At 38.5% G+C, this 72089-nt stretch overlaps 1 protein-coding gene across 2 annotated transcripts; it reads left to right on the top strand.

Annotated features, from left to right (window-relative positions):
* The first annotated feature begins 27294 nt into the window (after positions 1–27294).
* Positions 27295–54536, top strand: CUNH21orf91 (chromosome unknown C21orf91 homolog). Of its 2 annotated transcripts, XM_032406284.1 has the most exons (5): positions 27295–27392; positions 28312–28445; positions 51169–51705; positions 52958–53020; positions 54195–54536. In XM_032406284.1, exons 2-5 carry the CDS (start codon positions 28319–28321, stop codon positions 54359–54361), a joined length of 894 nt encoding a protein of 297 aa, XP_032262175.1. In that variant the 5' UTR covers positions 27295–27392; positions 28312–28318; the 3' UTR covers positions 54362–54536. The 2 variants fall into 2 exon arrangements, with proteins under 2 accessions (XP_032262175.1, XP_032262176.1); XM_032406285.1 differs by lacking the exon at positions 52958–53020 and having other exon boundaries at positions 54195–54273.
* Positions 54537–72089: the final 17553 nt, after the last annotated feature.

Here is a 72089-nt window from a genome sequence, read left to right on the forward strand (position 1 = left end):
GTGAAAATGTGAACAGTAAACACTGTATTCTATAAGGCTTAAATAGCTCTTCCTGCTGGCCTCTAACAGAATCTAATTAGTCACCCAAAGCCTTCCTTCAATTAGCACTATATTCTAGGATGAGTCGTTTAATTTACTGTGTTCACCATACTGCGCATATCATAGTATGCCAGAGACCCCCCTGCTTCCTAGCAAGAGTTTTCACTCCCCTTCACTACCTTTAGCTATTGCCACAATAATGCTGCATAACAAAATTAGATGGCTTAATATAATCACTTATTCTTGTTTTTGTAACCTCAGGTTGATAAAAACTGGCTGATCCAGCTTGGGTTCAATTGGGTAGTCAAGTTGTTCTACATACTTCTCATCCTCCTTGGACCACCAGACTAGCTGGGGCATATTTTTTCTCATACTAATGGCAAAAATTCAAGACAGCAGGCAACCATCATACAAACACATCTCAGATCTTTGCTCACAACATAGCCACTAATATCCCACCAGCCAAAGCAAGTCATATGGCTGAGCCCAACATCAGTAAGGCAGGGTAGAATATTCTATCAACAGTGGGAGAATATTTGTGGGGTTTTTTTGGGGGGGGATATTTGTTGAACAATAATCCAATCTATAATAACCCCTAACAAAGACAGATAAGCAATCCCAAGTCCCCTCCTTTCTTTAAATACCTATGCCCACAAAAACTTCTGATTTAAATTTGTATATCAAGAGGATACTTAGTTGCAAATAACAGAAAACAACTATGGCATAAAATGAGAGTACTGAAAGAATACTGAATTGTTGAGAGATGCAACAGAAGGAGGCTCAGTGGTTCTGAGATCAGTACCAGTGCATTAATCACATAACAGCAAGGATGTGGTCCTGTATGAAGACACAGTTGCCCACTGCCTCTGAGCTCTAGGCCAATTTCTTAAATTGATTACATCTTGAAATTATAATATTTGGGTTAAATAAAATATATTCCGAAAATTGACTTTACCTGGGTGTATTTTTTAACCTTTTTTTAAAAGTTAAACTAGTAGAAAGTTCTTATTTATTTATTCATTCATTCATTTAAGTAATCTCTGCAACCAATGTGTGGCTTGAACTTCTGATCCCAAGATCAAGAGTCGCATGCTCTACACACTGAGCCAGCCAGGCGCCCCAGACTACTAAGTTTTAAATGACATATATGGCTCACATTTCTACAGAACACCACTGCTCTTGTACTCTCTACTCTTCCAGCACTGCATGCTAGTAATTGCTGCTGGCACCACTACCAATGCAGTCTCCAGAAACTGGAAGCTGCTAAAACAGTCAACACCACCTGAGAAGAGTCTTCCCTATCCTGTCTTCTTTGCATGCCAAACATTATCTAGGGGAAGATCCAACTGTTTAGCCAAACTGGGGTCACATGCTTATGCCCTAGTTTCAAAAGAGGCAAAACAAAGTGAATATATGGTGTTTCTAGCCTCTACAGAAAGAGATAAACTCTCACCTACAACCAAGACTCATAAAGTAAAATTCCCCCAAATATAAAGATTTTAACATTGAGTACTCAAAAGCCAGTGAAAAATCCACTTTTTGACTCAGTATATCTGTTCAGAGAACTATATAACCTTAAGAAATAGAAATATAGGGGCAGAGATTTCTTTACAAAGATTTTTATCTTAGCTGGGTTCCCCCAGAAGCAGACACACACAAAAAAATAGTTCATTTGTGAAATGAGGCAGAAGCATCAGTAGGGAGTTAGAGAAGTAAGGTAAGGCAAGAAAGGAAATCAATTCAAGGATGCATCAATGAGGACATCAACTGGGGCTCAGTCCCCTGGGTCCTCTAAGACACTGTTTAGAACACACTTCAGGGTCGTGCCATCTGAAGGAGGAGGATGGCAGGTTGAGGGTTGATCCTGGGAATGTTAACTTCTTGGCACTTCCAGCCTGCTCTGGCAAGTATATGCCTGCATCCAGAGAAAGCCAGACCCTGGGCTGAAAATGACAAATACCACTAGCATGTATCAGAAAAATGGGATATAAAAGATGTATAAAGGGAATATGAATGAGACAATGATGGCAGAAACAACTTACAAGTTGTTATTAAAAATGATTGTCTTAGTCTGGTTGGACTACCGTAACAAAATACCAAAGACTGGGTGGCTTAAAAAACAGACATTTAGTTCTCACCATTCTGGTGGCTGGAAAGTCCAATATCTAGGTGTTGACAGATTCAGTGACGGCCCACTTCCTAGCTTATAGATGGTTGTCTTCTGTGTCTCCACATAGTGGGGAGAGAGAACAAGCAAGATCTGGCCTCCCTTCCTCTTCTCATGAGGATACTAATTCCATCATGGGGCTCTACCCTCATGACCTCAACCTAATTACCTCCCAAAGTCCCCACCTCCAAAGGGTTAGGACTTCAACATATGAATTTGGAAGGGACACAGACATTCATTCAGTCTATATCAATGATGTTTTTGAAAATTTTAATAATTCTTTCCACAAATATTTATTGAACAGAACACCCAGTATGTGTAAAGCACTACTCAACAAACTATAAATTGCTGAATAAAACAGACAAAAATCCCTTCCCTTGTGGAATTTACATTCTAGAAGGGAGAAAGAGATATAACCAAAATCAACAAATTGTTTTGTATGTTCGAAGATGATGAATCCTACGGTGAAAAATAAAACCTTGGGTGGTTAGTTAGATAGGTGTGCCAAGATTGGGCAACGAGGGCTGATTATAACATGGTGGTCAGGGGCACCTGGGTGGCTCAGTCAGTTGAGCCTCTGACTCTTGGTTTTGCCTCAGGTCATGATCTCATGGGTCATGGGGAACAAGTCTTGTGTCGGACTCCATGCTCAATGGGGAGCCCGCTTGAAGATTCTCTCCCTCTGCCCCTCCCCACACTTGCTCACGCTTTCTCTATATATATTAAGTAAATAAATAAATCTTAAAAAGAGAGAGAGAGAACATGGTGGTCAGGGAAGGTCTCATGGAGAAGATAACATTTGGGCAAAGATGAGGTGAGAGAGTAAACCATGCTAATACCAGTAGAAAGAGCCTTCTGGGTATAAAGAACAGAAACTGCAAAGACCCCAGGTGAGGACCTGCTGGTCATGTGGCAGTAACAACAGGGAGGCCAGCGTGGCTTGACCAAAATAAGTGAGTGTAGCAGAAGTAGGGGGTCAGAAATGGAATGGGAGCTGGATCACGTAAAGCCTCACAGGCCATTTGAAGGACTTGGAATTTTGCTCTGAATGAAATGGAAAGCCACTGGAGCATCTTGAAAAGTTTCCCTATAATGCTCTATTGAGAATAGACTGAACGGTAACCAAAGCTGGAGCAGGGAGACCAGTTAGGAGGCTGCTATTGTAATGCAGGAGAGAAGTGACAGATTTGGATTGGGATAGTGGCAGAAGAGCTAGTGCAGAGAAGAAGTGGGAGAGTATTTTGAATGTAAAGCTGAAGGACTTGCTGACAGAGTAGATGTGGGCTGAGACAGAAAGAGAGAAATCAAGAGTGACTTTGAGTTAGGTTTTTTGTCCCAGGAAATGGGAAGAATGGAATCATCACTAATTGGGAAAAAGACAAGAGCAAAAGTAGGCTTGAGGTTAGGGGTATGAGGTGAAAAGGAAAATCAGGACTTCAATGATGGACATGCTAATGGGTAATAAATGGCCCATATGGATCTGGAGTCCAGGGGCAAGCTCTATCTAGACTGCAGACATAAGTTTGTAAGTCTTCAGCATACACACAATATTTAAAACCATTGACTGGATGAGATCAATGGAATGAGTGCCAAGAGAAAGGAATTCCAAGTCACTCTGGAAAATAGTCCAGCAATTCCTCAAGAGGTTAAACACAGAGCACCCTACGATCCAGCAAACCCACTCCTACTAGATATATACCCAAGAGAAATGAAAACATGCCCATGTAAAGGGAGGGAGAGAAGGGAAGGAAGGAAGGAAGGAAGGAAGGAAGGAAGGAAGGAAGGAAGGGAGGAAGGAAGGAAGGAAGAAAGAATTGTAAGGTTTGAGGTTGTAAGGTTTGAGCTCTGGAGTCACTGGACATTTAGGGATTTGTGATGCTTATTAGACTTCAAAGAGGAAATTTTGAGTAGGTGTTTGGGTATGGGAATTTGGAGATGAGAAAAAAGGTTTGGACTTAGAAATGATTTGAGACTGAGTCTGGGGTATGCCAGTGTTGAGGCTGGGGATATATAACAAGGCCCAGAGAATGGGGCACAGAGCAAAGGAGACTTGAAAAGGAGGGGCCAAGTAAAGAGTCCAGTATCCCAAAAGCCAAGGGAAGAAAATATTTAAGGGAAAAGTGATCAACTCTGTCAAATGCTGCCAAGAGCTCAAGTAAGATGAAAACTAAGATCAAGCATTGGTTTTAACTATGTGGAAGTCAATAGCAATTTTACAAAAGCTGTTTTGTAAGAGCCATGAGAATAAATGCCTGATTAGAAAATGGGAGACAAGTAAATTGCAGATATCAAGTAGTTATAACTACTGAGAAGATTTGCTTTTCACAATAGTAGAGAAGTGATCCAGTAACTAAAGGCAGATAAAGAATCTGGAAAATTTTGTCTCCCTAAGATAGGAGAAATGATAGAATTGCATAAGCTCATGAAAATGAGCAAGCAACAAAGGAAACATGATTATACAAACAAGAGAAGCCAATTGCTTATGTGATATCCTTGAACACATGAGAGGGGATGGAAACTCATGAGCAAGCGGAGGGGACTGTGGAAAGTTCACTCATAATAATGAAAAACAGGGGGCGCCTGGGTGGCTCAGTCGGTTAAGCGTCTGACTCTGTTTTGGCTCAGGTTCTGATCTCAGGTTCTGAGACTGAGCCCCACATCAGGCTCCATGCTCAGTGGAGAGTCTGCTTAAGATTCGCTCTCTCCCTCTCCCTTTGCCCCTTTCCTTGTTCTGTCTCGCTCTCACTCTAAAATAAATAAATCTTAAAAAAAAAAATGAAAAACAGAGTATGTGGGCACAGAGCAAGCAGGGGAGGGAGGGATGTGGTGGCAGAAGCATGCTGAAGTATCTTCTGGTGGCTTTTAATATCCCAGTAAAATAGGAAACAAGGTCTTAGCAGAGTGAGAATGCGGGCGGGGACGGCGGGGAAGAAACTGAGGAGAAAGAAGGAAGAAGAAAATAGTGTCTGGGAAATGGGTAAAGGGAGGAATAGAGGAATAGAGGAATAGAGAAATGAAGTGTGGTTGCCAGAGAGTATCAGTGCCCACTTGTGGTTAGTAGCAGTGAATTAAAAGCGAGCCCACTCAGCAAGAGGGTGTTTTTCTTTCTCCAGACCTGTTCAGCCATACAAGGACAGAGAGAGTCGGCTTTAACCAGAGTTGGGATTAACAGAATGTGAAAACTCTCCCAATTTTGTGAAAAAGACAAAAAATTTTAATAGAGCATAACACTTACATAGGAAAAAAACAGATGAAAAGGAAATGTATAAATGGGTATAGTTTTCCCAGCAATTTTTATTTTCTTAGATATTCTCTAAGGTTTTTTGCAAAAATCAAAGCTCACCCAGTCTACCTTAAGTAAGCTAGTATTCAAGACTACCTCATAGGGGCGCCTGGGTGGCTCAGTCGTTAAGCATCTGCCTTCAGCTCAGGTCGTGATCCCAGGGTCCTTGATCGAGCCCTGCATCAGGCTCCCTGCTCAGCGGGAGGCCTGCTTCTCCCTCTCCCACTCCCCCTGCTTGTGTTCCCTCTCTCGCTGTGTCTCTGTCAAATAAATAAAATCTTTAAAAAAAAAAAAAAAAAACAATACTATCTCATATAACCAGAGCAGGAATGAGCGTTAGGTCCAACAAGAAATTTAAATCTGAAAGCAGTTAAGACAAGATAACAATTCTCTGTCCCTTCTCTCTCTGAGAACATCATCCCCTGTGTCTGCTTTCTTCTGGGTATCTGCACCATTCCCTTGATTCTGTCTGTAGATCAGTGCACAGGACCCCAACATGGCTGCTCTTGTTTTGGCTCACAGTTCCAGAAACCACATCACCTGACTGCGTCTTTGTCTTTCTCAGACAAAATTTACAAGAGGCCAGCTGATTGGCTCAGCTTGAATCAGGGCTCTTTGTTTGGTTCAATCCACTGGAATCAGGAATGGGAAGGCAGCTGGTCAAAATATGGCAACCACCTAACCCCTTTCCTTCAGCCAAATGTTAGGGAGAGAGGCAACTCCAATGAAACCAGCCAAGCAGGACCCCAAATAGAACTTTCTAAAGCAGCAGGTATCACTTTTATAATAAGAACAAGTACTTTTATTTTTTTAAGAACAAATTATTTTAAATATTGATAAAGAAGAGATGAAAGGGGAAAATAGCAAAATGTTAAAAATTTAGTTTCCCTTTTCTTGTCAAATATTCCTTCTCTGTTTCAGGTAGCTTTTTCATCATTGCAATTTTTAAAAAGCTTCTGTTGAGTGCCTATTAAATGCACAAGGCACCATGGTCTTCACTGCACAGAATGAGTCTGACAGGCATAAAATCATATTTAACAGGAAAATTTACATTTTTGAAGAAAACGTTGAGAAGGTAAAATGTATCCCTAACTGCAAAATGGAACTGTTGACGATATCAAACGTTCTGAAGATTCCTTCCCTTCTTCAGTAAATGCCTAGTGAATATTTCTTGCATGTTATTAGACTTGAAAGTTAGATTGGAGGTAAAAAACAGCAAGCTAAAACTAAGAAGTAAGTCTATTAGTGACATTCCCTTCTAAGATTATTTTTAGTTGCACCAATTGTATACATGTTTGTGTACTTTAAAATTCAAGTACATACAGAAGCATATAGAGGAAAAGAAAAAGCTTCTCTGGTCTTACCTCTGTCACCCCTGAATACCCCCTATCCCATGGGACTTTATAGAGGAAAACACAGTTAACAGTTTGGACTATACCTTTTCAATTCTTTTTCTAAGTTAGTTTTATTTATTATTTTGTTCTTAAGGTCTTTCTTTCTCGTTGTTAAACGTGCCTTTCTTTCTTTATGCTGATGACTTCCTGTCAGTATTCTTGGTAAGTTATATACCCCAGTGGCCTTGCATCCAGGCCCTATAAAGACATTTCTAATAATATCCCAATGATCTAATCTCTTAAGGCTCTCATATTTCACCTGTTTTTTAAAAGCAGACATTTTATGGACTGGTGAAGCAATCATTTAGAAACATACATCTCTGAAGCCATAATCATTTTATAATTTGTTCTGCCTCATAAACAACCACAGCCAGCCTTCCAAAGGACAATCCTTTAAGGCAAATCTCTAACATTAAAGCAGCTTACAGCTATTTCAGATAATGGGAGCTGTCCAGTCTGTGATGTGTTCAGTCTCTACCATTTACAAAGGATCTGCTCTACTAATAAATGACTTCAAAATGAACTCTGCACTAGAAATTCAGCAGTGAATGATGGAAATAAGTGAACTTACAAAGTTTATTGGAAACTTCTTTCTGAAGGTCAGAGGATATATTAAACACAATACCAAATATGCATTTTTTTAAACAGTGTACCATATTCTTATGAGATTCTAATGTAAAGTTTATGATGCTACCCTTTCAAAAGAACTGATTAAAGATAGTTCAATCAAAACCTACCTTGTAGATTTGTCTAAATTTCCGAAATAATAAATAATATGCAATAAAAGGGAAAAAAATCTCTAGAGAGCTCCCTCAGAAAAAGAAAAATTCCCCAAAACATGTCTTTCATAGGCCTTGTTGTGAGTCACGTTTGTATAGAAAAACTTTATCACTTAGGGCCAATGTTACTTAATGTCTACTTTGTAAATATTATATAATATATTCATAGTAAGGGTTTTGCCATGTGCCAGTCCATCATTGATTCCAATTCAATTCGAACTGGTGATAGACTATTCCCATGTTACGGCAAAACTCCATTGCAAGTGTCTGTCTTATCTCTCACCTTTTCTACCTCAGGACTGGTTCTGAAGATATCCATTGCTCAGCCTTATGAAGAACATTCCAGAAACATGAGGGACTAACACCCACAGAAGCAACCCTCAACCAATGGGGAATGGGGGTCAGTGGACAAATGCCCCAGTCTTCCATACTTTGGAGGGAAAAATCTAAAGCCCAGTCTACACAGTTCCTTGAGGGGGTCCCCAAAGGCTTTGAGCACCAGTTGCCCATAGCAATAACTGGTTCAATAATGCACACTTAGTTGGTTCCCTTGAATCATTTCTCAAATAGATTACCTTCTCCCAAATGCTTGTCTCAGGTTCTGCTTTAGGAGAAAATCATAAATGCCATTCACTCTACTAATGAATCCATTTTCCAATCCCAGCAAAACAACTGTCCAATATGGTAACCAGTAGCCACACATGGCTATTAAGGACTTGAAATGTGGCTAGTCCAAACAGAAGTGTTGACAGTGTTAGCTACACAACAGATCTTTAGCATTAAAAAAATGTAAAGTATCTCATTAATAACTCTATACTGATTAGTTTGAAACGATAATGTTTTGGATATATTAGGTTAAATAAAATATATTACTAACACTAATTTCATTGGTTTCTTCTTACTTTCTATAATATGGCTACCAAAAACTTGAAAATTACATTACTGACTTGTATTAAACTTTTATTGGACAGCACTGTTCTAGAAATTGTGGAAAAGAGCCACAGCGTGAAGAGAGACTTGGGGGGAGCGGGGAGGAATGTGGGTGTGACTCAGTATATTCAACAATACGTTTAATTATATGCCACAGAAACAATTTAGGCTGATATAAGCAAAAAAGTTTTCACTGAAAAATAGAGGAGGCTCCAAAACCTGGTTCAAAGAACCAAGCTTGGAGCCTGCACAGCTACTTAGCATGTCTGCAGGTTGTCTGCAAAAATGGCTCCAACATTCCCCTCCCTATATCCTTGTCCCTTGACAATGTAACTTTGGAGCTCCTCCCATTAAGAGATAGAGTGTATGTCTTTACCTCTTGATTCTGGGCTGGCCAACAGAAGCAGCAGAAGTGATTTACATCAGTTCTAAATGTAGGCTTCCTGAGGCCACTCCTTCTTAGAACCCTGCTGAGCAGTCATGGGAATAAGCCTAGGCTGGCCTCCTGGGTGACAGGGACATAGAGTCCAGTTGTCTCCATAGCCTCAGCTGACTGTCACCCACATCACAGAAACAGAGCTGTCTCACTGACCAGAAGCTGATTGCAGACATGAGTGGGCTCAGAGCTGTCCAGTTAAATCCGGTCCAAATTGATGATTCCATAGAATCTGGAACTACATAGCCTACCAAGTTTTGAGATGGCTTGTTCAAAGATAAATCTGGAGACTAGCTGAAAAGGGAAGGGAGGACTTTATTCAGTAGTAACTGCAGCAATGAGGAAGAGGGTCCAGTGTGATCTGCACAGAGCTGACTAGGAATTTTCAAGGGAAATGAGGGAGTAAACAGGAGGAACAAGCAAAGATCAGGTTTGTTAACTGGAGCTTATTTGGAGGAGAAGGAAATTTCTGGTAGCTTTATGCCAGAAGGGGTAGTGTAAGTTAGAGCAGAGCACCTTCCATCCTGGCAGGGAGAACAGAAGTTATTTTCCTGAACGTTTGCATTTCAAAGAGATGACTCTCTGGTCAGAGAAGAACTGTCTTCTTGGTGGCAGAAGAGCTACATCTCAAAAGGGGAGAAGAAAGGATTTACAACTGCAAGCTTTCTAAAGTAACTGCTCTATGAGAGGTGGTTCAGAGACCTATCTACTTATTACAAGGTTTGGGCTGGAACAAACAGTAATTCTTCTGGCAATCTTGACTTTCTCAGGCAGGGACACCAAGGGGGCGAGGGTCACCCCAGGGATGTGGCCTTGAGTTAGAAATGTCAGTGTTTGTTCAAGTCTTTTAGTGTGCATGGTAGCAGGGGGAGAGGAAGTAGACAACATCATCTGCCCTGACTGTCTGCTGGGGTTTTTTTTAGGCCAAAATTGAGGCCTAGTTGAAAAGAGAACTCAGAGGAGCCTGCCTCAAGTTTAGTCAAGAAGAGAATCTCTGTTACTTGTCACTTAGTTTTGGGGTGGTCTGTTACATAACAAAATCTAAATAATATAAAATGGAAGCCACAGGACTGGTCCAGTAGAAATTCTACCACCTCGTCCTCCAGACCTAGAAACCACAGCTGTACTGCGGGACACGGGCATTGCCACTGGTGCCCCTGGAAAGTGCACGCAGTCCAGCAGCCAACTCTTGATTTCAGCTCAGGTCACGATCTCAGGGTCATGAGATTGAGCCCCGCGTCAGGCTCCGTGCTCAGCATGGAGTCTGCTTGAGATTCTCTCTCTCCCTCTCCCTCTGCCCTTTCCCCCCTGCTCGCATTCACTCTTTCTCTCTAAAATAAATAACTATATCCTAAAAAAAGAAGGAAGGAAGGAAGGAAGGAAGGGAGGGAGGGAGGGAGAGAGGAAACGGCATGCAGCTGCTACCACCACTGCCGAGGCCCACCGGAATAGATTCTGTGTCATCAGTGTTTTTTGGTATCACAACCTTCAATTCAAAGCCTAGAGAAAGCACATCTAATTGATGGAGCCTAAGTCATGTGCCCATTGCTTCACATTGATACCTCCAGTCTCTACAACTGGATATGGGTTCTGTTTAATTAAATAAAAAATTCCCCAAAGTAGGAAGTGTGTTCAGACGCTAGATCATCAAAACAGAAAACAAATGCTATTACATGCACCAGGGAAGAAATGGTAGTGTGGGTCTCTCTGCCTCAAAATGACGTCAGGCCAACAATTAGACATGGCAGGGTGTGACATCTGGGAACCAAGACAGCTCTGATTCTACCTTAAGCTCATCAGTGAGAAGTCAACAAATACACTTTCCCCGCTTCCCCAAGCAGGGCTCAGATGTTAGTTAAAGCAGAAGGCCAAGGGCCAAAGGGGCTTGAATTTGTAACCCAAAGGCCAGTGTGAATCATGCAACTGAGGCCTTACAATTGCAGAGATTTCACGAGGTGGCCTTTGGAAGAGTGCCAAATACCATGACCACTAGAAAGCAGACGCCCTCCCTCCCTGACCTCCTCTCTCAACTTCCACTGTTATTAACATAAATAAACCTTGGGACAGAAGTGTCACCCTGAAGAGGAGGAGGAAAAGGTAAAATCCAGGAACGACATGATTTTAAACTTGAAGTGACTAAAGAGTGTGACAAAGACTAAGTTCACCTAGAAATGCCAACATACAGTTTTACAGCATCAGGGAAAATGGAGCATACAGGAGAAACTGAGTTCAATTATAATAAAATAAATTGTTACCTGTTTTGCTTATACGATTTTAGGGCTTATGAAAATCATATTTACAATAGTTATAAAGTTATTCACTGCATTCTTTAAAGGATTAAGAGCTCTCTCTAGGGAACTACAATATATTTTATTTAAAAAAAAATAAATCATTGAAGGGCTTCAACACTAAATTGAAAGTAACAAAGTGAATTGTTATTTTCCTCATGCCTGGCCTTCTCTCTGAGGCATGCTCTTTTTCTAATTTAATGCTGGGTATAGGTCACTAAGGTGATAAGGGTTGCTAACCGATATTCTTCAGTACGGGGCATTCCAAAGATTTCCAGTCCATTCTTGGGTCAGTTAAAGTCCAGAGGACTCCAAGAAGGTGCATTAGGTATTGAAATTGGCCAGATAGTTAAGATAAACTCTAGAGCAGTGGTTCTCAGTGGGGAAAGCAGAGAGAAGCAGCCAGCTGGGGTTGGCGGGTTGCTCCCCATGGGAAAGTTGGCAATGTCCGGAGACAGTTTTGGTTGTCACAACTGAAGGTGACATCTTTAGAGACGCTGCTGAACATCTTACAATGTACAGACAGTCCCCAGTAACAGCAATCAACAGTTAAACATGCCAATGATCCTAAGGTTGAAAAACCTGCTCTAGCGGTGAGTTAGAAGCCTAACCACTTGCAGGTTAGACGCCTAACCACTGACACCCTCATAAAGTGCCTTTCAAAGAGCAGAAACTTCTAATTTTGATGAATCCAATTATTCAATTGTTTCTTTTATGGTTAGTGATTTCTACAAGAACTCTTTACCTACCTCAAGGTCACAAAGATATCCCTGGGTTTCTTTCTTCCAGAAGCTTTACACACACTAGCATGGCTAAAAATAAAGTTTGACAACCCCTAATGCAAGAAAGGATGTGGAGCAACCAGATCTCTCATAAATTACTGCTGAGCATGCAAAATAGTACAAGCACTTTGGACGCTTGCTTGGTAGGTTCTTTTGACATCAAACATACCTCTACTCTATGACCCAGCAATTCTACTCCAAGTATTTACTTGAACTAGTGCTGCATATAATAATATAGATGAAGCACAAAAACATGGTGAACAAAAGAAGCCAGACACAAGACAGCATTTGCTTTATGATCCCATTTTCATGAAATTCAAAACAGGTAAAATTGTTTGATGTTGATAGAAATTAGAACAGTGGTTGTCTTAGGGTGGAGGGAAAGAAAAGAGATTGACCAGGAAGGGGTACAAGGGAATTTTCTAAGGTAATAGATATGCTTTATATCTTGACATTGGTGTGGATTACATGGAGATATTGATTCATTATTGAATTGTACACTTAAGATGTATGCATTTCACCACATGTAAATTAGACCTCACAAAATGCGCATCATACTGCATTTTAGGAAGATGAGTATAAATTTGTCCTAAATGTGCAGAGCTGAGAGATACGTACATTTTACGACATTTAGGTATTATAAGTCACAAGCATTCTGCTGGAAAATGTTAAACTGAGAGAAGTTCTCTTGGGGTGTGCCTGTATTTCCTGTATGCCTGGAAAGATCTGTCCTTGCTTGTGCCCTTTTAGATGCGAGTAGAGAGTCAGATTATGTGCTGGAAGAACTTACATTCCAGATTACAACATTTTAACTCAGTGGGAATCCCAGCAGTGGGGCTGTGTTCTCCCCTGTTAGATCTGTACTATTGGCATGTCAAAAGTTAATTCTATCTCTCCCTATGGTTGTAAATACAGAATATGATATAATAAGATTTTATTTATAAGATAACAAAGTTGAAAAATATTTCCTTAGCTATAAAATTGAATGTAACCCACTCCATCTTCTCAAGGACCAGAGAAAGTGTATCACTCGATTAGTGATGGATATCTGCTAAGCATCCAACCTAGTCTTAATAGTACAAAAGAGGCTGCATAACTGTGGGTAAAGCATTAACAAAACCTTTTGTCCTTTATGAACAAACCTGACATTGGGTTAACTTAAAACACTGTTTCTCTGGAAACCTGAAAAAGGTAGAATGGAAGTGGTACTACTAAGCAATATTTCTTATGATAAAAAATGACAAATTGCATCTAGCAGGAGAGAAACTATATATGAACCATAAATACCTTGTGGGAAATCATAGCTTTGAGCTCCCTGAGTGTGATGAATCTCATAATGTGACAGGCCCCTTGCAGGGACTCAGGAATTTATGCCCCTAGATTGGTGTGAGGAGTGCTGTAAGAAGTCCGACTGAAGAGGGTGCTAAATGCCGCCCTTCTAGCAAGTTCCATTTCCTAGCCCCTACCCCTCTAAATGAATCTGATGCCAGTTATACCCTATGGAAGTCTTGTGAGTCAGAATTTTTAGAGACCATCCTGGTGGGCATTGCAATAACTCAGTTCACAATACAGGATACCATATATGGAATAAATATGTCTCTCATGATTATGGGAAATTCACTGTTTGTGGAATCATTCTCATCTCCATCCCATGGATAAGTCACTCTTCAGTGTTACAATATAGAGATGGCATTGCTTCTATACAATAGTAGGAGTGTCACAAACATAAAATAATACATGAAATACTTTGACCTCCTTAGAAGAAAGGCATTATAAAAATCAAAATACACTTTGGTTCAGGCATAGTTGCTAGCTTTACTACCTCTCACATTTTTTATATCCTTCATTTTTTATTTTCTTCACAGGTACATACTAAGTGGTTCCTCTCTTTAAAATAACAAGTTTACATGTATCACAAATGAAAATTATAATCTCTCTTCTACATTTAGCTAACTGCAGCTAGCTATTATACTTCACAAAGCAAAAGCAAACAAAGAAAACCGTCAAATACCATTAGAGAAGTCAGTGACCCCAGAGTAGACAGGAATAAAGAATGGAAATCACGAAAACATTCCAAAACAGAGACAAAAAAGTTAAGGATTCTTAGACTTAAAGGTACTTAGCATAAACTTTAAATAAATAGAGAAAACCAAGAGTAGCTCCTAAACAGTTTCCGCGGGCACAGAAATTAATCTACCTATTAAATCTGTCAGAAGTCATTGTACTACCCTGAGTCACTACCTTTTCTTGAGTTTGCTCTATAGGCTTTTTTTCTACATAAACTTTTAATGAGCCTAAAATAAAATGTAAGCCAGTGAACCTAATATTACATAATGCACTTTAGAGAGATTAAGACTCATCCTAAGCATACATGCATTTGTCATTTGAACTTTAATTATGAAAAAGAACGGGATACAGTCAACTTCCCTTACTGAGCTCTAGGTATAGAGCCCACATCCTCATTTGGCAGTTACCATTATGATCTGCACACTGAATGGCTTTGTTAAAAAAAAAAAAAAAGTTCAATATATCAATGACTAGATAGCTAGCTTTGGATGATAAAGCTGCAAAGTTTTTTTGTTTTGTTTTGTTTTTGCAGACAAAAATACCAAAAACCTGGGTGCCTGGGTGGCTCAGATGGTTAAGCGGGAAAAGATCAAAATTCAGAATTCAAAGTATGGCTTCTACTGAATGCCATATTGCTTTCATACCTTCGTAACTCAGAGGCTGTATATATAACTCTTTCTTTGTACCCCTATTGTCAATTCCTTGAAGATATGCATGAACTGTATCTTATTAATCTTCTTACTCTAAGTTTTGCATATAGCCTGGTCTGTCATACACTTAATGAGTGAATGGACAAATGGTTAAATGAGTAGCAGTATGGCGGCCAATTAGTTTGAGCAGCTACTAAAAATACTGCCACGCTATCAGGATGCTTTCAGCTGCAATAAACAAGTAACAGAAGAGCAGACAAAAAGTGGATTAAATAAAGTAGACACTTATTATCTCACTTTAAAAGGAAGTGATTCAATTATGTCATATGAGTCCAGGTTCTTTCTATCTTTCCATCTTCCAACCTCAGTGTGTCAGTGATACCTGCCTTCATGGTCACAAGATGGCTGCTAAAGCCTCAACATCACACTGTCACAAGAATAAAGAACACCAAAGCAGAAAGGAAGGGAGTGAGCAGGAAAAAAAAAAAAATTTTTATTTCCAGAGGTTCTCCATCTTAACACACTTTAGCTTACCTCTCACTAAGCCAAGACTGGGTCACTTGTCCATTGTTAGGCTGAACAAAGAAGAATGGAATTTCCACAACTGGCATAGAATCTCTATGGCTAGAGAACAGAGAACAAAGATGCATCCTCCCTGTCCTACTCTACCAAATAAACAAAATGAGGATTCTGTTTACATGGAAGAGGAAGAAAGGGCTGTAACCCCCAGTATTTGCAGAGCTCACTAACAGCATGATATACAGAAGATCTTAAAGAGTCTGCATATTCCCTAATCACCCATTCATTCATTCATTCAACAAATACTTGTTGAGTGCCTACTATGTGGCAGACAGACACTATTCTCCAGCCCTGGAGTATATCATAGAAAAAAATATAACTTCCAAACCTAATGGAATTTACATTATAGAGGTGGAAAATATACAATAAATAATAAGTATGAAAATTAATAAGATATGTATCATATACACATATTTCATATATATATACATACATATATATGTGATAAGGTACTTTTGTCTTTTTTAAGATCAGGGTAAAGTGGAACCGGGTGGAAGATTTAAATAGGATGATCAGAGAAGGCCATTTGAGAAAGAGACAATGATTTGAAGGTGAAAAAGAAAAGATTAAGGCCCCTGTCCTGAAGCAGTGACTGATTCTGGATTGTAAATGGCAGAAGGTCAGATTGTTGCCTTTGCAGGCCCACCTAATTTTTCAGATGGCCTCAAGATAAGTGCCATTAAAATGAAAGACCATGTCGGACGTACAGCAAAAACTGAAGTCTTGTGCAGAACATATTCAGAAAAATTTGGGGGGTACCTGGGTGACTCAGTCGGTTAAGCACATGACTCTCTTGATCTCAGGGTCTTGAATTCAAGCCCTGGGTTAGGCTCCACGCTGAGTGTGGGGCCTACTTTAAAAAAACAAAAAAACAACAACTAAAACAACAACAACAAAACAACTTTTTAAAAAAAAAAGAAAAATTGGGGGTTATATTTATAGACATATTGGAAGCAAATAAAGTAGGAGCTTACTAAAATTGAGGAAATTGTGTTGTTAAAGTATCTATGAGCCTAAGAACCAAGGAGCCATGTGACACTTTGAAGCTTAGAACAACCTATGGGCCTACAAACACCTGCAAAATATATGCAGCCCCCCAGGGAGGACATATTCCCAAAACCAATTTCAGATGTGACCAAGAAAAATAATAGACAAGATAAGTCCTTCCAGAGTACAGAGCAGGGGGCCACAGGCAGCAATGGACAAGAATTCCTTTCCAGAGAGCAGAAACAGGGTCCAATCAAGGGCCTCATCCACGAGCAGAGAAGAGGTCTTTGAGACTCCTGCCCTGCTGATCTCCATCAGCGCTAGGAACCAGTGACTACTATTTCTCATTCTTCTCTTTTCTGAATAGAAGTTTTAATTTTCTGATCCACCTGAGCTACATCTGGACCTGAGTGAAAGGACTGAACATCACCCAGGAATCATGGGATTTGAGCTGAATACAGCAGCTGGACGGTCCTCTGAGTTGTTTTCCTTGGGAAGGGGTGAGTGTGCTCGATGAGTCTTGCTTGGAGAAAGGATGAAGGTGAGAAGGATCCACACAGAAACTTGGCAGCCAGAGGTGCAGGCTGTGAGAGAGACAATTCATCCACCCCTTCTTCCTAGGCACATAATTAGGTTACTTCCCCATCTCCCCTGCAGACTGACACAACCGTGAGACTGAATTCTCAGCAAAGATGCATGAGTAAATGTGATATTTCCTGCCTCTTTAGGACTGGGGCCTGTAAGAGAGGTACAATGTTCCCCTTTCCACCGGCTGAAACCTGGATGTGGTGAACAAGCCTTGACCGTGCACCTGATGACAAGGTCCTTAAGGATGAAGGAGTCACAAGATGGAAGAATCCTGGTCCTTGAATCAACATTCAAGAGAGTGGAAGAGAACCGCTACCAACCTGGAGCACCCTCGACTATTACTTGTTCATTGAGTCACTGATTTTCCAAGTCTATTTTTACAACAACTTAGTGTACTCTAACACAGAAATTTAACTCCCTGATTAATGCAGGAATTATCTTCTATGTATTTTAAGATAGCAAAAAAAGAATATAATTCACTTCAGAAACCTTTTGTCTTAGTCAGTTTGGGCTGCTATAACAGAATACTAGACTAGGGGGGGTTATAAACAACACAAACTTATTTCTCATGGTTCTGGAGGCTGGAAGCCAAGGTTAAGGTGCTAGTAGATTTGGTGTCTGGTTAGAGCCCACTTCCTGGTTCACAGACAGACATCTTTTTGCTTTGTCCTCATGTGGCAAAGGGGGAAGGGAGCTCTCTAGGATCTCTTTTATAAGGACACTAACTCTGTTCATGAGGCCTCACCTCACCTCACCTCACCAAAGGCTTCTCCTAATACAATCACATTGGTGGTTAGGATTTCAACGTATGAACTTTGGGGGGACATAAGCATTCAGTCTATTGTAGCTTTCTTTCAAAATAGCTAAAATTTTTTAAAGTTTTGAAACCATTATTTTCCAGTTATTTTGGAAAAAAAAACTATGGTGGAACCCCTCATTTCCTACAAGATTATAGATAAATGAATCCTTACTAAACATGTAAGATTTAGAAGAATAACAGAAGAAAAGACAAATATTATTTGACAATGTGGTACTCAGACATCTTTACTGTGCTACAGCAATTAAAATGCAAGTATATTTCAATACTGTTAAAAACTCTGGTCTAAAAGCAATCACTTAATGCCTATCTCTTCCACTAAGTGATAAATTTCTCAAGAGGAGGGACTGCTTTGCTTTCTACTGTATAATTAATACCTGGCATAATATCTCACATATAATGAGCATTTAATAAAAATGTGTTCAATGAATGACTGATTGAAAAAATATTTAAAATGTTTAATTAGTTGGGGCACCTGGGTGGCTCAGTTGGTTAAACATCTGCCTTCTGCTCAGGTCATGATCTCAGGGTACTGGGATCCAGCCCCTTAACAAGCTCCCTGCTCAGTGGGGAGTCTGTTTCCCCTCTACCCCCCCCCTCCAGCTCTCTCTCAAATAAATAAATAAAATCTTTAAAAAAAAATAAATAAAATAAAATGTTCAATCAGTTTTAATTTTTATGAAAAAGCACCACATTTAACAGAAATCGAAAACACAAAAAGTTGTATTCTTTCTCACTTACCCTTAATGCTATTATCTCCCATCAATAAATCTTTCAGAATTAAAGAAAATTATGAAAATTTAAAATGTAAAATTCTGAAATTTTGAAGTATATCTAACTCAATAGGCACACCAACAGTTAACTCAGAAATATGTCTGGATTTCAATTTCTAGCTGGAGTATTCCACACCCAGACATCTGATATTTATACAACGAAATATAAAAATAAACCTCTAATAAAATTTTATGAGACTGACTCTTCTCTAACTTCAGACATCAATCCCCAACTTTCCTTTTATCACCTTGAATTTAACAGTGGAAACTGTGCACATTACTAAAGACTGGATTTGGCCCACAGTGAAAAAAAGAATCAATAGCTTGGTAGTTAACTCCCGATCTCCTCCCAGCAATGCCAACAGTGAATTTATCCACAGACTGGAAAATAGGTTTGGTTTGTTCTGCCTGCACAACAGGACAATGGATCAGCAGACAGCTAACCCATAATGTCAGCATTACTGAAACTATAGGCGGTAAATCCCTTTAATGCAAATACTTGTATCCCAAACTTTCAAAGGGATGCTTGTCGAAGCTTAAGAGGAGACATAATTTTAAGAGAGACATTTTCTTTAGAGTTAAGGATTCCAATACAGCAGCACTAGACTTTGTCCAGAATACTGTAAGGGTTAGACTTTTAGAAAATGGATCAACAAAACTGAAATAAGCCTGCCACACTATTCAATTTGAGTGCAGAGCAAAAAGCATCCTAAAACAAATCATCTACTTTTGCTTTCTTGCTTCCTAAAAATGAGAAATAGTTTAAATAGGCATTTTAACCTCAAATATCTTCTTTAAGCCTGCCTTGCATCTAAGGACGAAAATTTCCTCTTCGGTGTTTATTAACCAATTTTAATTTTTAATATGTGATTCATCCACTCACACTCTCATACAACAAACATTTATCGAGCACTGTATCAGACATTGCTTGCTGCCTACTCCAAAATCCCCGCTCCCTTTTTTAGAAGCCCTGGCTTTTAGATGGGCACACAGATGCTGGAAGAAAGACCCAATCCCTGAGTTTTCCTTTCAGCTAGGCTCTTCCCACCACAAGAGTGAGGGGGTAAGCAGAAATGTCACGTGGCAGCTTCTGAGAGATGTTCCTAAAAAGCAGCTGGTGCATATTCTTGCTCTGCCCTCTCACCTTCCTCCACCCTGCTGTTTGGAACATGGTTCTGATGAAAGAGCCTAGGTCCTGCACACAAAGAGGAGACTCACCTCCTAGGAATGACCGAGAAGAAAGCTGGAAGCTGCATGAATGCCTAACGACTTAGCAAATCAGAAGCCACCACACCCTCCCTAGACTGCCCACCTCTAGACTTTAATGCAAACGAAAGAAGTCCTCTTTTAAAGTCACTGTTGTTCGGGGTTTTTATGGTACTTGTGGTGAAACCGAATCTTAACTGATACAAGACATTTGTAAGATACTTTAAGTGTTGAAATAAATACAAGATGAGTACGGCAGAATTCCTGCACACGATCAGCTCAAAATTTAGCAGTGAATACCTGAGTATAAAGAGCACCAGGGTGGATTATGATAGTTTTTGCCTGTTTATTATGTTTTCAAACCAATTCTCCTCTTCTGATAACAGCAACCACTTTCCTTTGGAGTAACGCTTCTCCCATATCATAGGATCAAATTTTAATACCTGTGGCCCCATTCCTGAGCCAACCTCAGTTATTTGGGGAGATGGAGAGGAAGGGAGAAGTGGAATGTAATCCAAGCCTGGCCAATTAAAGTACCAGCCATTGTAACTCATTCAGGAATGAGCACATGGATTAAACTTGGCCATTTAGAATCCCACTGTATTAACAGCTATCACTGCAATATGTTGCGTAACAAAACAAACCACAACTCAGTGCTTACAGCAACCGACACCTATCCTCGGTCTCTAGGTCAGTTGGGCCTACCTAGCTTTAGGCTGCCGACTAGGCCCAGGTGGGCTCCACATCTCTCCTGCTCCTTGGACCAGCAATCACCTGAGTGAAATTCTCGTGCCATGCGGCAGAGGCACAGGAAGCCCAGCTACACCGCACAAGCACATTTAAGGTCTCGCTCGTGTCACGTTTGTTAACATTCCACTGGAGCAGGAAAATATATTCTGCCCAGTGGTAGTGAATTGTCAGGTGCCGTGGTAGAGGGAGTGTATGAAGAAGTGGAAAAGACAATGTAATAAATTGTGCCCATATCTTGAGTTACCGGTACCTTCAGAGCCATGGTATTAAAAGGCTCTAAGTCAGTGGCAGCATGCGCCCATCTTCCAGGCTAAATGGATGAAGCACATCTCTAACAGCAGAGAAAGAGGTAACACGCGAAGAGAAGCAAAGACAGAGGGTGAGAGATGAATGGGTAGATATACTAAGTATACTGAATCCTTTACTTTAAAATGGAACAGTGGGGCACCTGGGTGGCTCAGCTGGTTAAGCAACTGCCTTCAGCTCAGGTCATGATCCCAGGGTCCTGGGATCGGCCGGCATTGAGTTCCCTGCTCGGCAGGGAGTCTGCTTCTCCCTCTGACCCTCCCCCCTCTCATGCACGCTCTCTCTCTCTCTCTCTCTCTCTCTCGAATAAATAAAATCTTAAAAAAAAAAAAAAAGGAACAATGCCTGAAAAAAAATACCAAAAAGAGTAGTGGCACTGACAAGAGTTGTGGGGATTCAGAAAAGTGAGAAGATTAATTTTTTATAGCAGACATTCATTTGAATGATAAGTAAGGATTATTTTCATTGTCCCACATATAAAAGTGACTTTTAGAAAAGTATGTAAACTCTCTAAGCAGTCATTGTTGGTTTATTAATCTCTCTTCCTTGCCTCTGTCATAGAGCCTGAAAAAATATCTAAATACTCAATATTCAAATATTCAGTACTCAAATACTAAATCCACTATTGTCATACAAGTTCAGGTGATCAGATATAACCAGAAATCTGCCAGGGTTTCTCAGGAAAGCTTTCCCTTTCTTGCAAAAATGAAAGAGGCAGCTTCCCCTCCAAATTCCCCCACCCCTTCCATCACTGTCTTCTTGCCTGGTAGAAAATATGTTACCTAATTGTAGGGCACACTCTGCACTCTTCAGAGGAAAGCCAGAACAGTCCAGAGAGGACAGTCTTGACAACCATCAGCCAATGAACGACTGCTAGCAGTTGGTTCCTCTGATTTTGTTCTGTGACACACGTAAAACCTACTTGATTCAGATACTGTTAATCAGGTTTTCTGTAACTTGTATTGGGAAGAATTCCTAATTGCCTTAGGCCTGAAGTCGAGGTAGTACCTGTTTCAGGTCAAGAACCAATTATACACCTGGTCTTTGTACATTACCTTACAGTTTACAACACATTTTTGCACACTCTATTGAGTTACCAGAGTTGAAAGCATTGCAGTTAAAGATAAACTCCTCAACTATTCAAGTAAAGAAGTCAGGTTTTATCAAAAGAGATGGTAAACTGGGAAGCCCACTGTAAGCGTCTAAATGCTAAATAGATTTATGTATTACTGTTATGAGAAAGTGAGGAAGTCATGACAAGTTTTTGGGAAGAGGATTTCATCTGTGTTTATTTCAGAATGGACTGTGAAGGGTGAACTGAAAAAACTAGATTGGAAGCAAAGAGATCCTGTGAAGAAGCTCTTGTTGGGTGAATGAAGAATCTACTGACAAAATAAGGGACTCTAGCTAGGATGGAGTAAGGAGTACCAGAATAGCTGCTAAAAGTTAGAAAACTGGGGGAAATAGGTGAAATCTCTATTTTCAAACACTGAAACACAGGAAAGCAAAAATGCGATCACAAATAGAAAAGAAAAAAATGAGATGAGCCCTACAATTGCCCCATTTTTATGCCTGGAGGTAATTTTGGAACATGGTCAACATAGGGAGATGCAAAGCTGGGCTGAGGAGACAAAGACTGAGTTTGGGAGTATGAGATGTCTGGAATTTGCAATAAGCAGTGCTAGAAAGGAAGAACTATACAGAAAGAATTTCAGAATACCCTTTAAGTCTATGCCTGAATACTAAGCTGTGCATATGTAAGGTGAGGCTCCAAGACTGGACAAAAATTAACTACCAGAGGGAAAAAAAATTACTAGGAAACTATAATCTGAACGACTACCAGAACTCACAGAGAAAAGGAGTCATTTGAGTTTTATCCAATGAGGGTATAGAAACTTAGCTGAAGACCTGCAACATACAGTAGAAAACCTAAGCCAAATTCTTTAGGAAAGGACTAGAAAATCCTTAAAACAAAAGGATAATCTAGACCCTCTCAAAGTTTAAAAACAAGCCTCAAAAGATCAAGTTGATCCACTACTAGATAACAGCCTCCCAAAACAAAGCCCAACACTCATTAAAATTCTAGACACTCAATGTATTCGTTTTATAATGCTGCCACAACAAATTAACCTAAATTTAATGGCTTAAAACTATACCCACCTATTATCTCATTGTTCTGTAGGTAAAAATTTCAAGTAGTGTGATTCAGTTGAGTCATCTGTTTAGACTCCTACAAGGCTGAAATCAAGGTGTTGGCAGGGTTTTGGAATAAACTTCTAAACCCTTTCAGTTTGTTGGCTGAATTCAGTTCCTTGCAGTGTTAGGACTGAAGTCCCCATTTTCTTGCTGGCTATCAGCTGGGGTGCAGTCTCTGCTCCTAAAGCAATGGCTAAAGTCCTTCTCAGGCTTCCATTCACTTTCGTTTCTCCATCTGCTGTATTTCTCTGACTTTAGTTGGAGAAAGTTCTTTGCTTTTAAGGGCTCATGAGATTAGACTGGGTTTACCCCAATAATCTGGGATAATCTCCCCATCCTAAAGTCCGTAACTTTAATTATACCTGCAAAATCCCTTTTCCTATGTTACATACTTTTTCACAGGATGCAGGGATTAGGATGTGAACATCTTTGGGTAGCTGTTCTGCCTACCACACTCAACAATGTCCCATTTACAATGTTCAGCATCCAATCAAGGCATACCAGATAAGGCGCAGGAAAATATAATTTACATCCAGGAGGGGGAGAATTTTGTTAATATTTTTTTTTCATTTTATTTTATTTTTTAGTAATCTCTACACTCAACATGGGGCTCAAACTCACTACCCCGAAATCAAGAGTCACATGCTCTTCTGAATCAGCCAGTTTCCCCCAAAATCTATTAATATAAATAGTCAGCAATTACAGAGATAATAAAACTAGCAGATAAGGATTTTAAAATAATTATTAAAAACATATCCAATGTTTAAAAAAAAAAAAAGATTGAGGAAATAAATGTAAACTAAACAGAGAGAACTAAACAGAATTTTTTTGTTGGAAATACATTATCTGAAATTAAATTTTCACTGGATAAGCATAAGAATAAAGTTAAACACTGTAGAAGAAACAGTAAACTTGAAGACTTGTCAAAAGAAACTGTAAAAACTGAAGTACAGAGAGGAAATGTTGAATAATAAAATGATCAGGACCTTAGTCATCTCTGGGATAATATCAATTAATCCAACATATATGTAATTGCAATCCTGGAATATAGGTGAAGATTAATCAAATTTTTTTCTACATTTGATGAAAAATATCAACCCCATATTCAAGAAGCTCAACAAGCCCCATGCAGGATAAACACAAGAAAATCAACCAAGACACATCATAATCAAACTGACTAAGACAATTAAGAGAAAATTTTAAAGCAGATGGGGCATTATGGTGGGAGACACATCACACACACAAGGAAAAATGAAGAAGTACTGCTGATTTCTCATAAGAAACAATACAATCCTAGGGAACATGGAACAACATCTTTAAAAGGCTGAAAGACAAAAATGTGTCTTCCTAGAATTCTATATATTCAGAATGATTCCTTCAAAACTGAAGGTGAAATAAAGATATTGTCAGACAAATGATAGCTGAAAGAAATTGTTACCAACAGAGCAACACTACAAAAAATAATGAAGGAAGTTCTCCAGGTAAAAGAAAATGATACAAGCTGCAATATGGTTATAACCAAAGGAAGGAAGAACACTGAAATTGGTAAATATGTGAGTAAATATAAAAGTTATTTTATTCTCTTATTCAATTTATTTAAAATATAGCTTATTAAAAAAATAAACAATGTATTTGGAGTGTATAACACATGTGAAATAAAATATATGACAATAAATGATCAGAGTAGAGAAATATATTATTGTAAGCTTGTTACATTTTACATTAAATGGTATAATTTTATTTCAGGTAGACTGTGATAAGTTAAAGATGAATCTACTAAACCGTAGATATTTTTCAGCCCCCAAATACATAAATATATCCATTCATACATACATAAAATGTAGCTAGTAGAGGAGATAAAATGAGGAGACAAAATACTAAACAGAAAAACAAAACAAAAAACCTAACTAATCCAAAGAAGCCCTGCAAAAAGGTAAAAGGAACAAAGAACATATAGGACAAGTAGAAAACAACTAGCAAGATGGTAGACTTAACTCAATATATCAATAATTACATTAAACATAAAAGGATTGAACACACCAATTAAAAGACAGAGATTGTCAGACCAAATTAAAAAAGCACGACACAAGTATGTTTGTCTACAAAAAAAAAAAAAAAAATGTAGTAATATAAAGACAAGGGAGGTGAAAATAAAAAGAGAAGAAAAGATACACATGGAAACACTCATCATGAGAAAGCAGGAGTGGCTATACCAGTATCAGAGAAAATAGATTTCAGAAGAACTATTACCACAGATAAAAGGAAAAATTGCAGAGTGACAAAAGGGTTAATTCATCAGGAAGACACAACAGTACTAACTGCGTAAAATGACGTAAGTGCTTGGGAAAGCACCTTGGCAATTTCTTTTAAAAGTAAATATGCACTTACCATATGATTCAGCAATTCCACTCCTAGGTATTTACCTGCAAGAAAGAAAACATGAATACACAAAAAGACTTTTAAATGAATATTCATAACAGCTTTATAATAATAATTCCAAAACTAGAAACAACTCGCAGGGCTAACAAATTGTGCAATACTACTACAAAACATCATCATGAATCTCAAAGTAGCCAATCACAAAAGAATATATATCATTTAATTCCATGTATATGAAGTTCTAGAAGAGGCAAAACTTGCCTTTAGTGTTATAAATTAGATCAGAGGTGGGGGGTGCTTAACTGGGAAGAGACACAAGGGAATTTGGGAGTTGTGGAAATGTTCAATAAATTGATCAGGGTAGTGGTTACACAGTGCATACATTTGTCAAAATTCACTGACTGTACCTTTAAAATGTGAAAATTTTATTTCTGTAAATTAGGCCTGGATTTGTGGACTTCAAAACAACAATGCAACAGGGGTCGGGAACTTTAAGGAGAGTTAACAGGGCAAAATGTCACAGAAAAAGAGGTAACTCTGAGGATTGAAAATAACTTGTTTCACTACAAGGAAAGTGTTAGTGATTTTATAAAGCACTTTCATTGAAAACATGTGTGGAATCCATGATGCAAGATATTTCAGTTATATGTACCTAGACTGAGAAATTCAAATAGAAAAAGGGCAGACTATTCTATTTCAATTAATGTTTCTCAAACTGTAGTGTGCATAGGAATCACCTAAAGGTCTTGCTAAAATGAAGATTCTGATTCAGGAAGTCTTGGGTAAGAGCTGAGATTCTACATTTCTAACAAAACACCAGGTGATGATGATGTTGCTGGTTCATCTACTGCACTTTGAGTAGCAAAAACACATCACTTTTGTGAGGCATTGATGGTTTGCATCAAGTGCCAATTTGGCCTAGAAGTTTCTCAAACCTATGGAATCCATTCCATGCAAATTGACAACCCAGCCCGCTTCCTATTTGTGAACGTAACCAGTACAGGTGCTTATGATGCGGTGGAAAATCACAGTGATTTTACATTAGCAGCCTCGGGTTCAAGTCCCAGTTCTGTTTCTCAGGCAACCATAGTCTGAGTTAGTCATTCCTAGGCTGCAAAATGAGAGAATAGTTCCTGTTTCTCCTCTCTAGGCGGTTGTGAAGATTACAATAGAAAATGTAAGTGGAAAGTATTGCATGAACTATAACCTAAAAAAAAAAAAAAAAAAAGGCTTAAAACGTCAAGCAAAGTAGGCAAAAGAATTTAAGTACCAGAGTTTGAGAACAGGGCGGGACCTAAAAGTAAAGTGGGGAGGGGGCTCCGGGATTATCCCCGTGGGCGTGCATGGAATGGACCATATTATAGGGGAGGGGAGCCCCATCTAAAAAGTAAGGTTCTGGATTTAAAATTATCCCTAAATTACGAAACCTGAAATATGAACTTTTCCCTTATTAAATATTTCAACTGGAACCTAACTCGACGTTCAGTGATACTACTGCTTCAGTCTACTGATTTCAAACAAAATCCCACCCACGCATCTCTGTCCCCTTCTCTCATCCGTTCGTCACTTTTCTGCCCCCGCCCCCCGCGGCCCCAGCCCGGGGACAGTAGTTTCCACTACGCTGAAGGGGGAGGTAGTAACGGACTCCTCTATCTACTTGCCTCGAGGAGGGGGGCATATGAGTCGCCACGTACCAGAGAACCGTAAGAGATCGGCCAAGAGACGCGGATCACGAGGACATCCTAGCCAAGGACGCGGCGTCGGTGCAGGCGGCGAGAGGGGAAGCCCGCAGCCGCCGTGCCGGCGCGCAGCTTTGCCCTCGACCGCGCCTCCCCGCGCATCCCCCCACCAGCCTTCGCGGGATGGCACCGGCGGGAGGGGGCGGGGCCGGGCGCGCGGCTGCCGCCTCTGCCGCCGCCGCCTCCGCTGCGGCCGGAAACAATAGTGGAGGAGCCCGAGCCGCGCGGAACTGCTTCTGCGGCGCGCGGAGCCGACGGTAAAGACCTCGCGCCCGGGTCCCCGACCGGCCCGCGCCTCGGCCCCGCTGTCCCGCGGTCCCGCCGCCTTCGCGCTCCGAGCCCCGCGGCCCTTCGCACTGTCCCGCGCGGGGTGCCCCGACGGACGGAGAGACGGACTCCCGGTCCGCGGCATCCTGCGCGGTGGGCGCGCGCCCCCAACGCCGGATGTGGAGTGGGGGCCTGGCTCCCCAAGGCGCTGAGTCCCGGGCTGACGGGCTGCCTTGGCCCTCGGACGCCTTCTTCCTGGGCTGGAGGAAGTCCGGGGCGAGGGGACCCCAAGGCACCTCCCGGCCCGGCTTGGACACCCCGGCTCCGACCGTGCCGGACCCGCACGGTGGAGCCTCTGCCCGGCCTTCCGTGCGGGTGCTTTAGACGCTGCCGGGACGTCCTCGGGTGTTCGCGCTTCCACGTGTATTTTCCTGCCGCGGATCTCCGATAGGAAGATAACTCGCTACGTCGAGTTAGCGAAACGCATCTCAGGGTTCCCACAATGAAGTTAGCAAAGCAGTGTCCCGAACAGGTCGTTTTTCCTGTATTTACAGCGTTAAGTAGGTTGAAAGACGCCCCCGGCAGCGCTACTCAGCTCTCTGTGCCTGGGCCGGGGATGGGGCAGAGCAGAACCCCCGTAAACTGCTTTCCTTCAGATCCCCTCCTCAACCGAATGAAATACGGGATCAGAAAAAGGCATTTAGGCATAGTGACACCTATGACAAGGCTTTAAGTTTGACTAGCTTTGTGTCATTACACAGTAAGAGGGATACTGAAGCACAAGTATGGCGATGCTTGTTTGATGAGTCTTGCATTAGATAAAGAGCATCCTTCTCGTAGAAGTTCCTAATATTACCATACTGTCAGGTTCTTGAAATTGCATAACTTTCCCTTTCTGTTTCTTAACAGGGGCACTATGAACGAAGAGGAGCAGTTTGTAAACATTGATTTGAACGATGACAACATTTGCAGTGTTTGTAAACTGGGAACAGACAAAGAAACACTCTCCTTCTGCCACATTTGTTTTGAGCTAAATATTGAGGGTAAGGACACAGTATAGATTGATTTTATGGCATGAACTTTACTTTTGCTGAACTGGTTATAAGGTAAAATAAAATTTCTTGAATGACTGGAAATTGTGCCAAGTATGATGTGTGAAGATCTGTTAAAGATAAGGATTTATGGAAACTGAAGCTGAAGTTCTCACAGCTGTGAACTTAAATCTTTACCTTTTTTTTTTTTTTTTTAAACTCCCACAGTACTAACCCCATTTTTGCTAATATAAAAAACAAAGTATGAGTATTGGTTAGTAAACATGTTTTCTGGCTTGAGACTTTATTAAGTTGTCAAGTTTAATAGATCTGTGTGTATGCTTTTGTTCTTTAGTTGATGGGCAAATGTAATTTAATTCTTTTGGCCTTCCATGCTGGTACCTGACTGAGGTGAGCTAGAACTTTTCCCTAGTGCTGTCTTATCTGAAAAAACTTAAATTTTTAGATAACCTCTTTTCAGTAATCATACACACTTTCAATAGTTTTTAAAAATTAAAAAGGTTTTTTACATTTCTTAATAGTCTGAAAGCATATGAAAAAGAGTTCTCCAAATATTAAAAAAAAATGTTATCATGTACTATTTGTTTGGATTGGTATACAGTTAATGTGTGTATAGACATTAATAGTTTGCCCTCAAGAAACATGAAGGATGTGTTTTTTTCTTTAATCTTGATGTTATGGACCCTGAGTTTTAAAAAATATTTTACTCAAACTAAAAAGAATCTTAATATTCTTAAAATAAAAAAGTATAATTATATGATATTCATTTAAGATCATATTGGTTATGATAGTTTTGCCATTTTACTCTGGAAGAATTACAGTTGCTGAACATGATAATTGATGGAAGATCTTGGATTTCTTGGGGGTAAATAGAATACCTATAACTTTGTCTTTAATAAGTGTAGTCATTATAACTAATTTAAAAGGACTCACTTAAAAATATGGTTCTTGTATAGCATCTGAATTACCATGTCCTTAATAATACTACAGTGAAAGATCTAAATATATGTTCTTTGAAAATAAGAGTTGGCCCTATATGTATTCTTTTACATTGTAGATTTTTTTTTTTTTTTTTAAGATTTTATTTATTTACTTGACAGAGACACAATGAGAGAGGGAACACAGGCAGGGGAAGTGGGAGAGGGAGAAGCAGCCTTCCTGTTGAGGAGGTTGCCTGATGCAGGGCTCTGTCCCAGGACCCTGGGATCATGACCTGAGCCGAAGGCAGATGCTTAACAACTGAGGCACTCATGCGCCTACATTGTAGATTTTAATTTTGGCTGGGCAAAGGCATTAGAAATGATCCAGCTCAAACCTGTATTTTACATTGAAGGAAACTGAGGGCCAAATAGGACCGTTCAAGGTTGCTCTAGTGGTGATGGCGTCCTGTTGTTAGGGCCAGACTCTGTACTAAGCACCTTACATGAGTTACCCTAGTTAACTCAGAATAGCTCTGGCATGGCTTCTGTTATCCATTTTAAAGGTAATGGAACCTAACCTTTGAGACCTAAGAAGTGCACTTCGAAGTCACACAGCAGTAATTGACATGCTAGTGTTTGAAGCCTGGTGATTGTTTCCAGTATATATGATCTTAATACCGTTGACCTATTGTCAGTAGTTATTTTAGTTGATAGGGCTAATATTAGAAACCCATTTTCCTGAATCCTAATTAGCTATCCTTGCTACTCGGTCAGCCAACTTTTCCTAACCAGTGCTTCCTACTAAATCATCATTAGTGGGGATCGTGCTGTGATGGACTTTTTCCACAGAAACCTAAACTTCCATAAATTGCTTTTCTTGCCTTTTTAAAATAAGCCTTCTAACTGTTTTTTTGTCATTATATAGAGAATATACAAATACTCCTCAGGTACCACTTTTGTAAATGTTTCATTTCTGATAATATCTTTTTCTTTAAAAGATTTATTTATTTTAGAGAGAGAGCATGTATTCTGAGAGCATGGGGGGGTGGAGGGCGGGAGAAGCAGAGGAAGAGGGAGAGAGAATCTCAAGCTGACTCCTCACTAAGCATGGGCTCTGTTTCAGGACCATGAGATCATGATCCGAGCCAAAATCGAGTCTGACACTTAACCAACTAAGCCACCCAGGTGCCCTGTGATAACATATTTATTTTATTTTATTTTATTTTTAAGATTCTATTTGAGAGAGAGCATGAACAGTGGGGGAGGGGCAGTGGGAGAGGCAGACTCCCTGCTGAGCAGGGAGCCCAGTGTAGGGCGATACAGGGCTCCATCCCAGGACCATGAGATCATGACCTGAGCTAAAGGCATACACTTAACGGACTGAACCACCCAGGCGCCCCCGCCCCCTAATAGTATCTATCTTAATATATAAGTCATATGTTGTTGAAATAATAGTTATGTTTAATTTAAAAGACCATTCTCAATTTGAATTAGAACTGTTTCATTTTGTACTCTACATACACTCAGGATTTTATATTTTAAAATGTGAATTAAACCTTCATGAGGAAAAATTATTTTAGAATTAAACTTTTTTATCTCAATTTATTTGATATGAGTTCTCCCAAATATACAGATTTTTATATTTACTGATACAGTCTTCCTCTTATGCCAAGCAAGGTTTTAGTCTAACTTGATGGTTGAATAGTCTATTATAACCATTTTAACTTAATGTCATAAGATTATTATAGGAGAAAACTCTGAATTCTGCAGAATTTTGGTTTTCATATCAGTATACAGGTTTTTAAAAGTCAATGAAAAAAAAAGGTGATAATAAAGTAATCACATACCTGAAAAATAACAAGGTATATTCTTGTCTATGTCAGTAAATCTGTTAAAGTGTTTTAAGGTTTAAAACACTTTAAGCTACAAAGCTGTTAGCACAATGCAAGTCAATGAATGTTAGAATGTAAGAAAAACTTGTAAAACATAACATTTAACTTTACTAGTTTCGTATAACTTTTTGTAGTATGGTAATGTTGATCTTACCTGGCTAGCTAAATTTGCTCTGAAGCATTCTGTTTTCTCTGCTAAGAGACCAGTTAAAAATTTTCTTAAGGAATAATAACAGTTTACCTAATTTTGACTCCACACATTTGTAGTAAACAAAAATATTTTATATGTCTTTGGGATTGCTCATTAGGTCAAATCAAAACTGGTCTAACCAAATGGCCTCTTGTTTAAAAGCTGTGTGCATGCATATATTTATAAAATGAAAATAAAAGAAGAAAAATAACAAAAGACAGTTAAATCTTGTCAGATTTCATATTCTGAGCATGGCTCTAAATTGCCTTTTTTCTGTGACTTTTTGGTAATTAAAAGGAAATAGTACCTACATTTTGTATACTTCCTTGTATAATTCAAGGACCTAAGAAGTGTACTTTGAGAATTCAACTCTTTTGAAATGCTCATAAGATTGACTTTTCTTCGTACCTATAATTCACCATTAGAATAATTTGCTTATGGATTAGAACACAGATGCATAAACTTACTAATACTCGTGGCCTATATCCATGGCCCTAAAACACTATAAACTTTTTTGTGCATGTATGATCAGATACTCTAATATGCATCGTAGTTCATTATGCTAAAATCTCTACAGTTAGTGATGAAATTACTACCTTTCCCTAAGCTATTGAGGCTGGGAGGAAGTTAGCCCAGGGCAATCAAGAGCCAGTAATGAAACTCAGTTGTAAAAGGTCAGAGTCAGAAATGAAACTAGAGGGGACAAAGATCCAGGACTCTGATCTGTTACTTTATACTATCTGTTTCATTTTGTGCCAAAACACTGTGCAAATAATTCTTAGAGCATCCCTACCTTCCTCTAATAATTGACTTCCTTTCTTTTCTGTGAAAATAATTTTTTTTTCTAAGACTGTATCAGTTCCTCTTATGCCAAGCAAGGTTTTAGTCTAACTTGATGGTTGATTAGTAAGCATCACTAATGCTTACTAGTGCATCTCGGTCTTCTTTCTCCCCCTAATTTGTTGAACTTTCTAGGAACTTTTCTAGAAGCCAATCTAAATTCAGATCCTTGGTAATCTTCCTAGCAAGAAAAATCTATCGGTCTTTTCTCTTGGTTAAAGCACTGGTGAACCCAGTGCTTACTTTTAATCTCGTTCTTCCTTGATTCTGTGTCTTTGACCAAAACACTGTTCACGTGGTTAGTAGTCAGGGAGCAGTTTGAATCTCAATATTAAGTCCTGATTCGGTTTGGATGTCAAGACTGGTTACTTACTATTCAGAGTCTGTCAATAGCTCTTCCACTGTCCTGCTCCTGACATACTAGCATCTTCCCACTTAAGTAAAATGACCCACCCCTTGTGATAGGGAAACTGTATATACAGCTAACTGAATCTGGCATTAGCCTCTTTCTGTTGTTTCACATGATTGCAAACATCATACATTTGTATTAACTAAGAGAGCACTTTAAAATATAAAACTTAATGTAACTTTTGAACTTTAACTTAGTTATCTTTGATATACTTAGAAATACAGACACAAGGTTAATTTTTTTTTTCTTACCTGCCTTTTTGATGCCTTTAAAGTACCTGTGACACTTTAAATAAACTTGAATACTTTTTAAATGGCAGTAACAGTTAAACCTCATTATATGGACAGAAATAGGGAGGGATGGAAGTGGAAAGTGGGTTTGACTGGTGATAAGTTTAAATTCTAGGATATTTTTTAAAAAATAATTGAATCTAGGCTAACAACATCTAGTGAAGACTTGGGACTTAACTGGTAACCCATCTTTGAGGAGCCAGGTTCCACAGTCTTATCCCTGTCATGGTGGCTTCTTTTTAGTTACTCCCAACTTTCCCTCCCTTTTAACTTTGTTAAGTTTTCTAAATCTAAAGTCTAGGATGAATTTAAAACTTAGATTGTACCCAAATTTTGGTTGGGAAGATATATCCATTAAGAATGAGATCTGGCTGTATATAAGAGGATAATAATGGTGAAATAAAATAGAATGGGTATTTTATATCTCCCATATAAAAAGAAGTTGAATCTGGAGTTGGTATGGTAGCTCCATGATCAGAAGGTCTCAAGCTGCTTCTGTTTTTCTGTTCCACCTTCCTTACCACATACGTAACCGTCTTCAAGTTCATCTGTTAGTAATCTCCTGCATCTAAAAAGGAGTTTTTCCTGAATTTCCACCTAATAGTTTCTTACACATTTCATTGCCCTTGAAGAGAAGCTGCTCCAAATAAAATCAGTGTTTTTCAAAGAAAGGGACAAAGGATATTGAGTAGGCAACAAGCAAAATCAGCCACAGAGAGGCCTTTCTAGTAATTAAAGGTTATTCCACGTTGAGGAAAAACTATTTCAGCTCCAGCTAATACCAACAAGTAATGCTCTAATGATTCTTCTAATCCTGGAGTTAGAACTAGAAGGGATTTTAGCAGAATGAAGGTTTATATTCTGAGGATGGACATGCAGCCAGATCACATGTGGACTTGTTGCCAGACAGCTGTAAGAATTTTCAAGTTTCTGACCTGTCTCAGTATATAACATGTAATGATTAATGCTATTGCTCTTAAAGAGAAACCCTCCCCCCCAATATTTTACTCTGTTAGAAACTTGTGTGATGAAGCAAGTTAGAGATTATAATCTTGGAAAAACTCTTCCTACTTTCTCCCTGACTCTGTTCATGACAGACTAACGTGGTAGTTCCGCCTTCCTCATACCTTTACAAGGAAGATTGCTTTTCTACAGCTGGACACATCTGTCACTGCTCCACTTTTGCTCTGCTGATGAAGCATGTGCGCCCTGGACTCAGACCTGGCCTTGCATCTTGACCCTACCACATACTAGTTGGCTTTTCTTAGCAAGATCCCTAAGTTTCTGTGTCATACTGGTTCTCAAATGTAACCAATAAAAGCAGTTTCATATTTGTATTTCTTAATCTTGAAATTACTGTGCCAGAATCTATTTCAGAAGGCCAAACTCCAGTTGTTGCCGTTTGTTCCAAGAAGAGTACTTGGCAGAATAAGCAGTGGAGCTCAGATCTGTTTGTTCTTGATGCTCAGGATGGGGCTGCAGAGTAACCGAAGTGTAGTGATACTGTGCTCCAGAGGTCCAGAAACTCCCGGTTGGGCAGACATACCGGAGCCAGACTGTCGAGATTCAAATTCCCATTTACTAACTGAGAGAACTTGGGCAAGTTACTTATGGGTATTATTATTCTGTCAATTCAGCTAGAGGTATATGCCCATCTAAGTTTTAAATAGGGAAAGATTAATACTTATTTTCTCCCATTTATGACACAGTGTATAGCTAAAATGCCTGTAGAAATGACGAGGCAGGTGGGAAACCCTCATTTGCCACTGATTTTTAAGCAGAATCAAGCATTTATTATAGCTAACAGAGCTCTCCCATCAGGACTAAGAGATAAGTGGTAGTAGTTCATTTATATGTGGTGGAATGAAGGCCCTGAGGTCAAGTAAAGTTGCCTTAAAGTCACCTTGATAGTAAACGGCACAGAAGGGATTCAGATCAGGTCTCTCATGTCAGAGTTGTTGTACCACTGTGGGAAATGAACTTTTCTCTGTTTGACCTTTGTCATATTTTAAGTGCTTAAATTATAGACCAGCACTTGTATAATGATGCCATTCACTCAGTTGTTTTCCTAATGTTTCTGATTAGTCCTGATAATCTTTATAGGTTTTTGTTTTTCTGGTTTTTTACTGTTAGCATACTCTGTCCTAGCCTTTTTATCCTCACTCTTTGGGCTTTCATGACCTTTTATATAATGAAAACTAGCAAATTAACTCCTGCCTCCTTCCCATCTCCCCACCCTCCAAGCTACACATCAATATATGCAACTAATTTTTAGACATCTTTACTTTTATAATGCATAAGTACTTCAAATTACATGTCCAGATCAAAGCTATTATTCCTACCCTCTCCATATCTCTTTTCAGAATGAGAGTGAATAAATAAGCGAATTCCCCCTCCATCCCTTTAACTAAAAATACCAGGGTTGGAGGTCAGGTGTGGAGAAGGTATAGACTTATATGCCTAGCTAAAATACATGCAAGGTAGCTCCACAGAGAGAACCACCTGTATCTTAATTCTTAAAAAGTTACTTCTCAAAGCAGCCTTCCCTGCCTTTCACTGCCCCTTCCCCCCCCCCCCCCCCCCCCCCCCCCCCCCCCCCCCCCCCCCCCCCCGCCCCACTCCTCTCCTAATGTTCCTTTCCCCACAGCACCCTTTTCTTCATGGTACTTGTTAAAATAGTTTACTGCAGTTATTTGCTTGCGTGTTTGTTGGATGTGCTTCCCTCCCCCCATTTTTAATTCCGTAAGGGCATGGATTCCTTTTAGAGTCTCTTTTATTTGCTAGTATATAATCAGTAGTAGCACAAGGACTGGCAAGGAGTAATGAATAAATATTTGACTGATGAGTGAATCAATCTAAAGGAGACAAGAGTACTACTTTTCTTTACATGTCCTTTCCTTTAAACTTCCTCACAATGAAACTTTTCTGCTGTTTTTCTGCCCTTTTACAGAATTTCATGAGATCTTTCTGGAGTCTACTAGAGGTTTTATGAATCTTACTAATAGAACTTTGTATCATATTCAAAAAAATAAAATGTAGCCAATAATACTAACTGATAATTGGTTCCTTTTCAGTCAGGAGGATAAAAAACAGTACTTTTCTCCAAACACAGAGCAAGAACTTTTAACAGGGCTATGTTTAGAAAGGGTGTTTCTAGATTCATTTTATTCATTGCATTTCTCTTATTCTGGACACCCCAACAGAGTGATTTGTGCTCATAATGATGACCCCAAGGCATTTGATGATCCTGAGTCCTTTTTAAATCAGTGATAAAAACATATTCCTTAAATCAGTAATTTAAAGTTGAAAACAAGGAAGCAGAATATACAACCCAGAATATCTTAGTAATAGCATCATGATTTTATAATTATATAATTATTTTTATAAAAAGGATTTGTTAGAATATTTAAAAATGGCATTCTGGTTCAACTTCATAGTTATTTCATCCCATTGTGGACAAAGATGAAAAATGTTTTACGAGATACGGAAATAAGTCTAGATTGAAAATCTTTAATATGTAGGTCAAAATTATTCTCAGTAAAGGGATACAAGTTTTGTGATTAAAATAATTTAAAACTGTTCCTGGGAAGTTGATAAAGAGAAATCAGCTACCCAGAAATAAAAGGGTAATTTTTCTGTTCCATGCAAAGTAATATTGGCCTGTGAAGAAAGAAGACAAAAGTAGGTTTCTCTGTTCTCTGGAAGAAGTGAAATACCACTCTCAAGTTGGGAGAAGCTAGTTCAACTGTCAGTAAATACTTAAGGCATTTACATTTTTAGATAAGAGACTTATCTAAATTATAGGTATTGTTTGTCAAGTATTATGCACCTTACATGCATTGTTTTTTTTTTTTTTTTTTTAAGATTTATTTATTTTGACAGAGAGACAGCGAGAGAGGGAACACAAGCAGGGGGAGTGGGAGAGAGAGAAGCAGGCTTCCCACCCAGCAGGCTTCCCACCGAGCAGTGGGGCTCGATCCCAGGATTCTGGGATCATGACCTGAGCCGAAGGCAGACCCTTAACAACTGAGCCACCCAGGCGCCTCGCATTGTTTTATTTCTTAATATAACTGTAAAGTACTGTGTTATCGCAATTTGATTAATAAGGAAAGTGAGCAGAGAGTCTAGGTAACTAGTCCAAAACTGCACAGCTTACAAGTCCAGACCCAAGGCCTCTGATTCTAAAAAACCAAGTGCCTAAATCATTTCTGCCTCCAAAGAAAACTACATGAACTATTAAAATTTAGGAGATATTAAGTAACTTTTAGGCAAAGTTAGAGATGAATTATACAAATGTGAATATTGAGGCAAGGAACAAAATCTGGGTCTCAAGAGAGATGTAATTTTTAAAAAATTATTTCTACCCATATTTAATTAATGCATGTTCAGCGGAATATCTGAAATTGTACATTTCTGATGACCTAAGAGAGTGGAATGATGCAGTCTCCATATAGATTGTAATCTCAACAATCTGTCAAGAAAATACAGTTTTTAGAACTCTTAAGTTGGACTGGTAATGATGAGGGAGAAGGGACACACACATGGGACTGTCTTGCCATTCCTGCCCAGAAAGGATAAGCTAGGTGAGAGTAGACTGACATTTGCTACAGAATCATGCAGGTGTCAGCTTGTAATGAGGTAATGGTTCTAACGCTGTTCTCTATCCTCCCAACCATCCAGGTAATGGGAGGCTAACATAGCCTGATCAGTCTTTCTCTCAAGAGGAAATAGGGTTTTGAGTAAGTGGAGGCAATCAGTGCAAACACAAGTGAAAATGTTAGCACCATTCCTGGAATTGCACACCGTGTTCCTTTTGCTCATCGGCCCCAATAAATGCCTGGGGTGCTTTGAGAAAGAGAGAAAGAGTAGTTTGAGGTGAGTTTTCTAGAAAGTTTGAGTTTAGAAGATAATGAGCATTGAACTTAACTACATCAGTAGAACATTTTAGAAATATTTAGGACATATGTAGAAATATTGCACCTCTGTTGATGTTCTAATAAAACTTAAAATTTTCCAGTGTTTATTACTGAATCTAATATGAAGACAACATATCTTTATATTTGTATAGCATTTTGGAAATTGGAAGGTGCTTTTACAGCACCTTAAATTTAATATCCACATCATATAGGAAATTAACATTAAGTGTGAATTTCAAATATAGTAATATATGAAAAATGTGTAAGTGATTGAAACCAAAGTGGCTAACACTGAAAAATTGTCAAAATGTGGTATTAACTATAGTTCTAGTTAGAGTGGATTTAAATTATGCTAATACAATTTGGCACACCATCTGTTAGAATTTTGATAAGGGGAATAAACCCATTAAACACAGCCTTGGATTTATAGTTTGTGATAAGGGAACATTGTTTATTTACAAATAATTTTAAACTAGTGTATCTGTTTCTGGTAGCTTTTTTTTTTTTTTTAAGATTTTATTTATTTATTTGACAGAGGGAAACACAGCGAGAGAGGGAATACAAGCAGGGGGAGTGGGAGAGGGAGAAGCAGGCTTCCCGCCAAGCAGGGAAGCCCGATGCGGGGCCTGATCCCAGGACCATGACCCGAGTCGAAGGCAGACGCTTAATGACTGAGCCACCCAGGTGCTCCGATTTCTGGTAGCTTTTTGCCCTTACTGTCTTCAGTTGTATACCAGAAAGGCAGAATAATGATTTCTGTGTACCCATTAAAATCTAAATCTCATAATTAAAGCTATGTCATTGGGTCCCTAGCAATTTTTTTTAAGCCCAGTTATTCAGTAAAAATTAAGCAACTGCCAGAAATTCTAGTAGCTGAGGATAAGACATTGAACAAAACAAACATAAATCCCCACCATTGCAAAATTTACTTGAGAAGAGATAAAAGACAATAGAATAAATGAATTACATAGTATGTTAGAAGAGGATACGGGATTATTTGCCTTTATGAAGTATAAATTCAGTCACCAATATATTTTTCCCTGTATTATCTTAAAATTCACACTTATTGTTCATTTCCTATGTAATAACGTGGAGATTAAATTTAATAGACAGTAAAAGCACCTTCCAATGTCTACAGTGTTCTACAAATATACTTAAATGACATTATTAATATCTAAAACTTAGAATAACTGGTGGAATAATACCTACAATGAATTTAAGGAACAAAAATTGCTAGTCTGATTTGAAAACAGCCCATATGTTGAGGAATTTTAGTGGCATTGGGGAGTATTTCAAAATTAACATAAAGTACGTAACGATCTTTAAGTATTGGGGACAGTGTAAAAAATTTTAAAGTTTTTGTGTTCTTTCTACTTCCTCATTAACTCTGTTAATATTTGCCCTGAGAACATTTCTGTTTGTTATTTTTAAAGTATCCTTTATAATCTTGACTTTGTTACTTTGGCTCCTCAGATTATTTTCAGGATATCATCAATTTTCAATTCAATGTCAAGCAACATTTTGGCTATATTTCTACTACAAAGTAGAATAAATACAATATAAATAAAATATAATTCCTACATACTGTATCAGAAAGTTCTCCAGAAAACTCAGTTTTAGGTTACCAGTGTATTTATTAACTGTGTCTGATAAATACCAGCCATAAGTGTCTTGAGAAAGAAATTAAGATCTTAATTAATCCAGTTAAGACTGGATATAGAAAAATTTCATGCTTTTTACGGACTGTCTTTTCTACCACCCACTCTTCTTAATTCATTTATTTACCCTCTCCTCAATTTGTTTTAACTTATGCTTACTCATCATCTTATCTGCCTACAGTTATCATCTCTGTATCCTGCCACATTGACCAAAAGGTGATTAGAATGGCAGAAATGCTCATGTCTCCCATATTTAAAAGGAAAAATCAAGCAAAAACACTCTTTCCTTTAAACCATAGTTCTTGAAACAGTAGTGTTCATTCATGGTCTCCTCTGTCTGTCCTCCCATCTTACTCTTCAGCGCCCCTATAATTGGTCACCATTTTCAAAATCTGACATTTAATATTTCCCACTTCCTTGAAATGGTTGACTCCCTGGGTTCCATGATAAAATACATGTCTTCTTATTTCTATCCAGGTTTCTGTCTTTCCAGGTTCATTGCCTGTTACAGGTCCCTGAAATACTAGTGTTTTCATTGAATTCTGTCCTTGCCTTCTCATATTGCACTCTTCTGTTTCTTTCACCGCAGTGTCTTCAACCATACCTCTGTACTTTACCATAGACACAGTGCCAGGCCAAACCAAATCTTTCTTCTAAGTGCCAGACCTGTATATTCACCTGCTTGCTAGACCCCTCCAGTTAGATATTCTATACATGTCTTGAATTCAAGTTTCTTGAACTAAATGTTATCTCTACTTCCATATACACATGCAATTTATATTTCATTCATCTTTTGTTCACATGAAACTCTGAGCTTCTTATGCAGAGATTTTGGTTCAATATGTCTAGAGTTGAGTCTAGAAATTTGCATGTGAACAAGAATCCCAGCTAATTCTTCAGCAGATGGTTCTCAGGAGCAAACTTTGAAAAAGCACCATTAGTGAATGAACGGTTCCAGGTTCTTCAGGACTTTACATGTAGAGTTGTGTAGGTGCAGGGATGTGTAGAGCAGAAATCTTACCTAGGCTCTGCTGTTCAAGCTGTACGCCCTGGCAGGGATAATTTTCTGATATACAAAGGCGAATTGGCCTATGAGTTAGCTGGTCCTATCTGCTACCCGACGCCTTCCACCCACCCTCTCTTTGCAGTCTGTCCCTGAGTCCTATTGATTCTCTCCCACTTGTTCCCTACTTTTCATTCCCGCTGCTGTACTTTTGTCCAGGCCCTTTTCCCTCCTTATCAATATTTCCTCAAGACCACTTAATCCATTTCATAGATTCAATCCCTTTATCCCCCTCACTGCCCTACACCCCCAGTTCTCCCTCAGTATCAAGAAAGGTCTTTAAAGTACAGCTCTCTTCCTGTCATTCATTGTCATAGAACTAACTGTCCACTGACTCCTTGCCATTTTCTTCAGGTTAAGTTATTAGCTCCCTAGCATGACATTTAAAATGTGTTCATCTGCCACTTTCATCTTCCATTAGTCTTCCAAAGGGGTGCCCCCTCCATCTCTGTCCTTCTCACTCCGGTTCCCTCCCTTTCTTTCTCACCTCCATGTCTTGGTTTGTCTAGGTTTCCTCTGCTCTAAACACCATTTACTTCTCCGTTCTCCTGGTATGCAACAGCTCAACTTTTGGGAGTACATTTAAATAGAGGTGATGATAAATAACATCGTTGCCTGTGTTCATGGGGCAGCTGTGAGGATCACACAGATAATGAATATAGAAGCCCTGTGGTAAATATAGTATGTGATGTGAATGTTAGTATTTAAATTCGAATATAGAAAGATTTTGTTTGCATTTCATCTCAAAAGATGAAATACTGAAAAGATTCCTGCAATTGGTTTGTATATTGAACAGCTTCTCCATTTAATGTTTGATGTACATTGAGGAGGCTTGAATTTATTCCAAGTTTACCTTCGGGGAGCCAGAGGGAGAGAGAAAATCTTAAGTAGGCTTCACGCCCAGCACGGAGCCCATTGGTGCGGCTCAATCTCACGACCCTGAGATACCTGAGCCAAAATCAAGAGTCGGATGCTTAACCTACTGAGCCACCATGGCGCCCCTGAGTTTACCTTTCTGTGATTTGATTTCAGTAGGTTTTTCTGCTCTAGCTTTCATCATTTCCCTCATGTAGCAGCTGCTCAGAAAATCCTTTCACCACAGTTTGTTTTTTATCAACAATATAAAACTGTGTTCACTTGTGTCTTTTTCCCTTACTTCCTTTGGATCTTTGGGTCTTCACCGAGGATTGCCAGATAAAACTATAATGTGATTATGATTTTCTTTGGGGCAGGAGAACTGCTTTCATTTGAAGGTAAATATTTTTCCTTGCTCCATACATTGTTAGTCTAAGAAAATTCTCACAGTCTTGGTAAAACTTGAGAATTTTAGGCATGTGTGCCTTTTACCATTTCAGTATCTCAGTCTTTATTGTTTGTTTCACTTAGTCCATTGGAACATACAGTACAATACTTAAAGCATAATTTGTCTTGGACCAAGGAATGCTGTGTTCTTTCCCAAACCAAGATGTATTTCTTCACAAGCATTTTTTAAATGTTTTTCATTGAAAAAGCAAATTATGCCTGTTACAGAAAAATCAAAATACAGAAAGCAGTAAGAATATTAAGATTCAGGGGCGCCTGGGTGGCTCAGTAGTTACATCTGCCTTCGGCTCAGGTCATGATCCCAGAATCCTGGGATCGAGCCCCGCATCCGGCTCCCTGCTCTGCAGGAAGCCTGCTTCTCCCTCTCCCCCTGCTTGTGTTCCCTCTCTCACTGTGTCTCTCTCTGTCAAATAAATAAATAAAATCCTTAAAAAATATATATATATATTAAGATTCATAGTCCCACCTACCTATCTACCATCAATTTCTTGATACTTTTGGTATGTTCTTCTAAATTATTTTCTGCAGTAGATTATGTATGTGTATGTGCACGCACACATGTATAGTAAATTGTGTTTAAAAAATGAAATCAAACTGTATGTACCAACTAATAATCAGTCTTTTCATTTACTATATTAGGAACATCTTTTTCATGTTAGGTAAAATTCTACCACTTTTTCTTTAAGGTTGCATCCCATTGTACCCTAATTTATTTAGCCACTATCCCATTGATGAATGTTTAGCTTCCTTGCAATATACCAGTACTAAAACATCTTTATATGTACATCTTTTATGCATGTCTGATTAAATCCCCATTCCGTTGTAGCTTAAATTCCCAGGGGTAGACTTTTAGATCAGAGGCATGTCCCAATTTGCAGTCCTATCATTTGTTTTAATGGCTTCCATTACTGCTGAATTAATACCATGTAATCTTCCAATTAAAAAAAAAAAAACTATTTGTTTCATGATGGGAAAATTTTATTGTACGTCAGTTCTCCAACCCCTTTGTTTAGTTCTTTCTACTCTAGAATTACTATAATGCAATTTTAACACATAGTCACAATATTTTTTTATTTTAGCATTTTGCAGTATGATTCATCAATTATTACTGCTTTTTTTTAGCTTTAGTTTTTCTTATCAAATGGTTAGTGAATTGTAATGATTGTTTCCCATCAGCCTGAACTTTTACCATTTACTACCTATAGCAGTAAGTGAATTATGCATGCTTTCAAATTCACTAGCTAATATATCTCTACTAGATGGTGCCATTTAGCATTTATTTAAGGAATAGTCAACTAGAATTTCAGGAACTGTGATTCAAATACATGCAGAAGTTTGAAATGCAAAACTGAGGTTTTAAAATAGCTGTGGGGCAGCTTTTCATTTTGTTTTTCTTATTTGTAAGAAAATAAATCATTCAGAACCTTAACCAGGCAGACGGGGTTTCATGAGATAAATAAAGGGCAAAGAATTCATACACCTATCACATTTCTGACTTTTGAACCTGTAATTTTACTTTGTCATAATGATTTGTCCCCATTCATCTGGTGTTACTCTAAAGGTGGTTTTTTTCAGTCTTTCTTTTGTTTAAGTAACATGTATCTTTTTAACTTTATTTTTAGGAAAGTTGGGGGTTTTGGGTTTTTTTCTGCAAATTAGTGTCTCTTTGTGTCACATATAAGTAGATATTTAAAACTGGTAACTCAATCATACTACAGTAAATTTGTGTAGCTTTTTAGGAGTCTTTTATGACAGCTTCGTGTACAAAAACAATTTTAGGATAAACATCAGTACGCTCAGTTAAAGCTCTTTTGGAGAAAATGGAACAAGTAGAGGTTTACTTGGGTCAGTTGGATTATTGACTTAAAACTTTTTATAGTACAACTTCGTGCCACTTAAAAATTATAGTCTAAATTTGACATATTTTAATGTATTAGAAAAACAGATTTAGCTTTTTGTATTGTATGCTGCTGTGAGCTTAGTATCCCATATGAAATCATCAGTAAGAACATGGGTAGCTTCCATCCATGTTCTCATTCTAAGTACCCTTTTGCTTAATTACCTCTGGACAAACTGCCCCTGTCCAATTTGGTAGCCTGACCACAATGTGGTCATTAAACTTAATTAAAATTAGATAAGGTTAAAACTTTAGTTCCTTGGTCATATCAGCTACATTCAAATGCTTAATGGCTACAGGTGGCTGGTGGCTACCGTGTTGGATAGCACAGATAAAGAACCTGTCCATCATCACAGAAAGTTCTGTTGGACCTTGCTAGTTAAAAAACAGGTAGCTAAATTAGGGAATAGAATTGAGTGTGGATTGTTATTTTTTGTATGGTTAGTAATAAACAGTTGTTATGTAGGTGTGTTTCCCCAGTGTTCCAACTGTTAAAATGAAAAAGTAAAATTCACTGAGCGGTTCTCTTTTTAACAAGTCATTTGCAGTTTATATATCTCCTTTCAATACCAGACCTCAGTTCCTTGGTTATTGGAGATTGCAGTTTATCTTTGAACATTATCTCTCTGAACTCTTGCTCACTAAAATTTTCCCTTATAATTCATTTACTGGATTAAGCTGTTTAACTGCTTAATCCTTCTCTTAGCACACATAAAAACTTTAGAATGGAATAAACATCTCTAAGCTGCATTCTGCTGTCTAAAGACCACCTGTTGGCATATCTTTCTTTAGGGCAGTGATTCTCAAAATGTGGAAAAGCAAGTTGCTGAACCCATCTGTATATTGGCTTATTGTGGCTGCCAGCAGTTCCATCTGCTGAATGCAGAGATAAGCAATTACCTATTACTTTTAAACAGTATGTTTGGTACTTGAATAGGACACACTCTTAAGTGACTCCTCAGTTAGCTAAAGGCATGGGGTGGGGGGGAATAGGACACTGTTATAACCACAGTGCTCACTAAGGCACAGGACAACCAAGAAAAATAGAAGCCCAGCCTGTTGTGGGTGGGAGAGGAGGCAGGTGCTCCAGCTGTCTATCCTTGGCCTTTGGTCTGATTTCCTACCTTTAGTCCCATGACACAATAGACGATCTGAGCTTCCTCCACTGTTGAGTGGCTGTGATGGGCAGTAGATAGAGTAGTAATAACTCTTCTTGAATCCTAGCTTGGCTGCTCCTGCTAGCTCATCAGATGGAGAATAGCCTGGTCGAGTTTGGTGTCAAAGCATCACAGGGGAAAAAAAAAAAGAAAAGCATCATCGGAACAAGCAGTTTTTATACCAAAGCAGTTCAGACCTTGTATCACTGCATAGTCTTGATGGGTGACAGGTGTCGCTAACCAACACGGCTGCACAGCTTGCTAGGTCACAGGTGCCCTACACACTCATGAAGGAAATGATAAGAATGGTTTTAAATTAAAGAGCACTTGTCCTCTTTTCAGATGTAGCTGCTTCTCATGACTAGCCGGTTGCTGCCAGATCTTCTGATTTGGTTTTTAAGAGAAACCAAATTATAAGTGGATTTTTTTTTTTTTCTTTTCAAACACTTATAGGCTAAACAAAACTTGTCTGCAGTATGGTTGTGGGTGTGCTACCTCTGCTGATAGAGCTTTTCCTCTCTTCCTTTGGTCAGAAATGCCTCACAAAGAAGTAACCTCTTAATCCCTTTAGTCTTTCTTAGGACAACAAAAAGTTTAGCTCCCCTCCCGTTTTTACCATGAACACATAAGCTCAGGATTACTTCTTCAGATGCACAGCACATAAACGTGCAGGTACTTGTCCTCCCTCTCTTAGCAACCAAGAGAAGATCATCAAATAAAGAAAAACACCTGAACTCTCGGAAAATTCTTTAAACTGGGCAAAATGTGAGCCTCCATATAAAAGATTTTGAAGCAGTACTGCATGAATCGTTGCACAAATGTTGGTCATATTTGAAGGCAATATGTTTAAAATTTCTTCACAGCATGTTAACAGCCTGGAACTTAAATTCATAACTACATTTTCTTGCCTTATTTAAATATTAAGAAAGAACACGCAAACCCACAGTTTGGAAAACCAGTACTGCCAGTTCTCTGTTTTATGTTTGAAGTAACTGTTTTATGTTTGAAGTAACTCGTGGACGCTCTCTTAGGGCTGTCTAGTCTGCTACTGCTGTGTATTACAGCTTTACATCCAACTACAGGTTGTATTAGACGTGCCCTGCCTGGGGAGCATCAAATTATGGGAAGCCACTTCTTTGATTGGGAAATGAAATAATCAAATTCAAAATGAAGTCTAATTGACAGAGAGTAAGCACGCATAAGGCAGCCAGATGATAGGATTCAAGAATGTGTGAAGCATAAAGCCATGTAGCATCAGTGTAGTCGGCTGAGAAGCGTGCTATTTGACGGGACCAGCTGGTGGACCATTAAGAAAAGATTGCTTAGCTTACATCATTCCCACCAAATCACAAATAAGGTCTTCAAGAGGCTGGGGGTAAAATCCAAGGATGATGGGACATGTAATAGGAGTTGTTAAGCCTTTGGGTTTTGTGCCCATTTTGTAGTGCCATTTAGAGTATCATCTTATTAGGAAAAAAAAAAAATGTTACTACAAAAGGCAGATTAAATATAAGCATGGAAGTAATCCTTACTTTAAAAGGGCCACTGTGGTAGGTAGACAAAAAAAAAAATCTATATTTGAGTGGTTTTTGCTCTTCTGTGGGTTTAACCAAGTTTTCTTAAAAGTAAATTGATCTTAAAGAGGGACTTAAAGAATAGAAATGGGGATAGCATGCCAGATGGATTAGTGGGAAGTTTTTCAAAGTATGTGAGAATGGTATAACAGAATCAGAGATGAAAGTGGGAAAAGATAAAAAAGAAAGAAAACTATTGAATAGGAACAGCTTAACTTTTTAAAATACCACTGTTCATATAGAAATATACTGCCTATATAAATTTCTAAATGGCCTCTATCCAGAAGAAACTAGTACTTTAATAAAAGCAATTATGGTTGCCAATTAAAGTCTTAGTTCTCTAATAATAATGACCTCATCACAAAAAAAATTTACAAGGACATTTTTGAAGTATGTTTTAAAGAAGTTTTCATAATAGTTAGGATGTCAATTACATTGGCCTTCACCTTCTTTATTAGTAAGGAAGTTGTAATGCAATTTTTGTTGACCTGGTTTGGAAACTCCTTATAACTCAGCTCCTCAAAAATATCAACTCATTTAATTACATTTAGATTCATTCTCGTTCAAAAGCTGCTGAGGAAACAAATTAGTGCTCAGAGCTGTTTATACTTGTAAGTGCAATTAAAATTGAAGTCAGTAGGGAAACTCACTGGGATCTCTGATAATAGCAATGGTTGTTTCTCTTATAATAATTCAAACTGATGAAGTGGAAGAAAACAAAATCGCTTCAAGAGTTTATAAAATGGCACGTATATTGCGGATACAAATTAAGTGGGCTACTCAACATTCTTTGCCAGACTAAAAAGTAATTTGTTCAGATATGTGAACTAGTCAGTGTATTATCCTTTTTGAATTTTTTGTTTCCTCTGCTACTGCGTGGGATATTTTAAACCACGTTTATAAAACAAACATTTTCAAATTGAACCTTAAAACTCAGTGAAGTTTCAAATTGTTAGCTTAAAGAAATTAAAGGTATTAATGAGCTACAGTTTGCGTAAAATAGCCTTCTTACATATTCACTGCATGTAAATTCTATTAAAATTATACAACTGAGGAGAAGTTCATGATTTTGCCTGGCAGATTGAATGATGCCACAAGATTGCCATCTCTATATCCGTGCCACTCATGAGTTCTTCAGACTAATGGCCCATTAAACTAAATGCAGGAGTAACTTCACTGGAAGATGGCTTTCTTTCATTAACCTCTGAGTACCCTGGCAAAACTGCACAGCCTGGCTCCCTTGCCTAGGATGGGCAAAAGTTCATTGTAGTAGACCTTGAATGATAATTGGTAATAAGTTTTGTTAGGGTTGTTTTTTTTTTAATATAATTTAAGGTTTTCCTTTATTCGTTTAACAACTTTTTCTTGAGTACTCACCATGTGCCAGGCATGATGCCAAGGATGCATGTAAAACAGATAACGGTCCCCTTCTCACAGAACTTACGGTCGGAGATAAAGACCAGTGAAGAGGCACTTGTGAAGTCTGGTCTGATCAACTAACCCGGGTATATTGGTTAAAAGAAGCTTCTCAGAGTAAGAACTAGATAGGAGATGGGAGTGACCCGACAGTGTTGGGGGGGGCGGTGATCCAAGGGTGAAGCAGGATTTGGGATACTGTACTGCTAGATTTTATGGCAGAAAAAAATTTTTAAAATGGACAGCAAAACATTTGGGATGGGTAAGGGGAGGAGTTGTCAAGGAGGACCCCTAGGTTTCTTCCTTGAGCACCTGGTGGTGCCAGACTCAGGAGGAGAAGCGGGTTTGGGGTTTGGGTACTGAGAGTGGAGGAAGAGGCATTTCGCTGAGGCAGGGTTTGTTTGAAGAGCCACTTTTTTTCATGTCTTTTATAGGTGACTTTTTCTCCTCTGAGTGTCTCAAAGAATCTGACATTTATGTTACATTTATGTATTTGCACAGCAAATTGAATATTGTAGTTCTCTGCTGTGCTGTTTATCTCAAAAGATTATCTATATGCATGTAATCATGTTCTTATCTGGGTTCCTAGCATTCATTGGGGGATTTAAGTAAAAATTAAAAGAAAAATTATTTTTGAAGAAAGAAAAGTTATATTTCACAAATTACTATGAAGGAACATTGGATAAGAAAAATCTTTAACTTCAAAAAGCCCACGTTATTCTTCAAATAGACATCTGTTGACCTGCTGTTGGAGCTCTGGGTATAGCACAAAATTCATCGTTTTGTATAATTTTTTATTTTTTATCAATACAGTTTTTGAAGTTTCTAAATAAATACCAAAGCCCACAAAATTAACAGCAAAAAAGTAATTTCTCTAGCATAATTTAGAACCCTTTTTTATATTCCAAAGAACTTCTTTCATATAGACAGAGGAGAAACTTAAAATTTACTACGTTTATTAGATTCAACTAAATCATTGCTCCATGGATTAGAGCTGTGGCAGTGGGCTAACGAGACCGTTGACTGTTTCAGGGATTGGCTGCGGCCATATGTTGGCAGTGAGACCGAAGGGAGGCTGCGGAGTAAGGCAGCTCTTTAACAGATCTTCCAGTTAGTAAAATAAGCAAATTCAAGTTCTCTCTGCCTACCTGTTTATCCAGAGCAGTAGTATTAGAATCAGACAGCAGATTGGAGCTATTTCTTTGGTCTGTAATTTGTACTAGCTACTTTTTATCTTACCTCTGGTCTAAAACATATATAATAAAACTTTAATGTTTTTATTCTAATAAGATTTGTAAACTTCCTTTTGTGTTAATTTACGCACACTATGTCATCAAGTAGAGCTTTGAGAGTTTGCACTTCAAGTACCTTAATTTTGCTCAGAATTTGACCTAATCAGACAATAACTGGTAAAAAACATACACACACACACACACACACACACACACACACACAACTGCAGTACAAGTAGCAAAGGCATAAATAGAATGTGTATGAAAGTCAGTTTAAGTTCAGTTTTAGTGCTCAGTGGAAGACATAAGGCTGAGATATTGTGAGTTTACCTCAGGAGAGCAGCTGTTCCCATATGCTTATTACATTATCACTGCTCAGGAGGTGTACTCACATAGCTTACTTAGGAAGGAACCGATAGCCCATTTAGCACTGGTTTTGGCAAACTCAGCAGGTCCCACTGTTGGCTGATGTTACATCGTTTTAGAACAAATTAATACAAGCACTTTTATACCTGATTTAATACCATTAAAGTGCAAATACTTCATTATCTTACTATTAGGCCCAGATTTGGAGTTTGGTTAATAAAATTGTTAACAGCTTCAATTTTTAAAACAAAGGATGAATGCAGAATATAATTTTTTCTGAGGAGTCAGCTAATTTTTTTTTAACCTAGCACCTGAGTGGCTCTCCACTTACCCTGTTTTCAAAGCTAAGCAGATTTACACTGGTTAATTCTGGCAGGCATTAATTTTCAGCTCCCCATCCCTTATTCACCTTCAGTATAAAAGCACTGCTGTTTGACTTTAATAATACAGCTTGAATTTATGAAAATGTATGAATGTATTCTGTATTAAGAAATGTATTGTGTTTTTGAAAATGTGTTCTATAATCTGTATTTTAAAAAAAACAATTGAAATGACATACTTAAGCTCTGCTTAAAACTTGGGAGATAGAGGGGCGCCTGGGTGACTCAGTCATTTGGGCATCCGACTCTTGATTTTGGCTCAGGTCGTGATCTCAGGGTCATGAGATCGAGCCCTGTGTTGGGCTCTGCGCACAGCGTAGAGTCTGCCTGTCCCTCTCCCACTGCCCCTCTCCACGCTCACGTACTCTCTAAAATAAATAAAATAAATCTTTAAAAAAAAAAAAGTTGGGAGATAGAAAAGTGAAATAAGAATATTTCTGCTACTTGTGGTATATAATAAACATTTGTGAGTTAAAGAATTATACTGGTTATTGTATCTTAGCGGATTGAATTTACTGCTGTATGAAAAATAATTGTGTGTAATGTGTTTCTTCTAGAAGATAAAATTATCTTGATAAAGTTTTAGGAAGCTAAAACAGAAATGTGAAAACATGTTAGATGCTTTCATTTTCTTAATAAAATAAATCTAACCAGTTCATTGACTTTTTGAGGCTATTATTAATGTGTATTTTTCTGATTCTGGTGTATCTTTCCCCAGTGAAACATAACTAATAATTTAAGAACATGATTGACTATGTATTTATTGGGAAAAAAAATTGTCAAGCATTTCTCTTATTGAGCCTTATAATAGAAATTTTTGCAAGTGTGTACTTCAGGAGGATTAGTGAAGAAATCACTATACTGTAAAGGCCAACATTTTGTAAATGTAAATTGCTGGTTTGGTAGTACTTTTTTAAAATTGTATGCAATAACATGCCTCTGGACCAACGTCCTTGGAAAGGCCTTTATTATTTATAAGAACTTAGTTTTACTGAATATATAGTTCAATTAAAGCAGAAATTATTAGACTATATTTTAATATTATTAACACCAATATTCTTTAGCATTTTTCCTCTAATTTACAAACCACCACAGACTGACATCCGCATTTTACTAAGATTTTTGTATACTCTTACTGCAACTTTAAAAAAAAACAGTTTAAGTCTTCTGTTTCTTTTTTTTTTCCTATAGGAGTACCAAAATCGAATCTCTTGCACACCAAATCGTTAAGGGGCCATAAAGACTGCTTTGAAAAATACCATTTGATTGCAAACCAGGATTGTCCTCGATCAAAACTTTCAAAAAGTACTTATGAAGAAGTTAAAACCATTTTGAGTAAGAAGATAAACTGGATTGTACAGTATGCACAAAATAAGGATCTGGATTCTGATTCCGAATGTTCTAAAAATCCCCAGCATCACTTGTTAAATTTCAGGCATAAGCCAGATAAAAAGTTACTGCCACAGTTTGACTCCCAGGTACCAAAGTATTCTGCAAAGTGGATAGATGGAAGTACAGGCGGTCTCTCGAACTGTTCACAAAGAATATTGGAGCAGAGGGGAAATACAGACTTTGGGCTTGCTATGTTGCAAGATTCAGGTGCCACTTTATGCCACAATAGTGTATTGTGGCCTCACAGTCACAACCAGCCACAGAAAAAAGAAGAGATAATCTCTAATCCAGAGGCTAATGTCCGGGTCCAGCATCCACGTTACAGCAGAGAGGAATGTAAGTAAAATGGGGAGAAAGGTAAAGATTGCAGTTTTGTTGGCTTTGGTTTTTTTACATTTTTTATATATGTGATATGTCAAGAATTTGGCTGTAGAATTATAGATTTTTATAGCATATTTAAACGACTGGATCACCCTAGCAAAAATGAGGTGTCTTGAGGAAATTAAAAGAAAAAGTTGCAGTTGGTTAAGCATCTGACTCTTGATTTCAGCTCAGGTCATGATCTCAGGGTGTGAGATGGAACCTTGTGTCAGGCCCATGTTGGGCATGGAGCCTGCTTTAAGAGTCTGTCTCTCCATCCCGCCCCCCCCAAAAAGATTCTCTCCCTCTGCCCTTTCCCCTCCTCCCCCCCAAAAAATTTTCCATCAGTTCTCTGAAATACTCCTTATTATGTCGTAAAGCATTCGAATTCTACAGTCCATCATATCTTTTGCCATTTTAAATTTATTAAACTAATGGAATTGACAAACAGAAGGAAGTTCAGAGTTCATATAGTTTAGAAGTACGTCTTCAAGCATTGGCTAACACACACTGTCCCATTGCTCATCCCTACAACACTGATTGACTGGGGGTGGCATTTCAAAAGCCAAAATCTGACATTTCACTAAAGGACAGAGGTAATGTGTGCACTTATTTTAAAGTTGGAAAAAGTGAGCCTTTCAGTTTGCATTTATTTCTGCAAAAACTCACAGAAGCTGAGATAATTTTAATTGACTCTAAGTCAAGTGATTTTAGAGCTCAAAGGGACTATGGGTGTATTTTTATACAACTTCTTGATTCTACATATGAATTATCTAAGGTTACATAACAAGGTAGACAAATCAGTTTTTCAAATTATTTGCACAGTACTTCTGTGTCTTTCCCACTGTGCATCATGCACTATGTAGTGCTTAAGTATAATCAACTTAATGAGTAGTGACTTCTAGCACTTTTTAAAAACTGAAACAAAGGGAAATAAGAGAATCCAATGGATGTAATACTAAGTATTCTCTGGCAAAACTTTTGATTCAGGTGGAGGTGTACTGGAAGGTGTACTGGTGTAAAATGTTTCTTACTGTGGGTTGCGGTTAGGATTTGAAAATGTCCTCTACCCTGCAGGAGTTAATGAATGAGTCCTAGAATACTGGTGAATACTATATTGACAGATAAGTGCCAGTGTTTTTTTAAAAATAGAATATTGTTTTAGTGATGTAGATGGTTTATTTTCCCATGTTATTGTGGTAATAATTAACATATTTTCACGTTTCAGTGAATTCGATGACTCTTGGTGAGGTAAAGCAACTGAAAGCAAAGCTCCGACAGGAAATACAGGGTAAAGAATCAGTGTCAATGTTTTATGCATGTGAAAATGTTGATATAGAAAATCCCCTGTGACAGGACACTATTAGCTTTATCTGCATTTAAATTTGGAAATGGGATTAGGACCTCTTGGAGTTTCCAGTGCAAAAAGAATAAGAAAACAACTTCTTTATGAAATCAAGAGGAAATAAGTTTTTCTTGTTTCAGTAAAAATGGAGACCTCTACCTCTGAGCTGAACCTCTACCTCATCCTAACAGTTTATTATGCCAGGCACCTGTGCATGCACTCCCTAACAGTTCCACAAGGTTGTATTAGCCCTGTTTTGTGGAGTTTTTTAAATTATAAACAATTTCAAACACAAAAGTAGTGAGAATAGTATAGTGGACCCCTTGACCCATCTTCACCAGCTTCAACTTATTATCAAAAGCATAGCTAATTTTCTCTCATCTCTACTTGCACCCATTCCTTTCACCTCACCCCCACCCCCAGCATGGATTATTCTGAAACAGATTCCAGACAACATATTGTTTGTCCACAAATACTTCAGGGTTTTCTCTAAAACATAACTTTTTTTTAAGGTAATCACAACCTCATTATCACACCTTAAAAAAAAGAAAAGAAAAACAGCTCGTAATTCTTCTGACATCATCAAATAGTATGCTAACACTAACAACAGTTAATGCTCAAATTCCCCAATTGTTTCCTTTTTTTTTTTTTTTTAAAGTACTTGATTCCCATTTAGGTGAGGAAACACTTCAGAGACATTAAGGTGCTTTCGGAGATCACGCATTCGGTTAATAACAGATTAAGGATTACATAACCCCTTCCTAATTCCACAGCCAGTGTAACAATAATAATAGTAATAGCAGCTTCTATTTATCAAGTGCTTATTCTGTGGAAAGTACTTTACAGGTATGATCTCATTTACTCCTCACAGTAGGCCTGTGAGGTGCTTACTGTCAATATCGAGGTTATACATAAGAGGAAATTAAAATGTAGTTTAAGTTACTTGCCTGAGACTCATAAAAGCGTAGGAACAAGAATTCAGAAATGAAGGTAGTCTGATTCCAAAGCCTCTTAGAGGGGTTTCCAGACCTAGATATTAATGGGCACTTCCTGTCCATAAGCCATTGTAGATACTGATTGAACCCATTTATGTATTCAACTACCTTTTAAATCTTTACAGAAGTTTTTGAAGAGTTAACACACCAGGTGCAAGAAAAAGATTCTTTGGCCTCAGAGCTCCACGTCCGCCACGTTGCCATCGAACAGCTTCTCAAGAACTATTCCAAGTTACCATGTCTGCAAGTGGGGCGAACAGGAACGAAGTCACACCTACCCATAAACAATTAAACTAAACTTACACTTACGTCCTTTGCCCTCATGCCCCTACCATTTATTGGTCTGCCAGACATGCCAACTTTGAAGAAGTTGAAGAAAGTTGTGGTCCATTTTTTTATGGTCATTAAATTTGCAAAGCTGAAGGCAGGATCTAGCATCTTCGTCAAATAAAGCAGATCGTTACACTCTAGTCTTCTAGGATTAATCATTTTGGTTCATTTTGGGAATCTTTCTTCCCATAATTACTAAATGGCCCTCCCTAACTTACCACATGTGACTACTGTTCCAGTGTGATTTTATTAAACATATTTTAATGTAATTCACCTGTCAAAACAGTAGAAAATTTAAAAAAACTCCTTAGATTAGTCTGAACTACTAAAGATAATTTTAAGAGGGAAATGGAATTCATAATACACCTCTTATTTATTATGAGCAATATTTTAATATGAAAATTTTATATATAAAAATGCTATTTTAGGTACCTTTCCATTCTCTTTATAAATGTGTATTTGAATGCCTCTGTATATTATATTTACACTTTCCTGTGTGAATATGTTCATCCATATTTCAGATCCCTGCATTTTATTCTCTTAATATGCTCTTTTTACTATTATCTTGTTTTCCAAAGATAAATGTATTTTGGAGTAGATCTCTATCTAGTTGAATTGTTTTGACTTCTAATAACTCTTATGTGAAAGAGGAATTAATAACTTTTTAAAGCAAGTATCCAAGGAAAAAAAAGTACATTATTTTTTTCTAACAAAAGCAGTTCTGAGTTCAGAAAGAAAATGCTAATCTAGTTTTCATATGTCACCTTGTCTCCATAGAAGTAAAAGCCTCTTCTACTTCATTATTATTTTCATTCTAATGACTTTGATGTGTTAGAATTTGGACAGAGTAAGTCAAGCCTCACTTCCAAGTCAAACGTAATATCTGTCAAATTGAATGTGCTGCAAAATTGTTGTCCGATCTTTGAAAAAAGCTTCAAATTTTTCTGTTTGCCGCTTCAGATACTGGTTCAAGAATCCTTAAACTGTCCAAATTCTCTTAGCAGCATCACTGAAATTTGTACCCAAAGAAGGCATTGTGAGGTATTTTTCTAAACTTTAGAATTTAAAGGAGGAAAGAGAAGACTGCTTGACACAGAAAAGTAAGACTCTAGTTCAAAAAAATAAGCCCATTTCGAAAGGATATTCTTGGAAGTTGCCTGTGATGTTGCCAAAGAATTTTGAACTAGTGGGTCATCTCGAATAGCTAGATACGTTTTTTAACAGTGTATTATATAGTAAAATCTATAACCAGTGCAGAATTAAAATGGGCTCTAAATTCTGTTTTTAGTTGGTACTTAGAATGTATTTATGAGGTAAGATCCTTTGCTTGAAAGAATCTGCAGAAAAGCCCATTAGCTTGGCAGCTTCGTGCATAAAGATATGAATGACTTCTATCTTAAATCTGGCAGCCTGCCCCCGCGTGGGTCAGATTTGAGTCTTGAACACAAACAGTATTTGACTAAGCAAAGAAATGCCTCTATCTAGTAGAAAACAACTTTTTGTAATGCTAAGATGTGTTAAATTTGCCTGAGAGTATTAATTGATACCGCAGTTGATTTGTTTTCTTTTAAGTATGACATAACTGGTTTTGGAGCTTTTGAAAAATGTTTTCAATTTCTGTCGATTTTTTGAGTCATCCAAAATGAATTTAAAATCCAGGGAGTGGGGATACATTGCCTTAGTTTTGATAAGCTTTAAACTGAATGTGTGCAATATCAAAATCTTTATAAATTTACTTTATAAGTTGAATAAAGACATTTCCTGATGATGCCAGTAAATATCTTAGTAAGTGCTTAGTTGTTAGGTCACATTTTTTAATTTGACTTTGCTCTTTTTTGGCATAATTCATCAAGAATATTACTAGCCAGTGTGTTTGCACACGTTTGTGCTTCTATTTAGATCACTTAGGGACAGTCATAAAAGTTTGGGATGTGTTGCATTTGATATCAGTAGTAGCATATTTCCAGAGTATGAGCCATATGGTGCAGTCCTAAATGCAACAGCGTTAATCCAAAGAAAAGTGCTTTGTTTCTGGCAAATATGTAGCTTTACTAATTGAGTTTGGAACAATTGGGTGGGATGGTGCATGTACTAAGGTCTTATAATTCGGGATTCTGATTTATTCCATTTACATATTTCTGCCTAAGCTCTTTAAAGGAAAGGTGCTGTAAAAAAAAAATATCTGTGGTGCTGGTACTCACATTAGTACTTTATTTGGATGAATATTGTAGTAAAAGAATTTTTTCTTGAAGGATTTTGTACAGCAGTTTATCCAACTATTTGGTAAACTGATTCCTATGTTAGTTTTCTTGATTGAATATGCAATTATTGTATATGCTAAAATAAGAATAAGGGACAGAATTAAGTTCCATCTTGAGAGAAGATGAAATACTACAAATATTGGTTACCATACTTGGCTGTTCTTCTGTATAGTTGTTAGTACTTTTTGAGGAAGTTTAGAAGAAAATCTCATACATGCCATCAGTTTCAGAAACAGCAAAAGGGAGAAGACTGCCTGTCAGCTGTTACTAACATTTTCAGAGCTTATATGATTAAGGGGAGTGAAATAAGACTAATGTTTTTTCATGTTAGATTTCATAATTAGACAAATTGAGTTTAAAAAGATCAATTTGAAGTCAAAAGCAATTTTGATCACACGAGACTATTCACTTTCAAGATTAAAGTTTTCAAATTTGTTCAGACTTTTAATTAAGCTAAAAATCTATTCTAATTTGAGATTGTCCTCCTTTGATCGTAGCATTTAATATCCAAATTAGTCTTTTTTTTTTCTTTTAAGGAAAAAAATAAGGCATGCACTTAGGACCCAGTAACAGGTGATGCAGAGAGCAGAATAGTGGCGTTTTGTTCCATCATGTAGTTCCTTAGATACTGGAGCAAAGAAATGTTCTTAGTTCTTCAAATTTTATGCTCATTTCACCACAAAGTGCCCATTTTTGTATACACTTGAGAATTATTTTTAAAATAAGTTCATGTTGGAAAGTGATTTCAAAAATATAGTCAAAATATATTCTATTTTGTTGGGATCTCGACAGGCATCTTGAAATTTCTTGGGTTTTTCATCTGATCACATTCTTTACCACTGAAAATGGTTTTAAAGTACTTGTTTTGTTGATACATATTTTTACCTTGGTGTTTACACTGTTGAAGCTTGTCAGTTTTTGCTGGGTTTTTTTAAATTAATTTTTGAAGGTCTATTTGTGTGTGTTGATGTTTACCAGTTTTGGTTTTATTTTGGTTTGTTTTGTTTTAGAAGAAATCTGCTTGTGTTATTAAATATTGTAAAATGCAATTCAAAATGTATATGCTCTAAACTTAAGAACTTTTAAAGAATAAATTATTTGTGTAGCTTAGAAGGAGGTTCAGTTGGTGACCTTAAAATTAGGTTGTGACATGAAAATTTTCAAATGGTACAATGTAAAGTTCTTATAGTGTTTTTTTCTGATTTACTGAGATATTGCTTATGCTAAAGTAAGATATCTTGAGTATTTTTAAGTACTTAATAAAAAGTTTACTACTCTACGAACTTTTTAAAGATCTTTTGTTCAGATGCAGCTGTAAAGCAAGGGCAATTGATTTTCATTTCAGTGTTTAATTGTATTTTTAACTTTGGGTTGGTGGAAATAATTATTTGAGGAAATTTGTGGTGAGAATCAGTAAAAGATAAAACCTTCAACAGGTTATTCTTGCCACATTAAGTTTTGTGGTGGGGGGGTGGGAAAGAGTTTATTTAGCAGAGTAATAAGGTACTAGGGCTCTGGCACAAGCAAAGGGTCCTGGAGGAGGGTCCTCACACTGTGGAATAACGAGGTTTTGTCCTACACGTCGGCGTCTGCATTCACTTCCTCCCTTCCTAATTGCTCTTGTTATAATTTAATCTAACTCCTTTAGCAATTTGGTCACCTTGCTATGAACCAATCATAACAAGTCCCTAGCACTAAGATTTTTTTAGCACCTAGTTTGTAACGTATACATTCCCTATTCTTTTTAGTTTAAAAAGAGTCCAAATTACTAATGCATACTGAATTAGTACACAATTTTAAGCTTACCAAAGTAAAACCAAAAAATCATGAAGATGAATATTGAGCCCTCGCCCCCCAAAAAAGTGTTCGTTGAACATCCCTCAACTGCACACCCCTCCAAAGGAATTTTAGTAAATGTGTTTTTCTTGAAACATGTAGAATATCTGTTTCCATTCTGCTGTCTCCAAAAGAGTTTAGAAAGTGTTCCATTGTGATTTCTGTTAAATGCCATCATCTCTACTTTTACGGTTTGTATGTGTGTGTTAACCTTGTTTTAAATCTGAGTAGCATATACTGTGGTCATTGAACTTGATCTCTCTTTGCTGTTAGAAATTTACTTTACAGAATTGTGCTAGGGTCTTTGGAAAAAGAAAATGAAAGTGCAGTGGTGAAAAACAAGTTGGTTTTAAAAGAGTTTTAGACATGACTTGGCAATTTTTTCTTTTAAAACTGCAATAATTTATATATTTGTATTCTGCCTTGGAACTGTAACTATGATGCTTGTCTACTATTTTTAATTTTACAACAATAAAATAAATATTTTGTTAGATCTGTTAGCTTCAGTGTATATTTTTAAATGTACTTTTTTTTTTTTGACCTATAAGAAGCGTCTGGTTTTGCAGGCTTAGGGAAGCTATACTTAACCATCATTATCTAACAGTTTATCTTAATGTTTTGTCAAAGTCTCTCATTGATAGTTACTACCGCCTGTGTCCCAAGAGCCCAGAAACAGGAAATAAGATTCCTGTGGCTGACCAGATAACTGTGCAACTTTTTAAATTGGAGTGTACTTTCCATACAGTAAATACACAGATTTTAAGTGTGGTGTTTGAGTTTTAACAAATGTACATAACTGGCTAACCATCAACCTTTGTGTCCCTTGCCAGAGTCTGCACTCCCCATTTCCCTTCCACTGTTCTGATTTCTAGCCCTGTAACTTGCATTTGGCTGCTTCAGGACTTTACATAAATATTATCATAGAGGATATACTATAGTCACTTGCCTCTGGCTTTTTTCACTCTACTGGATGCTTTGAAATTCTTCCATAGTAACACAAAGATCACTAGTTTGTGCCCTCTTTTTTTTTCTGACGTGTTCATTTATTGTAGGAATGTATTAGAACTTGTTTATCCATTCACCTGTGATGGACATTTGAATTGTTTCCAGTTTGGGGCTAATATGAATAAAACTGTTGCAAATATGTTTAAATTGGCTCTGAAAAGAAAATTAAAAATAGAAGTTAAAGTATGCAAGGTCACTTGTGGTTAGCATCATGAATCCGACTATTTACATTACTATTTTTCCCCACAAATGATTTTTAAAGTAATGTATATGCTTTTGTGATAGCTTAAAACTAGGAAACAAGGACAGTTGTACAAAAGATAAGAGGCTGAATACAAAACAAGGGATGTTGGAGAACTGGAACATTTAATGGGTTGCTAAGAGAACAGTAATCATCCTTGAAGGTCTTTTGAATGTCTAACAGTCTAAGACCACTTTGTTTTCCAGAGGAGGCAATGAAGACCAAGAGAGTCTGGTTTGGAGAAAGTACGAAAGAGCACCAGACCACAAATAACATTGTTCTCCTGTCTAGCTTTAACTACTTTGTGATGTTAAGGGAAATTGGTCACTTCACTTTTCTAAGCCTGAATTCACCGAGCCAAAGCAAAGAGTGGGTAAAATGCAAGCCTACTGCTCCTTTATCACCTTTGTTCCTGCCCAGTTTCCAAGCCTTCATGGGAATTTTCAAACTACTTATAAAATGATTTGTTCTCCCTCATTTTTAAATGTCATTATAGCGGGACACCTGGGTGGCTCAGCCGTTAAGCATCTGCCTTCGGCTCAGGTCATGATCCCAGGGTCCTGGGATCAAGCCCCACGTCTGGCTCCCTGCTCCACGGGAAGCCTGCTTCTCCCTCTCCCCCTGCTTGTGTTCCCTCTCTCGCTGTGTCTCTGTCAAATAAATAAATAAAATCTTTAAAATAAATAAATGTCCTTATAGGGCCTGGAATTCTTTGCAGGTTATCTTAGAGCCTAGCAAGTAGGTGTGCATGTGTAGGATAGAAAGGAGGGAGAGCAGCGTGCAGAATAATGTCCTTTTTATATCACATATATTGGTATTCTGAGTTATTCATAAAAGGTTTTACTTCTGGGATCTGATCTAGATGGCATCTTAGATCACTACGATCTTAAATTACACAACTTGCAAGTTTGTATTAGTGGTTTTCTCTTTTTTTTTTTTTTTTTTTTGGTGCTCTGCATCTGAATTCCATTCCTGTGTTCAAATGGCACAAACCACCTTTACCTCTAGAAGCAAACACTTAATCCCAACCTCTCTTGCATCTGAGACACCCTACCTTGATCGGCAAAATAGAGAATCGGGGTAGGGGAGGATCCATCTTGAGAGCAGCGGTGTCCATCAATAGGAGAAACATCCAGTATCCAATATCGAGTAGGGGCAGCAGGTAAGCTCCTGGCACCTGGTATTGAGGAGCCATTGCTCTGTGTAAATCTGCCCATGAATCTTGTAGGTTTTGTTCCTGCTGGTTTTCAAGCCTTCTGGGTGCTCTCTGCCCATTGAATAAATTCCTTTTCAGCCTAAGTCAACTAGTTGCTTTCCCTGGTTTGTAACTGAGAACTCAGTTACTCCTCACCTCATCCACTGGGTCCATGTCCAATGCTCTCTTACTCTGAGATCTTAACAAAATTGGTTCCTAAAAGTGAACTGCTGAGAGCCCTTAGGACCACATGGTCTGCCTGTTGGGTCAACTGAAAATGGGAAAATTCTGAAAAGAAAATAAACCTTTTGGTAATGTGGATGTCTGTTTTCCTGTTGAAACATGTTCATTGTTCAGACTTGGGGTGACATCAGAGAACCTCTCACTGTTCTCCACTAATTACTGAAAGTGCTCACAGTTTGTATCTAGCGGGATCTTGGAAGAGATGATCTTATAGAAACAGTGAAGATCATAACTCTAGCTCAGGGCTTTTGCCCATGTGCTCCCTGTTAATACTAAATGACCTTCAGCCCAGTAAGCATCTGTTGAATGAATATGCGAATGAGACTTCAGAGGCAGCACTAGGATTGCATGTTCTCTAAGAGTAAATCAGTTGTTATCCAAAAAATGCCTAAGGCCTTCATCCAGTGATTGAATACATTTCTCCTGGTATCCCACTCTTCACAACACTTCCATGACCATTTCAGGCCTTTGATAACTCACCCTTGTTCTGTTTCTTCTCCAAACCACTGGTTCTTCTGAATTTCATGAGACATAATATCATTTGGCCACACCTCCAGAGTTTCTGAATCAATAGGTCAGGGGTGGGACCTATAAACTTGTATCTAACAAATTCCCAGGTGATGCTGATGCTGCCGGTCTACATAGCACTTCGCAAACCACTGCTCTAAACCATCCATTGCCCCAGAGTTTACTTCCCAAATGATGTGATAATATTACTTCCCTGCTCATACTTTTCTAGATGACCACTGTCCATAAAATGAAAATTAATTCTCAGACCTCAGTGTTAAAAGCCTTCACCATTTGGCTCCTATTTCCCATTTAAATTTTTTTTTTTTCATCAAACTGAGACTTGGTTAAGCGCCAGGAACTCTTACAAGCCCTGGAGGCTTTGGGCCAAGGGATACAAAAGCCAACAAGACTTTCTTGGGTCAACTGAAAAGGAGTCCACCCCATGGTTAAGTTAATAAGGGCTGAAAAATGTCCATTGGATTTAGCAACCAAAAATTCAATGAGAACAGTTTTAATGGACCTATAGGAGCAAAAGTAGATCAAAATGAATTGAAGTGTGGGTAAAGAGGATAGTGGACCTGGGGTGTGATCTCTAAGAATTTTAACCATACATGAAGTTGAAGTCTGGATGTGGACCCAAGGTTATGTTTTTAAGTCAAGAAGTACTTGATCATGCGTAAATACTAAGAGGACAGATCTAGTGGAAAGACTACACATGGAGAAGTAGTCATCATAAAAGGAGTAAAGTACTGAAGAGGCAGAACACAATAGCACATCTAGAATGGTTTGTCTTTGAAGAAGTTTAGGATCATCTCAGGCTTTCACATTGGAGAGAAGGCAAAACTGCAGATGAATGTGTTTAAGGGAGTAAGCTGAGAAAGCCCCCACCTGGCTGATTCTATTTTTTTGAGAGAAAAGGAAAAGATGATGGGGTGAGAGGCTCAGAAGTGGTGAAGTGCTAAATAGATGCTTTCTGAGGAGTGAGAGAGAGGTCCTGGCTGCAAGAGACAGGCCTGCCAGACTGTTTAGAAGAGACAGAGATTGGGGTCCATGACTTGCCATTGATTGAATTTCTCCATTTGCATTCAGATTTTGTTGCTGTAAATACAGAGTAGGACTGTTTTTGCAATTGGAGTAAACTAAACTGAAATCACTACTGAAAACCGAAATCTGAAACTCAGATAAATTTGTGGCTCAAAAAGGAAATTCACAAAAACTTTACCCAAGAGATAAAATTTCAAACACAGGAAAAATGAGAAATTTGAAGAGCTACTACAAATAGTGTGTTGCGGGAAAAAATGAATTCTGTAGCTTTAACTCAAGCAAAATTTTCGAGCAATTCTTTTCATTTGAAGAGTGGACTAAGACTGTTGTGAAGGCCAAGCCCTTCTAGGTCAGTTGGTTATCAAGCTTCAGCAGAGGGAAGTGGGACATGTCTAACCCACAAAAAAGCAGCTTATTAGAAGCTAGTCAGTATACAGAATGTGAAGCAAAGCCAAGGCGTAGCTACACACAGTTTCAGATCTGCAACTTCGAAGCAAAGAGAAGGCAATGTAAAAAGAGGGGGGCACTTCTAGGGAAAAGAGGCAACAGAATGGGAAGTGATGGAGGCAGAAGAGGAAGTTCTGAAGAAGAAGGCCATTGCTACACTGCATTCGAGAACTTGGGTTTTAACCCTCCTTGGTCACTGCTGGGCACTGCTCTACCTCTCTTCTCTTCCTCTGTGCTCTCATCTGTGAAGAGTGGCAATGAACTCGGTGCTCTTTAGGGGAACTGCCAGCCCATACCCTAAAAGGATCATAAATTTTAAGAAGCCTGCGAAGGAAAATCTCCCCAGCCCCCGGCATGAACAGCAGAAATGAGCTGAAAAGAACATAAAGGAAGTGTGGTTTCATTTAAGAAGAAACTGTGAGGTGATTTTACAGCAAGATATTTCTATGATCATCTGTGACAAAAAAGAAAAGACAGCAGAATCAACCTGGCTCATAAACAGCTATACGATTCTCTATGTACTGTCTGGAGAAAGGGAAAAAAAAAAAGACTGTAAGTCTTGACACCTTATTACTCTCCCACAGACTTATATCAGGGAAAATTATTTCTCTTAGGAGTAACAGTGGGATGATTCTGCCACACAATCAGAAGTTGGGTTGCCTGCAGCTCAGGTCCTGATACCTGGCTCGGACATTTGCACCTGTGCATGGAAAATGAAAATGTCAAGCAGTGTGATAATCTGTGTAGTAGAACATCATGTATTCCATCAGCAGAACTGCCGTGTATCCTGAGATTATAGCTTTCCTATAATGGGAGTGGAAAATTGTTCTTTCTTTCAAAATGTGATAGCGGCAGTAGATGGTAGTTTTTTTTTTTTTATTTATTTGTTTAATTTTGAGTCCTTATTTGGTAAAAAATTAAAGCCACAATCTTATGTTGGTGATTAACTTAGTGTTCTCCAGAAAAACAAAACCAGTATGTTTAATATATATTGTATCTATTCATATTTGTATAAATATGTATATATGTATGTATGTGTATGAATATGTATTATGTATATATATGTACGTACACACACACACACACACACAGAAAGGGAGATTGATTGATTTTAGGGAATTGGCTCACACAATTGTGGGTGCTGGCAAGTCCAAAATTTGTAGGGCAGGCTAGAAATTCCAGAAAGACTTAATGTTGCAGTCTTGAACCCAAAGGCAATCTGGAGGCAGAATCCCCTCCACTTCAGCGAACCTCAGTCTTTTCTCTCAAGGCCTTTAACTGATTGGATGAGGCCCACCTACACTATGGAGTCTGCTTTATTCAAAGTCTACTTATTTAAATATTAACCACATCAAAAAATACTTTCACAGCAACACCTAGACTGGTGTTGACCAAACAACTGGGCACCATAGCCTAGTCCAGTTGACACATAAATTCAACCATTGAACCATAGTTGGTCACTATTTTTCATTTTATTTTAATACTCCATGCATTTGATAAGTCTGAAAACCATGGATCTGACATTTACCTCATCCAGGCAGGTGCCGCTAAGCAGCAGTTCCCCCAAAACGGTCAGCTTAGATTGTGATCTCCAGAGAAGGAAATGCACTCAACAAGCTCTTCTATTGCGTATTCCCATGTGTTCTAAGAGGGATTAGAGGAACAACTTTTCATTATTTCTTAAATAATCTTTTGAGTAACAAAGACAGTTATCTACCAATGTATTTCCTCTTAATCTGGTGTTGGTCTTAAATTATTTGAAAACTGAGTGTTCTACAAAAAGTAAAAGATATATGTAGCCCCTAGTAGACTCAATACCCAATAATGTTAGGTAAATTGTTGAAGGTTTTAGAATATTGAATGTTGGTTTGTACATCTCTTACCATCTTTGCTCTCTCCTACCTCCACCACACAAATCATTCTCTAGACAGTTATTTTGTATCAGAGAAAGATACCACCAAATCTCAACCACCATTACTCCAAAGCAAACATTTTTGAAATAAATTTAGTTAGTCCTGGGGGTAGAAGAGCCCTAGTGCTCCCCACAATTAATGGGGTAAATCACTAAGTTTCTGGTGATCTCCCTGTGGGGAGCTTGTTCCTTTCTGTCCTAATCAGATAGCTCTGAGACTAGAAAATGCAGCATCTGGGCCCCCTGCTGAGTTGCTGCCACACTGCTTTCCAGAAAAGTACCAGAAAAAAATGTGGGGGCCTTGGGCACTGCTGCTGCCCTTCAGAGAGATTGGGGGAGTTTCCCTTAACAGAAAAGGAAATGCAGGGGGAGTAGAGCGACTGACATAGAAAACCATGCTTCCTTTGCTACCTCCCTCTCTTTTCATCTTCATACCTGTATGAACAAAGCACCAGCAAATAGAAGTTCACATCCTGCTGGGCTACCCTGCTTTTTATCAAAGTATGGAGGGAATTTCGGTCTCGGACGGACACAGCCTGGTCTCATCCCCGGGAACAAAGTGACCCAGCCTGGGGGATACATAAATATCATAGGAAACCACTAAACATGTGGCACTAAGGGGGCCTTCAAGAGTCTCACAGCTTTGATTTGATTTGATTTCATTTTATTGTAGGAGAGCCCTTCAAAACAAAAAGATCCTTGAAGAACATAAATTGTAACATGAACGTAGAGATGCTGCCACTGTTCTACGTGAAAGACAATGGAGATTCTTGGAGCAAAGCTTCCTTCACATCCTTGTTAGTGACTATGCCGCCGGTTCCCCCGAACTATCACCTACACCAAAGCTGTAGGTCAGCTCTGAGTGACTACAGCCCCGGGGTACCTACAAAGGGCTGTGAGAAACTGCTGATCTAGTCTCACCTCCTAAAGTGGCCTAAAGCACTTAAGAAACTTCCAAACATTCTACAGAGCTTATTAGCCACAAAGGCAAGGACCAAATCCCAAATCTCCTGATTCCATTTCCAGAGTCCTCACCTGTACCTGGGCTCCTAGTTTTTATTTCTATCACACAAGATCTTCTGTCAAGGATATTTCTGTAGGATATTTCTTCACTCTGATGGACCACAGAAAAAACCAGGAGAGGAAAACACAGGGAAAAGAAAAAAATAGGGCAAGTCTTCCCTGCTAAGTAAAGCAAGGTTTTGTCTGAACCAAGACAATGGCTAGTGAATCCAGAGAGTATCTTAGATGTCCTCATTCAGGAAGGCAACCAGGAGAGGCTCCAGGAACAGTTCCTATCAGAACCTGAAGACAGCAAGTGCATTCCTGACATCAAAAAGCCAGTTTCAGCAAAATTCATTCCGAGGAAAAACGAAAGCTTAGAAATTCACATTGCTATTACCTAGGAAAAAAAAAAAAAAAAGGAAAACATACCCCATTGCTCCTAACTGGTTCTTCAAAACAGAAGTGCTAAAGTCATATATTACTGTAATAATTGTATGTTCAAGGGACTGTGCACAATGTGGGTGGAATTTCCTCTGTCAAAAGAAGGAAATGATAACAGCATGTTTAAAGTCCAAATGGCCCATATTCTATATATATTATATCATATTATATTAATCTCTTTTGTAGGAGTGACGTATTTCTGAATCACACCCTAGAACCAATGAGAAGGCGGCTAAGGTAGCTGGACCAGCAGATCTCATTAAGCCAAATTCCAATCCCATACCTAAGTGATTTTGAAATGGAAACCTAGTTAGATACAAAGAAACTTTAGAACAAGATCTGAAACTGTTAGGTAAGTCACCCTCTTCTTAATCATTACCACTAACTTAATGCTCATTAGAAGTAAAAGGAGGCCCTATCCAATTACCCACTGCTTGGTTTCCTGTTGTGCTAACGGACAGGAAGAGAAAGAGAGACTACTGCAAAGCATGAACTGGTGTCTGAATGCAGCCCGCAGTTGGCCACATGTCTGGGTGTGCTGAGTTATTCTGATCAGTCAATTTAGGTGAAATCTCATTACTGGAGATGCTAGAAATAGCACGAGCAAAATGCCCTAAGAAAATTCAGGAAGTTTGTGTTGCCTCTTTCCCTTTCCTTCTGGAACAATTTGGTGTAAGAACTACTAAGTGAGACAAATAAGTGAGGTGTCCAGAGGGGGCGGAGGGGGGCCTGATGGTGCGGGTATTAGAGCTGGAGGTGGGGGCTGCTGATGCCGGCTGACGGACCGCCAGAGAGGTAAGGAGGGCACCCACGGGGGCATCAGGAGAGATAAAGACCGGGCTATGGGGTGTCAGAGTCTCAATGGGCTGAAGAGGGCATCTGGAGGAGGAAGAGCGAGAGATTGATCAAATACATAAATATATTAAGGATAATGGGAGCCTGGTTTCTCATTCCTGAAGAGTTACAAATTGGAAAGGGAGAATCCTAGACTGAACTCTGTGGGCTTGATTGGAATTGAAGATAATAAATTCATAATTTTCAAGGTAGATAATAAGTAGATAGAGGAACAGAGGTGCGAACAGGTGTAAACGCATCTATATGTGCTTGTCCACTGAAAGGGTCTGGGACACTGAGCCTGGACAAAAGCAGCAAGTATTACCTAGAAACCTAGAACCAAACCTTAATTTCTACAAATCATTCTCTACTCAATCGGGCCCCTTGGGGAAATGACTGACTTTAGAGCTAGGGTAGGAAAAGAACATGATGAGTCCTTTTGTTCCAAAAAGTAGGAAAGTGCTCAAAAACTGACGTGGACATGTCAAAAGAACACAGAAGCTACATTAAAGGGACCCCACTGGCAAAATCAGAGACCATTTAAGTATCAAAACAATTTGTGAATCAATTGAGTAAGATGGGAAAATAGGTGTCCATGCTGATTTTAAAAAGTGAATAAATTGAGTTTGTCATGAGAGGTGGAAGAGTTACATAATCTCAAAACATCTCCCCCTAAATAATTATGATTTACAAAGTAGAAATGGGTAACTTTACAGCTTCGCCTTAAGTTAATCAAAGTGATGCTGGAGAGTGGGGGTGAAGGTGGGGCAGGAAGAGGCAAGGGACTATTTTCCATCAGAACATGCAATCTGAGGTTTTTTAAATGATATAAATGTAAAACTGATAAAAATAACAAATTGGAAAACATTTTCCAATTCTTGGCTATTATTCTTATGTCTGATTCACTGAAAGCTAGAAAATAAACAAATTTTATGAATTAAGGCTATCCCATGATAACAAAGCGCTTGAAACAAAAAATAAATGACAAGATTTTTACAAAGAAAAAAAAATCATATAATGGCTCTTCACACAAATCCTGACCCTCAGAATTTCAAATGTTACCAATCTGAAAGAATCAATTCAAAAATGTAGTGAATACTATTATTTGTTATAGCGGGTAATAAAATACTGACATGTAGTGTCTTCCTAAATAGCAAGTGTTGTTCTTCGTGCTTTCTACACCTTATGACATTTAACTTTCAAAATTTCTGTAAGAGGCAGGTATAATTATTATCCCCGCTCTACAGGTCAGAAAACCGAGGTACAGAGAATTTAAGAACCAAGACCCACATCACACAGAGTGAACTTAGGTGAATTTAATCATTACACAGGCAGTTTTAATCCTTAACTCTAACCCTTAGTTCTATCCCCCCTCACATTTAATCGGTCATCTAAGATCTATTAACATTGTGTAGGAGCTCTCTCTTGCCACCGTAACCATCTCAACCTTAATTCTAACCCTGCTATTTAATGCCTTGGTTATTAAGGGGCCTTCTAATTCTGTCATGCCCTCAATGTTGGTGTGCCTCCAGCATTCACGTGTTGAAGACTTAACCCCCAACGTGATGGTGTTAGGAGGTGAGGCCTTTGGGAGGTAATTAGGTTTAGGTGAGGTCATGAGGGAGGGGGCCCACAATGGGATTAGTGTCCTCCCAAGAAGAAAAGAGACCAGAGTGTTCTCCTGCGACACAGACACCCCCTTCCTCCTTCAGCCCCCTCAACCTTGTGAAGACATAGTGAGAAAGCAGACATCTAAAAGCCAGGAAAAGAGCCCTCACCAAGAACCAAATCACTCTCTATCTTGATCTTGGACTTCTCAGCCTCCAGAACCATGAGAAAAAAATATTTGTTGTTTAAACCACCCAGTGTGGTTTTTGTTATAGAGCCTGAGCTGACCAACCTACTTCCCCAATGCCCAGACTCTCCCCATCCTTATCCATAGCCCAGGCTATCTCCCAAGTCAGCTTTCAAAGACATTTATCCAAGTCACATTCTTCTTAAAAATGTGTGATGACATGTTGCCTTAGGGTGGGGTTTAAACCCATCAGGAGGGTATTCAAAACTGTATCGTTGGACCCAATTACTTTTACTAACTTTATTTCTCACTACACTTTTCAATGAAATGTTCCCTCCAGCTAAGTCCCCAAGCACAGCCCATACAGCCCCTTCTCTCTGCCTCTATATATATGCTCTCTGGCTGTTTCTGGAATGTCCTGCCCCTATTCTCTCTCCAGAAATTATTTTTACCTTTTGAGACCCACTTTAAGTGTTTAATCTTCTGAAAAGGTTTCTCCAAATTCCTGTGCTTCCTTAACACTTTGCTTACGGCTCTATTTTGGAAAGCATTTATTTAGGATCAGTTTCAGCCAAAGACTAAAAAATGCCCAAAGGGCAAGGACAGTATCTCCTTGTCTTTGTATCCTCAAACCCTTGCAGAGACTGGTAGTAAATGCTCATTAAATTAATGTTGAGGGAATGAATTGGATCTATGAATACACTCTTTCCAAATTTTGATAGCCATTAACTTTGGCTGCAGTAGTAATTTTAGTAAGTAGAGGTTTATTTTAGAGATAATCTTGCTTATCTAATTTCCTAACATTGCAAATTTCCTGCAGTTCCACATCCAGTTCACTGATCAACTACCAAACTGAAAGACAGCTTGTCACTACATCTGCAGTGAGTCACTTGCCTGGGGACAAGCGCGTGTCACACATTTACATTTTGCCCTTCAGGTAAAAGCACTTTTTTGTTTTCAGAAATGAGCAAGAGTCTTGAGAACTATAACAGTAAATCCAATGCTGATTGTGGTCAGTGATGAAAACCTAGTATCATTTACAAAATGTACAGTTTTTGGAGGTATGTTCCTGGTTTTGCAACCACTGTGACTACTAATGAGTTGCCAACTCCCAAGTCCCACTCAGATGACTTGTACAAAGAGAGCCTGTAATAAGCTCTCTGGTCCAGACGTTTCTTTAAGAAGGTTTTTCAACTGCTAACTACAAGACTGATGACCTTACACCTTCCACTAGAAGAAGAGCCTCCACAGCTGTATGAAAGGTCACTCTGGAGGAGGGCGGTGAGAGTGACGGCTAAGGACACATCACTTAGGAAGCTCTTACAATATTCTAGATGGCCTGTCTCCATGGAAGGAGACAGAACATTTCTTTCAAGTACCCTGCTGTACCACGACTGGAAGTATAGACTGCGCGGCGCCTGGGTGGCTCAGTCGGTTAAGCATCTGCCTTCAGCTGGGGTCATGATCCCAGGGTCCTGGGATTGAGCCCCGCACTGGGCTCCCTGCTCCGTGGGGGTCTGCTTCTCCCTCTTCCTCTGTGCTCTCTCTCTCTCAAATAAATAAAATCTTTAAAAAAATAAAAAACTAAGAGGGGGGTACTATGACCCAGTGGATGGGACACTGAGGCACAAGACTGAGTTGACCACATCATGAGGCTGTAAGTGGCGAAGCTGGGATGTGAGACCAGGCATTCCAGCTAACAGGGTCTGGGCTCAGGCGCTAGCTCCACCATTTAGTGATTCTAGCATCTGTGCACAAAAGGTACTACTGCTCTTCTCGCCGGTTGTGATTCTTCCCACTTGTTTGGCTTTTTAAGCACCAGCAGATTTGCCTTGCAAACAGCCCTCATGCTGAAGAGTGCCTATGAAAAGGAGATATTATACATTCAATTATATTGTGATATTAATTCATGTGATGTGATATTAATTCAATGGACCAGATCATAGATGATCTTTTAGTTTAAAAACTAGGAGACAACTAATAAAAGATGCTGCTTCTCCAGCCGGCATTCAAATGTCTATTCATCAACCTATCCTGAGGTCATAAAAACTCCCATTTTGTAACAGACACATACACAGGCGTCTCCTATAATTCTACGACCTGCACCCCATCACATCCTGCACTCCCTTTAGCACCCACAAAGTGAAAAATGCTTCTCTTAAAAAAAAAAAAAAAGACCAGGTTGAAATCACTCTAGATTTAACCCCTCCGGCATGCAAGAGTGTTCTCTGTTTTGAAAAGCTCTGGAAGCACTATTCAGCTCTGTCATCGCTTACAATATTGCATCAGTTGATACTAACAATCAACACAAATAAACGTTCAGAAATGAAACCAAGTGAGAGCAGTGGAGTGTGCTGAATGAAACAGGCCCCCAGGGGGGTTGCAGTGTTTGAGTGTCTAGCAACCTGATCTCAGCAAAAATGTCCGGTAAACTTGATTTGTCTTATCATTTCACAGCTTCTCTGCCACCAAGACTAAACTTCAGGATTTCATCTCTTTACCCAGAGCGGGCACATATCCGACTGTAGCTCTTTCTCTGCCTGCAAGCTTTATGGGGGCAGTGAACTAGAGTATATTGTGTTATTAAACCCTAACCAGGCAGTAAATTACAGGGAGAAAAACAAAAGCGAATTCTGCTGAGGAGGATGGTTTTTGTTTTGCAAGTGAACAGCCCACTCTACCTTACTCTGAGTGAGCGAATTGTGAAACATTTCTTGGGAATTCGTCATCGTGCTTCACCTTTATTTTGTCTTTAGGTTAGCGGTGGAAGCAATATTTAAAAGAAAGTTTCCACACGGGGGAAGGGATGCTGAGGGAACACTCGTGCCCTAGCAGTTGTGACAGTTACCAAGTAAACCCTGTTTCGATAACTCTTAGGATTTTGCTTTTAAATCCATGGATAAATATGCAGGGGGTGCAGG

Source organism: Phoca vitulina, unplaced genomic scaffold (assembly GCF_004348235.1).
Source record: "Phoca vitulina isolate PV1807 unplaced genomic scaffold, GSC_HSeal_1.0 scaffold8, whole genome shotgun sequence".
Classification (NCBI taxonomy): Eukaryota; Metazoa; Chordata; class Mammalia; order Carnivora; family Phocidae; genus Phoca; species Phoca vitulina.

Coding starts and splice junctions, on each gene's coding strand:
- CUNH21orf91 (XM_032406284.1), top strand. CDS start 28,319: ATGAACGAAGAGGAGCAGTTTGTAAACATTGATTTGAACGATGACAAC. Junction 28,446..51,168: donor TTTTGAGCTAAATATTGAGG/GTAAGGACACAG, acceptor TTTTTCCTATAG/GAGTACCAAAATCGAATCTC. Junction 51,706..52,957: donor ACGTTACAGCAGAGAGGAAT/GTAAGTAAAATG, acceptor TTCACGTTTCAG/TGAATTCGATGACTCTTGGT.